Consider the following 63,961-nt stretch of genomic DNA (forward strand, 5'->3'; position numbering starts at 1 on the left):
TATTGTACTTTAGTTTTTGGTATGATATTCTGTACTACCGATCACTACTGCTCTCCTGGTTGGTCTCGTGTGGGGGCGTTCGCCTCGAGAGCGGAAGGTAATTAAATTTGTTCGAATTCTAAACGGGTCAAACAAAGACGTTAATTAAATTGGTATTCTATACACGTGGCATCATAAAGTAAGAGCACATGTAGACTGGCCGGCTCAGCGTCGGAAATGTGCCCTTGTCGGGTGACTTTTCTTTCTGCGAACTAATGTCTTGTGAACTTACACGATAAAAAAAGACTCAGCTTGTCAGTGTAGTAAAAAAACGGGGTTAATGCTCTTATTATATTTCACGTAATCGTCCTGAATATAAATTTTATTCGCCGCTGGTCGTCATCCATTATCATTATTTATTTTACCGTTTTATTATACAGTGAAGTGTTGGGATTATTATCTTTCATGGTAAATAATTATTGTAAATCAAATGTGCCTTTTCGGATATATAATATTTGACGGAAAATATTGAATTAACTCCGTATAACTATTATGTAGTCATGGGTCGGTTTTGAGCTTATTATTCTGTACACGGAATGTTCTATAAAAAAAAGACCGAATGTTGACTCTAAATATTTTTATTTATCTGTGTCTTTGGGTTGCTGTCGCATTAATGTATACCTTTATCTCCTTTTATTCAAAACCAATATTTGCTTGGGTATAGAAATATTTATATCTCTAGACCTCTCCCGTTCCACAGTATACCCTTGCTAAATGGGTGCGTTCGTTTGGCTTATTGGTTATATAAATACGCAGCTTTGTCCGATCAAAATATAATAGGAATGTATATCAGATGCCTGGTGCAGTGAGAATTCCAAGCTATCTTAACCTTAAAAAAACATTAGAGGAAAAGATGATCTACACACGAGCTGAATGATTGAAATGTGTAAATGTAGCAGCCACTATGTTCCGTCAGTTACTTTGTTCCGGCGGATTTTATCAAGTTATTTTATTCCGAGTGCAGTCGAAAAGTTTCGGAAAAAAGTAGCTAGTTACAAAGTCCCGGAACAATGTATCTAGTTGAATAGTTCTGGCGGAACAGAACAACTAGTTAATTCGGTCAGAATGTTGCCTTCATAACGGAATAAGTTGTAATTCATTGTTATACATTAATCTGAAATTGATATTTTAAAAGTACCCACATGAGGAGGAACTTTTGGGCTAGTTTGTTAGTTTCGATTTTGACTAATTTGCCAAAAGAGGAACTGTGTGACTAGTTGATAAGTTCCTTTTGACTTTTGTAATCAGTATCTTGGTTCCCCTTTGAAAGGTTCAAATATAATATGTTACGCTTTTACTTTGCATCAATTCTCCAAATGGAACTTTGTGACTGGTTGGTAAGTTCCGTTGAAACTTTTGGGCTAGTTTGTTAGTTCCGGTTTTGACTAATTTGGCAAAAAGGAACTTTCTAACTAGTTGGTATATGTTACGGTGGAACTTTAAACCAGAGGAAGAACAAAGTAACTAGTTATTAAGTTCCTCCGGAACTTTTCGGCTAGTTAGTTCTTTCCGTCCGGAACTTTCCAACGTCGGAACAAAAGAGCATTTACATAAACAACAAGAAAAGTCAGCTTAATCTTTTTAAATAATTATAAGTCGCATGGCTGATTTTAACAACATTTTTGTGACTTTTGCTAGAACAATAGTAGATGAAAAAATAATATAACAAAACCGATTAGCAAGACAATATTAAAAAAAATGAAACGCTCAAAATAAGTTGAATCTTTTTCATAAATTGTTGTCAACCTTTTTTTATCATTTTTCCCCTTTTATGACAACTATTATACCAGTCTGAGATATAAATAAACTTCAAACAGCAAATGCTGTCACCTAGACAAGGGAGCCGTCATTGTATGCTTCAATATATGAGTTATTGCCACTCAATGAAGATTGTTTTTCTGATGTAGTCCCTCCCCTGTTAGTTTTGCTGGAAATTATACAATGTAACCCCTGATGTTTATGTACTACGACAACGTTTTTTTAATATTAAAAAAAAAAAAGATTACATGCAAAGAGAAAAATGAAGGATGAAATGCTAAGATTTACGCATACAAATTCAAATGTTAATGAAAATGAAATATATAAAAATTGGAAAACTGTTTGAGATTATAATCAACTGAGGACAAATTAGTATAAATCATTAAATGAAGCTGATTAATTTATTGCTCCTTTGTGTCCAGTGGCAAATATGTCATGCATATTAACGACTAAATTCAAAGTGGGTCAATTTGAAGCAAATGTTCACAAATTTAGAGTGGCACTTTTTACAATAAGACAGAGCGTTCGCTAGAGGTAAAACGTATGCCGTAATAGAATAGATTTGAACAATAATGATCGAACTCGTAAGTTATAAAGCCCCCCTTCCTTTTTTCTCCACGATAGACCAATGTCATATACAAAACGTCATGAATTTACAAACAATAACGGCCCCTATAAGTAAATGAGATATGGACTTTTTTATAAATTAATTCTTATTGCAACCAACATCTCCCGGTTCGGGACAGGTTATTTATTTCCACAAAATACCGCCTGATTATTGATCGAAGATATTTAAGCAACCAAAAGCACTTTGAATCAAACAAATTCTTGAAATGGTAAATTAAGGTATTTTGCTGGGTGTTTTTCCCAATCCTATTTCGGGCCCCCTGATTTTAAGAGGGCGTATCTAATTAGTCATGCCCGATTAACTTTTATTGAATTGAACCTCAACTTAAAGACCTACATCGGGTAAATAAGTTCGAGGTACAATAAGTAGACAATAGAAATCCTTTGTGAAATAAGATCGTCCCAGGAACCCTAAAAAATAAATTTGCGTTGAATAACAATAAAAAATGCACGAGCAGGTTTGTAATGTCGAATAACGATTGGAAACGGATAATGTGTCAAATAGACAACAAACCAACTTTAGAGCAGAAAACAGTTGAAGGCCACCAGCTGGCTGAAGCTGGTCCATTGCTCTGCCACTTATTTATATATCACACTTTTCAATTTACTTCGTTACTCTGCAAGCAACCTCCAAACTTCGGAAGGCAATCTGATATTTGCCACAGATTTAGATTTCTTCGACACTAATCTGACATATTTATATCGTAATACATTTTCAATTGTTGTTTAATGTGTTAATGTTATTATTTGATTTAAATATTGGGAAACTTTCCCCTTTTATAAAAAGGCCTCATATAATGCAGGCGGAGAAATATACAACACAATGAAATGTACATTACCTGTTGAAACCCGCAATTGATAATGAACGAATTTGTTTGAGAATGAATTAAAATATCAACAATAGGCATAAAACGTAATGATTTATAGTTTGGAAATCAAAAATATCAACAACGGAAATATGTTTTTTTTCTTTCAAAAATTGCAAAAGAAATAAGTTTGAGTGGTTCATTGAAGAGGGCGTATGAATAATTAGTTATAATGTCGGCAATTTCTATTTTATTTAGATATTCATGAGAAAAAAAGTGATATAAGGTCAGTGACTGTATATGACATAGAAATACACGGTCAACGCATTTTGAATTACTAAATAAACGAGTGCAGTATAAATTAGTATATCCACATGCCTATGGTGTGAATCTGACATATTTTATCGCAATATATTTGTATATTCATATGTACATGATATAAAATTTGTATATTTACATATCCGTGATGCCGATATGTCATAAAATTATTAAACATTCTAAAAGCAAATCACAGATGTAAAACTGAGTGATATCAACCATGGTGGTAATCTTGTTTCTTACACTCTAATTTTTAATGATGTGCTAAGTAAACCGATTGTCTTTGGTCGTGTGTTCGTCTTTTTGCAATGGTATTGCCAGTCTGTGTTCGACCTATAAGTTTAACTACTATTTTGGTTACTTGGGAATTTCTTAAACATGTTTAAGATTGCATTTGTTACCTGCTATTCAAAAGTAAAATAAGTTTTTTGTAAAATAACTATAATTCAAGCAAAAATTTCTCTCAAAGTACTTGATTTCTCGATTGATAACATACTTGTCACATTCGTAGGATGTGTTTTAGAATCCCATGGGGACAACTGTAGTCCTCTTCTTGTGACTTGTTCCTTTATTCAAACGAGTATATGTATATGTATAATCTGTATAAATTTCAAAGGAAGAACGAAATTTAGTAAGCAGTTTTCGCAATAAAGATGATGTGCTACGGCTAAAGAGTTCCACGTTATGTGACAATGTTGAATGCATCTTTCCCATTGAACTTATGACAAAGCTAAAGATAATCAAATAAAGTTAAGTCGGCCTCATATCTTAATTCAAATCAAATCTAGAGATAGACAATACGGATTCGCTGAAGACAAAACTTACGACAATGGAGATGATTCCAATTGTGAACTTCCATTTTATGTAGCAGATTCCAGCACCACCTGCTTTGGAGTATGTATCTCCCAGTTGATACGATATTCACAGGTTTGTATTTCCATAACAATTTCCCTAATAGAAGGTTGCTGTTTACCAGGAAGCTATCAAACGAAGAGTTCAAATTGGTGAAGTTGAAATCAGCCCTCGAAAATTTTCAAACACCAGAACAAGCTCGAGTTGGTCGGCAGCTGTTATGCAATTTCCGATTCACAGATGGCAAAAGATTTGCTCCAATTGTTGTAAGCATAATTCAGTCCCCTTTTCTCCGAATGTGACTTTTCCCCGAATATGACCTATCGAATTGGACTACACACTAAACATTACGACAGGTGACATATTTGAAAGCGAATCTACTCACCCTTTCGGAGCACCTAAGATCTAACTATATTTTTTTAGGGTGGTTAGGGGGGTTTCAGTTTTTAGTTTTCTATGTTGGGTTTGTGTACTGATGTTTTTTTGTCATTTGCTTTTTAGTCATAGCGTTGTCAGTTTGTTTTCATTCTTTGAATGACACTTTGGTATCCTTCGTCTTTCTCTTACATAAATTAACTAATGGAATAAGTTGATATAATGAACATTTTAATCCAAATTATTCATAATATAAACGTTTAAAATAAATCCACACGATGTTATTTATTTTGCTTGATTCATTGAATCAATTGTAATTTGTACAATAAATGCATCATATATATGTGACGGCATACATCTATGCTTTCTACAATTTGAACTATTTTCAAATTTCATTTAACAAGGCCTGCATTTTTTGCCATACTGTAGAATACGCTGTCCTTGTTCTGTAGTAAAGTGGCCGGGGTATCAAACTCCTTAATTCTTCCAGTTTCAAGCACCATTACTCTAGAATAATTAAATGGATATAAAGATGACACATTTTCATGAATGACAAATATATTAAGACAACTTGTATAAGTGTACTGTACTAGATCAAGTCACAATTCTTTCTTAAGGTAGCACAATACAATTTTTATTTTACTTCCAATCACTAACCTTTGAAATGCTGTAACTTTCTTATGAATGCATAGAAAATAATAAAAGAGGTATATATAGATAGATAAAAGATTAGTTCTTTTAAATTAATGCAATATTATTATTATGCAATCATTATGTAATCAATTATTATATAATTAGTGGCAAAATCTGGGTAAGTTCACTTGAATGAATTTAGCTCTATCATCTCTTCAGCTATAACGAAATCTTAATTAACACATCATGGGCTTCAAAAGGGTGTCTCAGATTGTCTCTATGGTATTCAATTCGCTCATAAATCTCTAATTAGTGTAAACATCCTAACCACATAAAAGAAGATAATGTTTAATTAGGTGTAAAATTTGATCTATACATTCTATCTAAAATCTGCGATATCCTTTTGTAGATAATGGCCATAGGAACAACATATAATAAAATCAACCCTCTAGGGATACCTATGCAGAGGCTAATTACATTTGAAAGTGGAAATTTGGTGAAAATACTTTAGACATAGTTAACATTATAATTGGTTACATAGTTGTTGCATGATACTAACATTGCATTAATTTGAAAGAGTAATCTGTTAGCTATCCAAAACTTATCACTTTTATAAATTGTCAAGCATTATTAAGAACTCTTTGTATTGTGCTACCTTAAAGCCGAAACATAAGTCACTGCTATACATATGATGCCATATTAATCAATAGATCCTACTTAAGGTAGCAGGAAAAGTATAAGTAAGAAGAAAGTGAAATAAACAAGATCTGAAAGAAATAACGCATCTGATAACAAGGTTTTAAACAAAGGAGCCTTTACTCGAATGAACCATCAAAAAATAAGAAAACTTAAAAAAAAAGATACAAAACTATTGTGTTATTCGTTTTTTCACTTACAGACCCTTATATTCTATTCTGACCCTCAGAAATGTATTCATTAGTGATTTTACATTTATTTTCAGTTGTAGCTTTCCGTATTTATAATAACAAAATTGATATGGTGTGTAATGTCTGAAATTTTTCAAAAAAAAAAAAGTGAGGTTGTGTATCATTCAGACAAAAAAAACAACTTTGTTTAAGAGCTTTTCAAGAATGATACTCTCAACTGGTAAACATTTGTGGCTGTCAACATTTTTTCTACTTAATATCATGAATGAAGAGTACATGTAAGACATGAGACAGGTGCATGTAACATAAGAATGTTGAAACTACAAAGGTGCAAGTTACAAATTGACAATTTACGAATTAAGCATTATGAATTTCACAGTAACAAGTTACAAATTAACAATTTACGAATTAACAATTTAGAAATTACACAGTTACAAGTTACGAATTAAGAATTTTGACCCCGTTGGCTTTCCATAGTAACACAGTATCAAACGATACGATTGAACTAACATATAAGTATAACATTTTCATTTAATACAACTTTACTAATAAAATTTATAAAAAACTTCGACTAAATTGTCAATCGAAAAAATCAGTTATCTTCTTGCTACTTACTATGTTCCCCGAGCGGATGTATACATATAAGACGCGTACAGGCAATTGGCATTACTATAAATTCCTCACCTTGTGTAATCCATTATTGTGTTTAATCTGTGTGCAATGGTCAATACTGTACAATCAGCAAACTCTGTTCTAATTGTATTTTGTATGAGTTCATCTGTTTTTAAATCAACAGATGCAGTTGCTTCATCGAGCACCAATATTTTTGTCTTTCGGAGTAAGGCTCTTGCCAAGCACACCAACTGGCGCTGACCAACACTGTAGCATAAGTTGCATTATGTAAGGCAATGTAACAAAATGTAAAATCACGAAAATACCGAATACTGAGGAATATTGAAACGGACAGCCCCAAAACAAATGGAAAAATCAAAAGTTCAGTTTCATCAAACGAATGGATAACAACTGTCATATTCCTGAGTTGATGCAGGTATTTTTTTTATGTTAAAAGGGTGGATGAAACCCGATGTCATTGCAAGCTACACATCTCGCTTATATGACAGACGCATAATGATTTAAAAGAATTTTCTTTAATTTAAGACGAAAATTTTAAACATACATGCTTATCAGGTACAGATACAAGTTGAAATATATGAAAGGGGCATTTTATACATGTTTGAATTAAAGTTTTAACTGTTAAAACAATTTTAAGATTATTGTTTTTGTACCTTAGGTTTTCTCCACCTTCAGAACATTGGTGTTCCAAACCATCGTCTAATCCTTGGACGAAATCTTTTAAATGGGCATGTTCTAGTGCTATCCAAATATTTTCAGTGGAAAAAATATCAAACGGATCCAAATTCATCCTGATACTTCCACAGAAAAGAACTGGATCCTATTTTCAAATAAATCAGGATAATATTATCATGTCCATATAGTTCGCCTTTTCAGAATCTACTGCATTCTGAGAAATATTTTCAAAAGTCTACAATGAAACGTCGTGGTTGGTTGAAAACGTCAAAAGCAATGGAAATTCAACCAATGTCGTGACGTTATTTAATTTTGGTGTACGAACAATGAGATTACGCATAGTCCTTTATATAACTAGTTTCTAATAAGGCGAATTAAATAAATGAAATTGTCGTTGACAGATAATTTCTAAAGAATGACTACAGAAAATGTCTTAGATAATCATGATAATTGAAACTACAGTTTGAAACCTTTTTTTTAATTTCACTTAATAAAAAGTTATCAATCTCGACATTTTAAATTACAATAGTATATACACTGTACCTAAATGTAACTCGATAAGCTTTTATGACATACAGAAAAGAAACATAGATTTCAGCTCAGCTTCACACCAAATGTTTCTTTTGATTTTTTTGAAAATACTAAATGGGTTTTTAGAAATCATATGTAAAGTGTAATGATGACAACTTAGCGGAGTATACTTATTTGTGTCTTAAGGTGGTACATAACACTTTAGGAAGATATATATCTCTGTAAAATTATGATGAAAGTTTTAATCACATTCTATTGTTAGATAAATGTCAGATTTCTCAATGATCTAAATATGTATAAATGAAATATGAAATTAAGATTATTGAACATCAGGGTTGCGTTTAATATCGTAGCGGCTACATATGGCTACGTAGATTTATGACTATTGAACGTACAACTTGTCTAACTACTACATAGATATTGATAGCAGCTAGGCTAGCTACTCGTTCAATAGTCATGAATTAACGCAACAATACGTAGCCACTATTATATTGAACGCAACCTAGATGATTCCTGCTCTTATTCACCTGTGGTATTATTGTGATCTTTGATCTTAAATCGTGAAGACCAATTGTAGAAATATCGACACCATCTATAACTATATCACCTCGTGCTGGTTCAAGTATTCTAAACAGAGCCATTGTCAGTGATGACTTTCCTGCACCAGTCCTTCCAACTATCCCAATCTGCAGACAAGTAAAAATATATATTAAGGAGTAAAAAGGTAATTAAATTTAAAACTACACTAGTATGTATGATAATAGTCCTGATAATATTACAAGCATGTTCGTTTTTCAATATTTAAACGTGCTTTTTATAATCAAAAAGTGTATTGTAGAAGTCAAGATTAAACTTCAATTTCATATTAAGGTGTTGTGTCTACATTATTCTTATCAGCGGTACTTAATTTATAATTTGAAATGCAAAATAAAATGCAGACATACATTTAACATTATATACCATTCATTCTAACATGACGTTCTTCAAAAGCTTTGAGTACACACTCGTGGTAAAATATATTATTTGGGCTGTTCCGATCGTACTCCCATATGCTTTTAAGAATGAGAAACCAGACGTCATAGAATGATGACGTCAGAATATAAGCATTTTATGGGAAAATACACGATTGTGAAACCAAAAATCATCACAACAAGGAAACGTTAACACACGATGTTAAAATGTGTTAAATAAGCCATTTTTTGTATACATCTAAGTTCAATTATTATTTAGATTCATCCAAACCTATCTATATATGTTATTGTAAATGGTTTTAGTGTGTCACTTATTCAGTTTGCTATGCTTTTTTGTCAATTTAATAGTGCGTTTATTTATTGGAACAACAAGTAATGCCTTCACCTAGAGCACTTCGATCCAAAAAAAATACCGTTTTTGTCCTATGAGATTCGAAATAATTCATGGGGGCTTAAATATATCGTGATTTTACCACGGGTTGAACCTTTATGGCAAATATCTTACCTACCAGGGTAAAATATTTGTCATAAAGGGCCAACCCGTGATAACATCACGATATATTAAATTAGTTAGGATCCCACTAACATGTTTAACCCCGCCACATTATGTATGTATGTGTCTGTCCCAAGTCAGTTTTACATTGTTGTTTCGGGGACTTTTATAGCTGACTATGCAATATGGGATATATTCATTGTCAAAGGTCCTACAGTGACCTATTGTTGTTAATTTTTTGTGTCATTTTCGTCTCTTGTAGAGAGTTGTCTCATTTGCAGTCATATCCCATCGTCTTTTTTATTTCAAGTAAATAGTAAACATTGTCAAATCAAATATCATATGCAATCTTAAATGATAAAACCACAATATGAAACACTGAGGTGACATTACTAAGATTCAATTCATTTTTAATAAATTATAGAAATACATGGAATATTGAAACAATATACATGCAACTCGAAATGTCTAATAATGACAAGATAGCGTACAATAAGCAGTTCCTACCTTTTCACAGGGCAAAATTTTGCAGGTAATTCCTTTTAATACTAAATCAAGGTCCTCTCTGTAGCGAACACAATAGTTGTTCATATCAACACGACCTTGATCCGGCCATGTTGGTTTTGGCTTCGTTTTTTCAATCCGCCATAATGCCTACATATTATAATATGTTTGAGTTAACATTGTACACACAAACACAATACCACGAATGTATATTAAATGGAATTGTTGGGTTAACAGAAAACATTTGGAAAGAAATGATAGCTCTTATTGATAGTTATCTTAAAACATATTCTCTTTTTCATATGTTTGTATGTGTGTGTATGTGTTAGCTTCTGTGTTTGTTGGTCTATATCTTGAGAACCTTGACAGCAAGCAGTATTAGTGAGTACCTGCAATACTAGCAACCCTTATAATAAAGACTACAGTCGAGTACAACTCGCGAAGAGTAGTGTTTGAACTTACAAACTCAGTGTTGACAGGTTTGTGACCTTTAAAGATGACCATTTAAGATCGTATGGTCCATAGTGTGCGTGTGACTACCAAGATGAGTTTTTTTAAGTAACTGATTTAAAAGCTAGTACGGCTTTGTTCTGTTGCAAAATGTAGTCCATAGATGATTATGTAAAACATTGAAACCTGGCCATTTAGTTGATATTGTTTAATTCATTCCTTATATGTCAAAACTTAAAATGTTATCAAACAGACATTCAGTAAACGTACAATACAAAAATCCTACTAAAGAAAAATTCAAAACTCATTCGTTTTACGCAATTATTGAAAGAGCATAAATAAAACAGTTGCATACTTCTTATATAATAATTGTAGTATAAGTGCCAATCAGGCACTAAGTTGAAACTAAACTGTTGTAAAAGTGCACGACACATTTAGTATACAACACAAATGACGCAGTAACATCAAGTTTTTGTCGAGTTCTTATTACTAAGTTTATAGTTTTTTATGAATTGGTTTGTGGAAACTAGTTGTGTCTGTAGTTTCTTATGTATTTGTTAGAGGAATCGAGTCGGGTCTAACCCATATTTCGTTTGTTTGTTTGTTTCACATCGAGGTTGATAATCCATTCTGGTAAATTGATATTTTGTTCTTGTTTAAAGGCAAAAGAATACAAAAATGTAATCAAAATTTTGTTTATTAATTCTCTATCAATATGAATATAAACTTTCAAAAAAATCTAAACCTACCTCTTTTGGAGTTTCAATGAATTCAGTGACTCTTTCAATACTAACTATGTTGGTTTCAAAATCGGCGTAGTTCAACATAAACCATCGATTAAGATCCTTGATCTAAAGATATGAAAAGTTGTTATTGCGCTTAATGACAATTGAGTATTTAAACATGTCAAAAATATACCTGTAACAAATATAAAATCCTCATTTTAAATGGTAAATAAACCATCATTGTTAACACACTAGTACATGAACAGGCATAGGTATACAAAAAACGCAAAATAAAAAACTGATATATACACACCAACAAAACAACTTAATATTAAAAAATCATTAAAGGGGCATTAGCTGTCAAATTCATGTTAACCGATTTTAGTCAAATTCTCATATTTGGTTTATAACAATGCAAAAACATTTATCCAAAATAAAAAAAAGTCTAAAATATTATTCTAGGTCTATTTAATTTCAAATTATAGATGAAAATCTGATTTTTATCATCGATTTTACCTGTATAAGAATGATTTTTGTGGATTAAATCATTCTATCAAATAATTTACCTTTGTTTCACTTTCAATGTTGACATTATTTTGCTTTAAACAACTTAACACATACAATTCATGTGTTGTTATAAATATGTATCTCAAGCTAAGGGGCTACCTTGAACTTCACATGAATACGGATTCAATGTGGTCGAATTATATACTTGCAGGTAAATAATTCTTAATCAATGTTTTTTAAGCTTATTTTGACAAAATTGAACCATACTAGCTGCTAAGGGGAATTACTTTTTCAATATTTGCATTTCATTAATGATTGAGCAAATCAAAAAAATATACCACTTAGCTAGTGCCCTTATACGACAATCAGCAACAATGAGAATTGAGCAAGAACATATTTCCCCAAGAAAATTAACTTATGAGTATACACAATGTTAAACGAAAAAACGTAAAAGAGCAACAGAACCAGCTAGCAGAGACCAAAATGACATAGCAATTTACAAATAAAATTAATATAAATAAAATTGAGAATGGAAATAGGGAATGTATCAAAGAGACAACAACCCGACCATAGAAAAAAACAGCAACAGAAGGTTACCAACAGGTTTTCAATGTAATATGTTTGTTTTGTACGACTCACTTTGTTGTCCTCTTGTTGAGTAATACTTGAAAAAATAATTAGGTAATCTTGATGTTCGGCCTAGAGGTTTTCTGTATTAGAAAATTAAAAGTTTAAGATAATAATTAAGTGCAAATTGTATTTTAGATTTAGTTGTTATTATTTGACTTACTTTATAGGCATACGTAAATGTTAAAGCGGCAATCCCTACAGAGAGATGATCTTTACCAATCAGCGAAAAAATACAGGCACAAAATACTACAATGGCTCCAAGTATATCATTCCTGATGTGTGTCCATCTAGAATAAAAATCAGATTTACAAAATGATAAGATGTTCAATTCATGTAGATTAAATACTTTTATGCAATTCTTATCAGGATTTTCTGGTATGTCAACTCTGCGATTTAAAGCTCAAAACCTTGCTTTGGCCAAGCATATTTTACTTTTATTACTAATCACTTACTTACTGAAGAGATTTGCTTTGGTCATTTGCATTCGACTTCGATCGTATCAGTGATCACTATCCTGCCAACTTTTATAAAGTACGTCCAAAATCTCAATTCGATCAGAAGTTATCGACTCCGATTATATCATTGATCACCATCCTACCAACTAAAATAGTAACGTTCAAAATCTCACTTCGGCCAGAAGTATTCGACTCGATCGTATCACGTATGTATCAGTGATTACCATCCTGTCAACTTTAATAAAGTACGTTCAAAATATCACTTCGGCCAAAAGTAATCGACTCCGATTATATCATTGATCACCATCCTGCCAACTAAAATAGTAACGTTCAAAATCTCACTTCGGCCAGAAGTATTCGACTCGATCGTATCACGTATGTATCAGTGATCACCATCCTGTCAACTTTAATAAAGTAAGTTCAAAATATCACTTCGGCCAAAAGTATTCGACTCCGATCGTATCAGTGATCACCATCTTGCCAACTAAATTAATGTACGAACAAAATATCACTTCGGCCGGGAGTATTCGACTCCGATCGTATCAGTGATAGCAAGCTTGCCAACACCGTGAATGCTACACATGCCTTCGACATCAATCTTCATTATATATTGACGGAGTTGCCAACTATCAACATGATCAAGCCAAAGGTCGATAGTTCTATCTGGGTACTCCAACTACAAAACTGGTAATCCTGATTGCACTATAAGTGGTGTTGACTCAAAAACGACCAATTAACCGTGGTTTATATAAATTACAAAGTTTGGAAAATATTCCATATACCATCAAGATTGACACTGTCCTACTATATTTGAATGTGTAAGTTACAATAGCCTTAATTAGCGGCACCAGCATATGGAGTATATGTGTCTCAATTGATACGTTACTCTAGAGCTAGCTCAAAGTACGTTGCTTTTGTTGAATGAGGAATACTGCTTTCTCAAAATTTGTTAAGACAGGGCTACATTTGTATTCAAATTAAGGTCATCACTCAAGAAATGTTACGGTCGCCATCATGAGCTGATTGGCTATTATGACGAAAGTGTGTCAGAAATCATATCTGATATTCTTTCTCAGTCATAATAACCTTCCATCATTACCGAATTGATCAATGAAATATCACGACGGGTGATGTATACGGTGCAGGCAATGCTTACCCTTCCGGAGCATCTGGTTTCACTCACGGTTTTTAGTGGAGTTGGTGTTGTTTCTTATTTAGTATTTATAACTGTTGATGTAAATGTCCCTTGGTTTTGTGAGTCTTTATTTATCCGTTAGTTTTTATTGTTAATGTCTTAGAAAAGTATTATATGGTTATGTTAATATTATTAACTCACTTTCCTGTTGACCAAATAAGATTAGTACAATTACTATAATCATCGCATCGATCTATCAACTCTTGTATAAATCTACTCTCTTGTTGGTATGCTCTTATGGTTGAACAGCCTGATATAGTTTCACCAATATGTGAGTATATTGGTGATCTCGAAGCTGAACTTAATCTTTGCAATTGACGTCGGGTTGGCACTGTTGTTCGCTGAATAAAAGAAGGAAACTTCACTATGATTCCTGTTGTTTATGATTATTTGTGAAATATTAAGTATTGCTAAAGTTGACCCAAAAAAACGTTTAAGCAATTCTATCCTTGGTCATCTTTTATTTTACTACATGTAGAACAAGTTACATATTTCTTTGTTACAAATTTAAGTAAACGATCAGAAATTGGTCTCCATATTTTTTTCCAAAGAACAACAATGACATGTGAACACATTTAGGCAAACTATGTAGAGATAATCTATGAAAGATGAATGCAGCTATGTAAAAATTAAGAAATAATTCCTTCATGTCATGCTCTATGCTCATTTTAACATGGGTTGGCATTATATTTGTCGATATTTTACACTGAGCGTTAGCGAGGTGTAAAATGTGGTCAAATATAATGCCTACCCATGTTAAAATGAGCATAGAGCATGACATGAAGGAATTATTTCGATTCTAATAGGACAAATACAGTATTTTTATAGGTCGAAGTGTACGGAAATACCGTAAAAATGTTTAGCTTTTACTGTTTCCTCTCCGAGGAGTCTGTGCATTACATTTCATATTTGATAAGTTTGAAAACTACGAGCATGGTACATATATGTTGTTTTATAAAAATATATAATAAAAGTTTATGCTAGCTGCTTAAATGTATATATTTTAAGGGATAACGATGGAAATAACGTTAATATACACAGTAAGTTCGTGCGCATGTGTCAGACATATTTTGTGCTCATTAGAACACGGTTTTGTTTACAAAGCGTAATAAGGACGTCATATTAGAATGTAGAATGTACTTACTTGGATATACCAAAAAGTCATACTAATTGGTATCACGACCAAAATCATTTGAGGTGTCCCACTGCACATGGCCATTACAGCAATGATAAAATAGAAGGCGCTAACTACTACATCTTTGAACATGAATACAATGCGCTCATCAATAGACTCGATATCTTTTGAAAATCTGTTGATGATCCTACCAAGAGGTGTTGAGTCAAAAAAACTCATCGGTGACATGAGCACATTATTAAGTAAATTAGAATGGAGCTTTTTTGCTCCATTTATCATAGCAACTTCAACTAATTGTTCTGTTATCAGGATCAGTATGCCTAAAATTATTAAAACAAACATTCAGGGTTTGAAGATATATTTTTGCATGTCTATTTCAATTAACTAAAAACAGGTACGACCAAATATTTTGTTTATCATTATCAAATTTAAGATATTATTCTTCAATGGGCTTTTTCCGATTTGATCTCTTTTCAATATTTTTCACTTGAAAAAACTTTCAACAAATACCAAAAATATCTACCCAAATCAAATATGCATGAGAAAGTTAAATAGCTTTATGATTTGAAATAATGAAACGGTGTTATACCACTATTTGATTCCCCTAAGAGTCTTTAAAAAAGTTGCAGAATTAAAATTTGTTTCAAATAAGGAAAATAATTGCGTTTGGCATGAGTAAGATTTAAATATTTGGCCCAGTACTACAGAACAAATTTCACATAAAATAGCAGTCATTTCATTTCTTATAAGATAATAGCCATCACCGGACGCTTACTAATCAAATGTTTACATGTTTGTCCTGTGTACAAGCTTTAGTAACCATTTGACCTCTAGTTACCAAAATATTCTTTTGAAAAAGAAAAGAAAAAAGGATGATGTTTTCAAACACAAACTTTTTATTTTGATGGATAAATATGTTTGCAAAGGAATGCAAATTTTTTTTTTACAACTTTCAAATTCAAAGAAATATTTTGTCGACCCTTTTTCGGATGCAAACAGGGGTGATATTCTATGATTTAGTGGTATTACACCTTCAAATCTAGTTTTTCACTAATTTAAAACTTGCCTCTAATCAAGCCTATAGCTCCATACACACCAACTCTCATTTTGATTGATGGTCGGTCCTTTTCGTCAGAAAAAGCATCATCGGTTATTTTACATAGCCACACGTCCAAATATATTTCCGCTACGTAATGTGCCATATTAAATGCTAATGCAATAATACATAGTTTCATTCCCATAGCTCGCACATAGGACATTATAACACTGACCTTCACCTACCCAGAACAAAAGTACATTTTGCCATTATGTCAAAACAAAGTTTGTTTAGAAATCATAGTTCACTAGTATATATTTGTTTAGGGGCCAGCTGAAGGACGCCACCGGGTGCGGGAATTTCTCGCTACATTGAAGACCTGTTGGTGACCTTCTGATGTTGTTTTTTTCAATGGTCGGGTTGATGTCTCTTTGGCACATTCCCCATTTCCATTCTCAATTTCATTCAGTTGATTTTTTTTGATTTTTTTGTTTCATGCCACAGAACTTTTTAACATCATATACGTTTCTGTCTGTGTTGCATTGTTTGTTTGTTTACTGTAGCACTTCAGTGATTCTGTTAATACGTTGGGATTTTTTCCTATAGTTGATGTGTTTCCCTCGGTTTTTGTTTGTGACCCAAATTTGTTTTCTTTCAATCCATATATGACCATATAAACAGCGGTATATTTCTGTTGTCTTTAGCTACGAAATGTTTTTTTTTTGCTTTTTAAAGAAATAAATGATGACATAATCTTATAAAGAAATACGAAAAAGTTTAATCTTGGCGAAATAGATGAAATAAGGATACCTAAACTATTTAAACCAATCATGTCATTTATACAATAAATACATTTTGTGAATAAGTTGACATTGTTAAAACTAACAACGTTGGAATAAAAAGCGTGTGTTGTTTATTGCTGTAAATGATAATTTATCTATTTGAAGAATTAACTTAAATAAAAATTAATCATTGATATGTTTATTTTACTTTACATTTTATATGCTGTTGATTGATTCTTGATTGCATTAAAAATTACTGACATGAAAACGATATGGATCGAGATGAACAAATGTTATATTTTGATGATATCTATTATTGAAATAAATAAGTTAAATAAGATACCGTTCCTGATTCAATGGTCTCATCTTCTATCAGGGTTGCTTTGGTGCATTTTTCCTTATCATTCCTTGTGTTACACATTGATGCCTGTCTTGACAAAGTACGTGAGGATTGTCTGCAAGAAAAAGTAAAATAACGAATAAACAAATTCAAACGGAAAGGTGCATATAAAATGGCAAAATTACAAGCTCAAAAACATCAAACATCTCAGAAGAATGAAAAAAACTCTCACATGTCTGACTTGATACAACCATCTCCTTATGTAGATTTAATTCTGTTTGGCATATAGCTTAATTTCTTATATCGTATATCATTGTATCCGTTCTTTTCATTTTACAAATTATTTCAGAATGTACAGTGTGATTGAATATGCTGTTGATTGATTCTTGATTGCATTAAAAATTACTGACACGAAAACGATATGATCGAGATAAACAACAATGTTATATTTTGATGATATCTATAATTGTATTATTTGCAAAAATTAAAATCACAAACTACTGAACTCCGAACTGAAAATTCAAAACGGAAAGTCCCTAATCAAATGGCAAAGTCAAAGGATAAAACACATTAACCGAATGGACAACAACTGTCATATTCCTGGCTTGATACGACATTTACAGAAAACGGTGGATTTAAACTGGTTTTATAGCGCTAAATCTTTCAATTTTATGACACTTGCAACAAATTCCGCATATCAATTGAGTAAACACAAATTTATTGAGTGTGCATTTACCATTTTTAAATTTCAAAAGTTAAGTATTTGATTATGTTGATGGAATGGTCAAATATGTTTTCAGCATATCGCCTCTTTTTCCATACGAATTGTACAGTGCCTCTTTTATTTACGTCATATTTTCCCATGATAATGATAATTGATTCTTTTTTAGTAAAAAATAAATTTTGTAGAATACTTGTATTAAGGTTATGTTGGTTTCAATGAATTTGACTAGATATACAGCACATCATAGAGTTCTTAATATCATAACATGCATGTAATGAAAGTCTTCATTTTCAATTCAAAATTTATTGATGAGGAAATTTTTTCAGTAATGAAAAATAGAAACATAAATTTAAGCCTCTTTTCGTCAAATTAACCTAAATTCAGAAATATTTACGAATCATCGTTAGTTATACGTCTACCATTAACATTTCATGATGAAGCTGAAGCAGAATTCTATGATCAAAACCAATAAAACTTGTGTAATGTTAATGACCAACATTTTGCAATCATTCAACATTGATATGAACAGGGGGCAAAAAATGTTATAAATGATCAATCATCAGTTAAAAGTGTATACCGATTCCAAATTAGCCTCAAATATCCGCTAATTTCAACAGCTTACTGCCTTTAGAAAATCTTACCTATTCAATTCAGTGCTTTTGCTTTCGTCATCCACACTAATCTCGTTTATAATATCATCTAAGGGGCCTGGGTTGTACATAGTAATGTCGTCTAACCACTGTAAATGTTGATTGGAAGTATGATGCAATTTATCATGTAAGGAACTATTCAAATATTTTGTGGTAGAATAAGGATCTGCCGACTGTTGTCTGAGAAAGTTTTTCTTCAACAAATTTTTTTCTATGGATTCATTTTCTAATCCATTATCCGTCGTCTTTTTATGTATTTCAGAGTGACGTCTAAGTAATGATGGTCTTTCAGAGTGACGTCTTAGTATTGAGGGTCTAGACTTGTATGATTCCTCCTCACTTGATTCCAATCTTTTCAAGTGTGCTATCTCCGACAGTTGTCTATAAAGAGTATACATTATATATGATATACTCTAATGTATGGTATATTTACATGATATGATAGTTAAATCTATAAATGTTTTAAATTTTCATTAATAGCGCACTGTTCATTGCAGTTTATTCATATCTTGTTTAATTATGTTTTCAAAATGCTATTTATTATAGTAAACATCAACTTTTGAATGATAGAATAGTTATATTGGAGTTAAAACTAAAATATTTTTATTTTAACAAGAATGTGTCCCTAGTACACGGATCCGCTCCATCATTTTCATGTATACTAAGTTTCAAGTTGATTGGACTTCAATTTCATCAAAAAGTACCTCGACCAAAAACTTTAACCTGAAGCGGGACAGACCAACAAACTAACGGACAAACGAAATAACAAACGACCAGACAAATCGACGCACAAACCAGAAAATATAATGCCCATAAATGGGGCATAAAAAGGGAAAAAATGTTTACAATGACAATGACATTAAGAAGAAATTCTAAACCTTATTAGTTCTGATGAACTTCCGCTTCTCTCTAGTTCGGATGCAACTTCTTCTGTTAATGCAAGTGCTGTAAAAAATTAATGATACACATTACTAAATATTAAAAAAAGATAGCGATTAACGAAAATGTATAGGGTAGGCATTCATGTGAAAATAAATGATCTTTAAAGAAATGATTGTTTATTTCACAGAAACTATATCATAAATTATTGGACAAAACAATGTACAGTTATACCATTCCTTAAGGGAGGAACTAACGCAGTGTATTCCCCTCCAGTGTGATGGAAATACAATGAACAGTCCCCCCAAAACAAAAGTTTCGCAAAAAATTAGAAAAACAAAAAACAATCAAATGTATTATATGTTTATAACAATGAATTAATATCCATTGATCAATTGTAAAACTCATAAAATTTATATGTTTTCGAAATAACTGCTTCAGCTCTGCAATGTTAAAAACTGTTCCAACGAAAATCGTATGTTGTAACGGTTTCGGGTGAATGGCGTAATGGTTTGATATGTATGGTGCAATGGTTTAAGTAGAATGGTGGGATGGTTTCGGGTGTATGGTGTAATGGTTTGAGATGTATGGTGTATTGCATTGTAATGGTTTGAGATGTATGGTGTAATGGTTAAAGTAGTATGGTGGGATGGTTTCGGGTGTATGGTGTAATGGTTTGAGATGTATGGTGTAATGCATTGTAATGGTTTGAGATGTATGTTGTAATGGTTTGAGATTTATGGTGTAATGGTTTGAGATGTATGGTGTAATGGTTTGAGATGTATGGTGTTATGCATTGAAATGGTTTGAGATCTATGGTGTAATGGTTTGAGATCTATGGTGTAATGGTTTGAGATGTATGGTGTTATGGTTTGAGATGTATGGTGTAATGGTTTGAGATGTATGGTGTAATGGTTAGAGATGTATGGTGTAATGGTTAGAGATGTATGGTGGGATGATTTATGGTGCATGGCATACGGATTTAATGTGTCTGGAAAATGGTTACGGTGCATGGTAAAATAGTTTAATGGGTATGGTATAAATGTTTTGAGGTGTATGGTGTTAAGGCTTAAGTGAATACTATAATGGCTTAATGTTTATGATGTAATGACATTTACTGTATAGTGTGATAGTGTAAGTTATATGGTTTAATAGTTTAAGTTGTATGTTGTAATGGTGTTAGGGTTATTGTGTTATGTGGTAATAGTGTAATAGTTTAAGGTGTATGGTGTAATGGCTGAAGGTTCATGGTGTATGCTATATGGTAAATGGTATATTGTTCATTGTAACTGAGGAATGATTTAGCATTTTTAACTTCAAGTAAACTTTAGAGTGAAAAAGCAATGAAGCAAGCTATTTCTTCACACACTACTAGATTTATGTGGGAAATTTTAAACGATGCGCATTTATTGCGATTCAGAGTCTAAAAGGGATTAAGGAAAGGGTGTGTGGAATTTTATTTTGTTTAATCTTGTATGATGAAGCTGTATCGTATTAGTTTGACGTTTACTCCACTCAAGCACTTTATGACCTTTATTTAAGATTTAACAAAGATTAAAAAATAATTTCTAAACAGAATTATACCTTCTTGTTCTTCTTCTGGATCCCCACTTGTCAGTTCTTCTATCATGTATATTTTCAAAAATTTTGCAAACGCGCCATCATGTCCGATGAGTTCCGTAAATGATCCTATTTCTCCTATTTTACCATCAACTAGTGTGATTATCATATCCATATTTCTCAGAAAACTAAGTCCGTGTGTTACAAGTATTCTTGTCTGTAATTGAATACATAAAATATAATTGGGAATGGAAATGGGGAATGAGTCGAAGAGACAACAACCCGATCATAGAACAGATCTAGACAACAGCAGAAGGTCACCAACAGGTCTCCAATGCAACGAGAAATTCCCGCACACGGAGGCGACCTGCAGCTGGCCCCTTACCAAATATATATACTAGTTCATTGAGAATGAACGCCATACTTAACTCAAAATTGTACATAAGAAACTAAAATCAAAAATAATACAAGACTAACAAAGGCCAGAGGGTCCTGACTTGGGACAGGCACAAAAATGCGGAGGGGTTAAACCTCAACCCTCCCCCTATATCTCTAGCCAATGTAGAAAAGTAAACGCATAACAATACGCACATTAAAATTCAGTTGAAGAGAAGTCCTAGTCTGATGTCAGAAGATGTAACCAAAGAAAATTAACAAAATGACAATAATGAATGTGAAATACCTGAACGTATAAGAAGTCTGCATGTTGAACTAAATTTACGAATGATATCCTTTTACCAAAGATAAAATTAGTAAACGCTTTGACTAGTTTGTGATATCGAAAACCCTGGTGTAATATTTTTTCAGAAATACATAAATTTATCTTGTTAAAATCTAAAACATTGTTACACAAATGCGCGAATTGCACAAGTTCAGATATATAAACACCGTAAGATGGTGACAAGAGAACGTCATATTCATTACACATTACATATTCAAAGACTGATGTTTCAATAAGCTTGTATTATAGTTTTTGATGAAATATATGAGAATATAAAAAGTATATAGTTAGACAATTATGTGAAGACTATTATGCATTTTGCATTTCAGTGTCCCATACTAGAATATTCATTTACCTTTGATTATAATGACGGAACACACAATCCAGCAATTGCTGACCTGATTGATTTTATGAGATACGTATCGTTGAATGTTTTGTATTGTGTAGACAATTTTTCACATCACATTGCATTGTATTTACGCAAATAACCATCACTTGAAGTTAACCAATCATATTTTTACCCCTTTTTTCCCGGTACACAAACTTTAGTTATTATTTAACTTAAAGTTCAAGAATATTATATAAAAATGCCAAATAAAAAAATAATGATGCTTCGAAACATCCAAGACATATTTTATGAATCATAATTTTAATGATGCAATGACATGTTTGATTAATTTCCTACAACTGTCAAATTCAAGGAATGCAAACGAATATGATGTACTGCGATTTGGTGGTACTATGTATTACAGTTAAATACACTTTTAACATAATTTTGATTTAGTGGTACAATGTATTACAGTTAAATACACTTTTAACAGAATTTTGATTTGGTGGTTCAATATATTACAGTTAAATACACTTTTAACATAATTTTCATTTATTCGAAACACTTAGTCTATTTAACTCCCAGGAAAATATATCCTTGGTTGTAGTGGGTATACACTTTTTAAAAATTGTTGATATTTTTCAATGTTTTCTAACTTTAAATTCTATTTTGCCTTATTAGATTCGATCGCCACTGAAAAACTCTTGTTTGATGAAATCACGTCTGAAATACCTAAACAATTAAGTTTGTTATCATTGATGGATCAACTGGTACATACCTTGTCCTTTAAAATACCATTTGGACCTATAACTGAATCGAAAATATGTTTACCAACGTGTGAATCTACAGCACTAAGTGGGTCGTCAAGGAGATATATATCCGCATCTTTATACAATGCTCGTGCTAAGCTTACTCTTTGTTTTTGCCCTCCACTTAAATTGATGCCCTGTTAAATAAAATGAGTATTATCAATCAGGATGTTATCATTTAATTTACATATTTTGTTAAGTATGGTATATTATCCGGTATTTTCATGAACACTTAAAAAGATTTTGAGAGATGCTGAAAATCGAAGCTAATAATCAACAGAAAATCAAAATACATAGATAAATAGAATATAAATCAAAAAAGCACGTCCTCATTTATAATCAAAATCTTTAACTCAATGGTGTGCAAACAAAAATACGCAAACAACAACACACGACAACATTTTGATTTTCAGTTCTGTCTTCTATTTTTTACTAAATGCGCCAATATTTCATGTATTACTGCAAAGAAAAATAATATTTTTAGACGTTATGAAAAGAAGAGATAACAACTGCATATTTTACTTTTTCGCCGATTTCTGTTTGATCACCAGCAGCAAATATTTCTAAGTCTGTTCTTAGAGATGTTGCATCAATTATTTGCTCATATTCCTTCTGCTTCAGTTGATCGCCGAATAACACATTGTCCTGTAATGTTGCATTCATTATCCATGCTTGCTGAGCAACATATGCAACCGAACCCTGCAGAGAGACATGATATTGTTATTTCAATATTTTTATTTTTTTTATAAAGTTATTTATAACGTAAGGCGCGTCAACATCCATTATGATAGTAATTCAGAAAATATAAAAAACAAATATGACGTGGTATGATAATCAATGAAACAACTACCCAATGCAACCAGGTTAAAATGAAACTTGAAAAGAGAGGATAAAAATAAAAGATATGTGTGGAGATATGTGGTTATAAATTCGTAAGAGTTCCGCTGAACCCAGTGTCTTGCCTACTTTTGCTGTTAATCTCAGGCTCAACAAAAAGGAGTAAAAACATATCAAAAATATTCCTCTCAAATGAAAGTTGTCCCTACGTACCTTTACATTGATGTTTGCTGTATCCGTCTCCATTTCACTAAGAAGTGACGTATGGACTGAAGATTTGCCAACGTACTTTTACATTGCTGTTTGCTGTTTCCGTGTCCATTTTACCAAGTAGTGACGTAAGGAATGAAGATTTGCCAACGTACCTTTACATTGCTGTTTACTGTTTCCGTTTCCATTTTAATAAGAAGTGACGTAAGGAATGAAGATTTGCCAACGTACCTTTACATTGATGTTTGCTGTATCCGTTTCCATTTCACCAAGAAGTGACGTAAGGAATGAAGATTTGCCAACGTACCTTTACATTGATGTTTGCTGTATCCGTCTCCATTTTACCAAGAAGTGACGTAAGAATTGAAGATTTGCCTACGTACCTTTACATTGATGTGTGCTGTTTCCGTCTCCATTTCACCAAGAAGTGACGTTACAAATGAAGGTGTACCTACGTACCTTTACATTAATGTTTGCTGTATCCGTCTCCATTTCACCAAGGAGAGACGTAAGGAATGAAGATTTTCCAGATCCTACAGATCCAACTACAGCAATAAGTGATCCTTCTGGTATCTTCAGGTTTATGCTACAATAACAATAATACATTTAATAGTTATCAAAGATACCAGGATGATAATTTAGTACGCCAGACGCGCGTTTTTAACATATATCAATATTAGTAACGCAGCGACAAGGTTTGGTACCATTGAAACGTTTAATCCCGCTGCAAATGTTTGCACCTGTTTTAAGTCTGGAATCTGATGTACAGTAGCTGTCGTTTGTTTATGTAATTTATACGTGTTTCTCGTTTCTCGTTTCTCGTTTTACACGTCTAGTAATTTAGCGCCTAACATAGCTTGTTGTTATGTGTGAGCCAAGGCTCCGTGTTGAAGGCCGTACAATAAACTACAATGGTTTACTTTTATAAATTTTTAGTTGGATGGAGAGTTATCTCATTGACACTCATACTACATCTTCCTATATCTAGAGATGTACAAAATTTATGTTGTTTGGTATGCATATGTTACAGACGGTCGGATTAAGCCTCTATAGAGCTGAATTTATGTCCTTGTTTGTATAATTTACCGACTTTTGATTAAGATTATTTATACATTGTTACACATTTATGAGCCTTCTCTATCGATTCAATGTATGTTGTATATATAGGTGTTACCATCTTAATAGTTATTGTACAACTTATACCAGTTGATTAATAAATGGTCCTTAAAAAGAGGGACAGTCAAACTCGTAAATCAAAAATAAACTAACAACGCCTGGCTAAAACTGAAAAACAATAGAACACATGACACAACATAGAAAACTAAGGAATAAGCAACACGAACCCTACTAAATACAAGAGGTGATCTCAGGTGTTCCGGAAGAGTAAGCAGATCCTGCTCAACATGTGGCACCCGTCGTGTTGTTTATGTTATAACAAATCCGGTACATTGTCTAATTCAGTAGGTCACATTCATGAAAGGGAAGGGGATTGTAGTTACGACGTAAGTAACATATCCTATATCATTTGTGAAACTGGTCTTCCATAGTTATCAAAGGTACCAGGATTATAATTTAATACGACAGACGCGCGTTTCGTCTACATAAGACTCATCAGTGACGCTTAGATCAAAATAGTTATAAAGCCAAACAAGTACAAAGTTGAAGAGCATTGAGGACCCAAAATTCAAAAAATGTGTTGCCAAATACGGGTAAAGTAATCTTTTCCTGGAATAAGAAAATCCTTAGTTTTTGAAAAATTCAAAATTTGGTAAACAGAAAATTTATACAAATGACCATATAATTGATATTCATGTCAAAATCGAAGTGCTGGCTTCTGGACTGGTGATACCATCGGGGACGAAACATCCACCAGCAGTGGCATAGACCCAGTGGTGTAAATAGTTATCAAAGGTACCAGGATTATAATTTAATACGCCAGACGCGCGTTTCGTCTACACAAGACTCGTCAGTGACGCTAATATAACGGTCAATCAACTTGTGATGGCGTCCGAGAGAATTATAAATTTTCTATAAGTTGTTTTGGCAAAAATGATTTTCATTTTCAATGAAACATTGTACAGTTATTTATATAAGATACTTGATGTTCATTTTTTACCATGAATGCAACAATCCTAATCTACTGTAGAACCAAAACTCACAACAAATTGTTATCATAATAAAGGAAACACTACGACTTTTCCCCCCGTCCGCAGATGATATCAGACTGAACTCTTAGCTTTGAAAAGACGTTAAAGGTGACCATTTCCTGGTTTTAAGTCTAAGATGCAGAGTTTCTTGTTATTAGATTTTTTAATTGAGTTATTTTGGCAACAATGATTTCCATATTTAATTAAAAATTGTAAACGTTATACATTTATATATAAAATATTTGAAGTTACTTTTTACCATGAATTCAACAAATACTAAAGTTATAACTGAAAAACAATAACAATCAAAACCAAGGAGTAAATAAAGGCAACAGTAGTATACCGCTGTTCAAACTCATAAATCCATGGACAAAAAACAAAATCGGAGTAACAAACTAAAACTGAGGGAAACGCATAAATATAAGAGGAGAAAAACGACACAACACTACAATGTAACTAACACACACAGAAACGGACCAATCATCAGACAAAATCCCACGAGAATAACAAATATAACATCAAAACCAAATACATGAATTTGGGATAGACAAGTACCGTGACACGTAAACAAAGACTCACAAAACCAAACGACATTTACATCAACAGTTATAAATAATAATAAGAAACAACAAAAAATCTAAACTAAAAATCGGAAGTGAACTTAGGTGCTCCAGAAGGGTAAGCATTTCCTGCACTGTATACGGTACCCGTCGTGTTATTTCTTTGTTCAGTTTGGTAATGATGGAAGGTTATCATAACTGAGGAAGAATATCAGATATGATTTCTAACACTTTTATCTTAATGGCCAATCAGCTCATGATGGCGACCGTAAAATTTCTTGAGTGATAACCTTACTTTGAGTGATTCATAGCCCTGTCTTAGCAACTTGAAAAATAATAAGACGTAGAAATTAAAGAACGTGAATGAGTGTCAAACAACCAAATCTCCACCCTGTAAACAGATAACAACTATTGGTCAACGTATAGCCTTCAACGTGGAGCTTTGGCTCACTTCGAACAGGAAGCTATATAAGGCTAAAGAATTACTGAATTTGTACAACAAAACAAAAAAGGAAAACCAACGGCTTTATATATATATATATATAATTATATTTATATTAAGTACGTCTGAGTCAGTGACAAATCTACAATACATTTATCCATCGGATCGCCATCAATGATGGTGATACATGGCTGTGTACATAATGTATATACAACTCGTCTAAACATCAACCCAACAATGTTAGATCTGTAGAATGTGATGTTTATCGACTGTTTTAGGCGGTTTTTTTCCAATATAATCATAAAGCTGACTTTTATTATTTTGTTTTATTTCATACGCTAATATTTTTTTAAAGTATCTAATACTTACTCTTTCAATATTGTTTCTGCCGTTTTATCCCACTTGAAGTTTCCATTATCTAACGTAATTCCATATTCTGCATATAAATTAGAAAATTATTATTAAAGATTATTAATTCTCTATGTTCATAAAAAAAAATGGAACAAGGTCATGTTTTTCTCAGCCTGTCTTAATACTAAATCCATTGGATGTTGGATGTGTACGGATTGATTATTTAGTCTTAGTTGCATGAAATTTGTATTAGTTATAAGTGGCTTTGAACTAGCTGTCAGTTAACTGCAAATACTCTCAGATCTATCCTTTTGTTGTTGGGATTTACAAGTACCCGGCCACGTCTGCATGCATTTTTGTCCATCTAATCCTTTTTTATTTTTTGTATACATATAAGTAAGATTAATGGGTGGAAAAACATGTTATATATTTCCACTTGTATGTTTGTCCATCTGATGAGTTCAGTCTTTTTAATTGACTTTCATAGTTTGTTCTTATGTTGTACTGTTTTACCACTGTCCGGCGTAAGGGGAATGGTTGGGATCCCGCTAACATGTTTAACCCCGTCATATTCTGTATAGTACAACCTGTCCCAAGTCGGGAGCCTGTAATTCAGTCGTTGTCATGTGTTTATGTGTTACATATTTGTTTTTCGTTCATACTTTGTACATGAATTAGGCTGTTACATTGTAGTTTTCTCGTTTTATTTGTTTTACATTGTCAGGCCATTTATAAATGATTACTCACTTGTCTTTTCACTCCGTGTTATAAAATCATCATCGATTTCCTCATTGTTCAGAAACTTTTCAATCCGTTGATACGATATGTAAGCCTATAACATAAATGATGCAAAAAACAGATGTTAAGGAACTTCGCTTGTTATGTTTTGGGATTTTGTCAGATTATGGAATTCTCTGGTTTTATCTATTTGAAAGCCTAAAAAATTAGCCCATTGACCCCATGTTTCTTTTTATAAATCTTTTACATGTATAATGGTAAGCCATCTGTAAAAGTCTTATAAAACTTTAATCATTTTTAATACTTTTTGTAGTTTTTTGTCCACAATGCTCTTCAACTTTGTACTTGTTTGACTTTTTCAATGTTTTGATAATAGCGTCACTGACGAAACGTGCGTCTGGCGTATTAAATTATAATCCTAGTGCCTTTGATAACTATTTACACCACTGGGTTGATGCCTCTGCTGGTGGACATTTCGTCCCCGAGGGTATCACCAGCCCAGTAGTCAGCACTTCGGTGTTGACATGAATATCAATTATATGGTCATTTTTATATATTTTCTGTTTACAAAACTTTGAATTTAAAAAAAAACAATTAAGGATTTACTTTCCCAGAAGTAGATTACCTTAGCTGTATTTTGCACAACTTTTTGGAGTTTTCGGTCCTCAATGCTCTTCAACTTTGAACTTGTTTGGCTTTTTCAATGTTTTGATCTGAGCGTCACTGATGAGTCTTATGTAGACGTATTAAATTATAATCCTGGTACCTTTGATATTTTTTTGAGAAATTTAACTTGATAAAGCTATGAAAAGTCAAGAAAGAATATTTTCTCGCCAGAATTTCAATGGCTAATATCTCGAAAACAAGCACATTGACCTATATATACCAAAATTTGTGGAAAGCAAATTTACAGATCTTAAATTGTCGGGTTGATGAACTAGTTATTTGAAAAGTTGATCATTTTTAAATTGAGATGCGAGTTCTCCTAAGTTTTACTGCAATCTTGAAAGTAAAGAAGTCTTTACAATTGTGGAGAAGTTTGAAATAGGAACATGATATATGACGCCATACTGCTATGTGCAAAAAAAACTACATTAAGATCAAATTATTGCTGAATGTGTAATTTTAAACAATGAAAGCTTATTATAAAAGAAAATGAGGTTCAACAACGGGCGCAAATTTGATGTCACTGAATATAAACTCTCGACGTTTGATTTACACATCAATTATAACCTCCAAGATCAAAGGCTTGTTTTTAAATCTTGGAAATTAAATACCTCTAAAAAATACCAAGTCATATTCATTTCTAATTCGTTATGATACCTGTAATTAGCAACTAAAACCCAACGTTTTTATCGCTATGCTTTTCCTCTACTATAATCATCTCATTGGTAAAAAGTGTTTCCTTGAATGCAGCCATTCAAATCAAAATACTAGAATAAGTGTTAACATTGACGGCAATCCTTTAAATGTTTTCAAAAGACACCATCATGTGTTTATTCCGAAATGGAATATTTTTCACAGATATTTTGAATTCGTAAACATCATGTTTTATCTTTAGTCTTTGTCTGAATGTTCCAATGTGTCACTGATTGGGGCTAATCATTGCATTCCATTTGTTCTGAATAACATCACGAATGCCGCTTATGTTGCAGGATATCCCTATTCTTTGTTATTTTCTTGGAATCAATCATGGTTTAAGGAGTGAATTGTCTTTCTCGGTATTTTGAAGGCCTTTGCTTTTTTAGTAGTTTGTAGTTTTCTATTCATAATCTTGTTGAATATTTGTTAATTTTTATTGTCTAATTTACCCTGTGGTATATCATTTTTGTGTTAAGGAGTACCTATGCCATTAGTAAAACCAAAGCAGGGTATTTCCATATTTTTATTTTGAATTTTTCATTCATCATGAAATGGCTATATTTATTTCTAGTTCTTTCGTTCAAATATTCAAACGTAAACGACACTCCTTTGCCAAACTGAGAGTCTCATTAGAGAAAACCATATTTTTACCAATTTTTGAATCTCATATATATATATATATATATAATTCAATCAGGAACGTGCAAAATAAATTGAAAACCCCACCAATGGCATATGTGTAAATATGATCATTTCGTTTGAGCTGTCAGTCATATAAGTGAGAGGCTTAGCAAGCTATAAACCCAAAATTAATTAATCATTCTACATCTTCTTTTTTTGTATCATGTAATCATTTTCTACATAAGAAAATGTCGGTACAAATTCAGGGATATGACTACTGTTATCTCTTTGTTTGATGTATTCGTGCTCTTGATTCTGTCTTTGCTTGGGGATTTTCCGTTTATAATTTTCATCTGAGTTCGGTATTTTAGTAATTTAATTTTTTGCAATGCACGCATCATCCGTCAGGTTAAACATGTTTCTGTTTTTTTTTACACTTACCGTGTTAAAATTGTTGATGGTATGTGTAACGGCATGCAAAGCCCAATGAAGATTTCCAAACATCCAGGTGAACAAGAATATTTTCTCAGCTGATATAGCATTGTTTGGGTACAAGAACACGTACGAACCAAAAGTACAAAATGATATCTGAAAAACAATTCCGATAATATAATAAAGAGTAGTAATGAAAAATATAATCTTGCAACTTCTTTGTCTCTCCTTCTTAAAAATGTCTTATCATTGGCATGACATTACACCTTGTTTGTCTCTCCTTATTATATTTGTCATTATCATTGGCATGCCATTACACCTGGTTTGTCTCTTATAAGAATATATTTCATTATCGTGAGTAAGCTATTGCTCTTTTTTAACATGCACAATGACTGATTAATTGAATGATTTATCGATTTTAAGACTCCTCGATATTATATTTTAGATAATTCATGTCATACATCTTGTTAATACTTATATGAGTTTTAAGCAATGCAGAATTTGGTGATTTCTATGACTTATACATGTAAGCGAATTTCACTAAATTTTGAATGTGTACTGATTGATATTTATGTCTTGGAACTATGACTTCAATTTTAGTGGTCATTTCCTGCGATAAGCTGTTAGTAATTTAGGGTACTCTGATATGCGCTTCATGTATTATTTTGTTAGTTGTTTTTTGTGCATTGTCCAAATCTGGTTAAGGTGGTACCTAACACTACAGGGAGATAACTCTGTAAAATCAGCTAAACGTTTTAATTACATTGTGTTATTAAGGGAATATTAAGCTTCTCGATGATCAAAATAAGTGGCTACCAAACTGCTATATAACCAGTGTATTTTTTCTGTTGGTTGGTTCAAATTTTTTGAAATTTTTATATTTTTGTCAAATGGTCAAAGTAAATACTTTGTCAAAATTTTATGAAAATTAAACGAGCCAAATTATTTTAGTTAAAGTGTTGGGTACCACCTTAAAAGATGTTTATAATTTATTATTTTGCTGTGTTGTTAACCAGTTAAATGATTGGAGAGGTTGGATCCCATATTTTACAACGCTAAATTATGTGTGTGTGCCTGTCCAAGTCAGGGACACACAACTCAGTGGCTGTTGTTGCTGATTGCCTATCATACTTTGTATTTTTGTTGATTTTACTTGTATCAGGTCAATGGAGACGATGGATTTGGTTTGATTATTTGTCTCTTTGAATTGCTTGTTGTCACATAAGCAATCACTTCAAAAATCTTAATTTGTATTTATCAGTTATTTGTCAATTCGAATGTTAACCTGTAATTACCTTTAGTGTTGTATGCTTTGACAATTAGCCAAATAATTATTGTAACATTGCATTGATAGAGGATTCATTCATGATTAGAAGTTTCATAAAGATTGATTAGCAACTACAATATTTACCATAAAAGGTGTTGATGATGACAATGCAAACTGGAATGTTTCAAGTCTTTTAGTTTTCTGTCTCATATTTAACTCTTTATCGCGTATTTCTGTAATACGTTGCATAAACGACTCTTCCCATGCATACATCTTCATAACCTTCAACAAATTCAAAATAAAATGTCATGGGTTTATCTTATATTTCTAAAAGAAACAGAGGACTTTAAACCCAATGCTACTATTTGTTTTTGTTCCTTGTTTTTTTTTACATAAATTAGGCCGACAGTTTTTCCGTTTCGCTATTTCGGGGCCTTTTATAGCTTATCTGCTATTTTTTTCTGTTTCTGCTGTTGTCTGTTCTCGGGTTGTTGTCTCTTTGAAACATTCTCCATTTCCACTCTCATTTTTACCATGCAGTACATTGTTGAAGGCTACGCGTACGGTGATCTATAGTTGTTAATGTCTGTGTCATTTTGGTCTTTTGTGAACAGTTGTCTCAGTGGCAATCATACCACATCTTCTTTTTTATAGTATTGGTTTTGCAAATGTTAGCGTCTGTGTCATTTGGTTGATCTCATTGGCAATCATACTATATCTTTTTATTTTAATACACGACGTATAACTATAATAAAATGAATTTATTATAAAGTATAACAATTTAATTTCATGAAGGATCACACAGTATTTTACTGTCAGGGAAGTTGTTATTAATGTCTGTCAGCTGTTAACATTGAAATGTGGCGTTATAAAAAATACTTTGATGCGCATTTCAACAAGTATTGTCTCTTCGATGATGTTCAAGGTAACAATGATTGAAAGTTATAAACCTAACACAAATGTTGAAGAGCTGGAGCACCTGAGATCCCCCAGTGTTTGGTTGGGTTAGTGTTGCTTAGTCTTTAATTTTCTATGTTTTGTCTTCTGTATAATTATTTGTCTGTTCTTCTTTTTTTTTATTTTTAGCTAAAGCGTTGTCAGTTTATTTTCAATCAATGAGTTTGACTGTCCCTCTTGTATATTTCGTTTCTCTTTTAAAGCCAAAACCGGCTATAATTCTATAAAGGTGGAAAAATCAATACACTAGCGAAAATTTGATCACAAAGCTACTTACGCGTATCCCATTTAAAATCTCATTCATCATTTTGATTCTTGCATCAGTGAAACTCTTCTTTAAAACCTGTTACAAATTATGTAAAACAGTCATATCCGCTATTTGAGAATTTATGGATACCCATTGTAGGTTAATCATTTACTGTATCAACATATATTATATGGTTGTTACCTTATATTGGTCAATATTGGAAATTGGCGGTCCAAATTGAAGTTGAATGTGTATCTGGCGACGCAGCGCATTGCAATTACTACATCTACTTCTGATAAAGTTGAAAAGAGTATACAATCAACATGATCAACACAAAGTATTGTTCGTGTTCAGTTTTTCCGCATTTACGTTAAGGCAAAACATTACAACACATGAATATAAAAAAGAAGATGTTGAATGATTGTCAATGGGACAACTCTCCACAAGAGACCAAAATGACACAGAAATTAACAACTATAGGACACCGTACGGCCTTCAACAATGAGCAAAGCCCATACTATATAGTCAGCTATAAAAGGCCCCGAAATGACAATGTAAAACAATCCAAACGAGAAAACTAACGGCCTTATGTGTGTACACATTTTTTTTAAACAAAAACCAAATATGTAACACATAACCAAACGACAACCACTGAATTTTAGGCTCCTGACTATGGACAGGTACATACATACAGAATGTGGTGGAGTTAAACATGCTAGCGGGATCCAAACCTTCCCCTAACCTGTGACAGTGGTATAACAGTACACCATAAGAACGAACTATAAAAATTAGTTGAAAAAGGCTCAACTCATCAGATGGATAAAAATAGAATGTCAATTTAACTTTGCGGTTCATTCGTCGTTTATGATCTTAAGTTAAAACAGCAACTTATCGAAACGGAAAAATTTGGGAAGGCAATTTTTCATTTTCATTATACAATTGTTATCGTCGATAATTGTTTTAAATTTATTTCATCAAAACTATAAGTCAGCTCTCAGACACGCGAATCAATGAATGTGTTTGTAGATAGATGCTTTTGTGTTCTGTTAAATTGTTCCGTTTAAAATTGTTACACGATGATGACTGCTGTACCCATATTTTTATTGATTTATTATGTCTGTTTAGTTCATGCAACATTGTAAATATAACGGAATTTGACGAGACTGTCATCAAAGTGAGAGGGTTAGCGCTATAAAACCAGGTTTAATCCACCATTTTCGACATTTGAAAATGTCTGTACCAAATCAGGATATGACAGTTCTTGTCCATTCGTTTTTCATGTGTTTTGTTATTTGATTTTGCCATGTGATTATGGACTTTCCGATTAGATTTTCCTCTCAGTTCTGTACTTTTTTTTTCAATCTTTGTAAATTTACCTTGGTTTTTGGCAATTTTGGTATATTATTTTTAACTACATAATGACAATGGAATATCTTTTTACGGGTCATTGTGCAAAAATTACGTTTATAGTGGTTACTCTATGACAATTGTTTCCGACTACTTCCGCACTCTTTGAATTTTTTAGGCGACAAAACAAGACAGTTGAGTTCATCCAGTTTTTAGACCAAACAAAACCAACTAGTTATAATTATAGTCAAATACTGTATTCGCTGATATAGATGTATAGGAAGATTTGGTGTGAGTGCCAATGAGACAAGTCTCCATGCAAATAACAATTTAAAAAAAAGGTAAACCATTATAAGTCAATGTACGGCCTTCAACGCGGAGCCTTGGCTCAGACCGAACAACAAGCTATAAAGGGCCCCAAAATTACTAGTGTAAAACCATTCAAACGGGAAAACCAACGATCTAATCTATAGAAAAAAACGAGAAACGAGAAACACGTATAACTAAGATAAACAAACGACAACTACTGTACATCAGAGTCCTGACTTAGGACAGGTGCAAACATTTGCAGCGGGATTTAAAAGTTTAAATGGACCCAAACCTTTTCCTTTTTTCTGAAACAATACATGTAGCATAACATCACAACATAGAAAAACACACGATAAAATATCAATTGGCAGGTCTAACTCAATCAAAAAACGTAACTTAATACACTATAAACGAATAAATTTGATCGTCGATATCTGAATGCAAATGCACAGTTTATAAAATATAAGGGACAAACATTCAAGGCCAAAAAGCAAAAGCAAACCAACAAATTCCAAACAAAGCCATGGCAAGACACCACTGCGAAATATTTAACCCTTCGAAAATATTCACTTCAGAAAAAAAAACAGTTTTAATAATACAGGTAAATCTTGAAGTTTATACAAATGGAGTAAGAAGACGTGAAAATTTGAAGATATTTCAAATAATCAAAGCTGGTATATAAACAAGATCCATATAAATAAAAAATAACAAAAAAGCATTACAAACAGTATCAACAGGTGGAATCAACAAGAAAATACGATTTGAGAGTACTCGTAGTTACTGACAGCTAGTTAAAAGCCAAACACAATTAATAATAAAAAATCATTCATCAGAGACTAAAATCAACTAAAACACATCCCAGGGATTTAGTATATTAACGTCATGAACAGTCAGAGAAGACATGACTTGTGCAATGCCAAAAATAAATGTATCGACAGGTAGTAGGATAGTGAAGAGCGACTTTTATAGAGATAAAAATTAACGTATCTGTGTCTCTATACATCCCGCCTCAAAAGAAGATACAATTTAGTTATGTTTTAATTTGCTGATGACAAAATCGATATTAGTGCCAATGTAAACTATATTCAGAGATCTAATTACAATATTGGTACGATAACCCTTACTTATAAGTTTGTTTAAAGGTTCGATGAGTTAACACGGATCACATAGTGATTTCCTCGCTTTAAGTACAATATTATCATAAAATTTAGGATGTGAAACACTATTTTTAATAAGTTTTCTACAGGTATAGCAAAATTTACTAATCAAATCTTTGTATCTATGAAAGAATTTAGTAAAAGTTTTAAATAATTTATGGTATCGAAATTCCTGACACAACAATTTCCCAGTGATGCATTGATTGCGTTCGTTAAAATCTATGACATCAGAACGCACACGGGCAAACCGAACGTGTTGGGATATACAAACACCGTATGATGGAGCCAAAGGCACATCGCCGTCTAAAAAAGGAAAATTAACAATAGGAAATAAAAAATCGTTCCTTTTAACAATTTGTCGTAAATTTTATTATGAAGTTTCCCGTTTGAAATTGAAATGTCTAAATCTAGAAAAGGGCAACTGCTGCTGTTTATGTAAGATTTAGTTAAAGTAAGTTCTTTTGGGTAAATTTCTGAAGTATATTTAGAGAACTCTGGATTATTCAACGAAAAAATATCATCCAGATAACGGTAGGTATTGTTTAATGTATCAACCAAATATAACAATGATGGGTCTTTACTGAGTTTGGTCATAAACTGAGATTTATAGCAATATAGAAATAAATCTGCTATTAAAGGGCACAGTTAGTGCCCATAGGAATACCTACTACCTGACGATACACTTTATCGCCGAAACGTACATAAGTGTAATCTAGCGGAAAATGTAAAGCTTCAATCATATCCTCACATTTCCAGTAAGTGTATCTAGCATACTTTCCTTTTTCGTTACAGAAAAAGGCTTTAAACGAGTTACAGCAAATAAAATTACAATGGGATTTTTCGAAAGACCATTTTATCAAATACAAACACTTTTTCTTTATAAGATTGTGTGGAAGTGTAGTGTACAGGGTGGAAAAATCATAACTGTCAACAGAATTGTAAGGACCATCGAAAGCATGTATTTTATCTAAAACCTCTAAAGAATTTTTAACACTCCCAAAATAATTAATACCATTATTTTCATAAGCTTTATTACAAAAGTTAATAACCAGTTCTTTGATAGTAGTAAGGGGTGTAGTTAGAAGCACTGATAGATTAGTAGTAGAACACTTACTCGAAGCGGAGATGAAACGGAATTTAAATGTTTTTTTGTGTAATTTCGGTAACCAGTACATGGTAAGGGACTTTCACATGTTCGGAAGATGCTTTAAGCTGGGTAGTGGCAGTGGTATGCTTGTTAACGATATGACTCTCTGTGGTGCGCACTTTTGTTAAAGTATTTGTAATACAACTGGTCATTCATTCTATGATCAAAATACGTACTAGTATGCCCTCTTAAAGTTTGTATCCGTCGGTACATATTGAAAATCATTAGTTCATAGTTTTTTTTACTAAAGAGTGATTTTTATTACTCAACACATCGTCAACTTACACAATAATAATCAGTAGTGATTAAGATTTAATTATTTATTCTCTTCTGTTTGATTTTAGATCTGAAATAATCATCAAAAACAGAATTACTCTACTATCTTTAGGAAAAATGATCAAAACGTTTTAAAACATTAATCGCGGGTAACGTCGCACAAACCAATCCCGAAGTTCAGAGGACAATATGATACTCACAGGGGAACATGATTCTCAGAAGGGAATACGAATTTTTTTTTCGAAGTCACGTGCGATAGTTTCAACCAATTCAAATATTGAGTCCGCTATAAAAAAATCAGCATGCAGTGGAATAATAATTACCATTAATACTTACGTGAAAAGCATGTGATTTCTTTATGAATATTGAAAATATAGGCATAAGTACCACCAAAGCACCAACACCTATCACTACTGCGTTTCCTGTTTAAAACAATGTACTTTATAATACAAATGAAGCACTGTGTTATAAATAACTGTACTTTATAATGCAAATGAAGCAATATGTTATAAATAACTGTACGTTATAATGCAAATGAAGCAATAGTTATAATTAACTGTACTGTATAATGCAAATGAGGCAATGAGTTATAAATAACTGTACTTTATAATGCAAATGAAGCAATGTGTTATAAATAACTGTACTTTATAATGCAAATGAAGCAATAGTTATAATTAACTGTACTGTATTTATTAATACAAATGAAGCAATGAGTTATAAATTACTGTACTTTATAATGCAAATGAAGCAATGATGCAATGTGTTATAAATTACTGTACTTTATAATGCAAATGAAGCAATATTTTATAAATAATTGTACTTTATAATTAATGCAAAGGAAGCAATGTGTTATAAATAACTGTACTTTATAATGCAAATGAAGCAATGTGTTATAAATAACTGTACTTTATAATTAATGCAAAGGAAGCAATGTGTTATAAATAACTGTACTTTATAATGCAAATGAAGCAATGTGTTATAAATAACTGTACTTTATAATTAATGCAAAGGAAGCAATGTGTTATAAATAACTGTACTTTATAATGCAAATGAAGCAATGTGTTATAAATAACTGTACTTTATAATGCAAAGGAAGCAATATTTTATAAATAATTGTACTTTATAATTAATGCAAAGGAAGCAATGTGTTATAAATAACTGTATTTTATAATGCAAATGTAGCAATGTGTTATAAATAACTGTACTTTATAATGCAAATGAAGCAATGTGTTATAAATAACTGTACTTTATAATGCAAATGAACCAATGTGTTATAAATAACTGTACTTTATAATGCTAATGAAGCAATATTTTATAAATAATTGTACTTTATAATGCAATTGAAGCAATGTGTTATAAATAACTGTACTTTATAAGTAATGCAAAGGAAGCAATGTGTTATAAATAACTGTACTTTATAATGCAAATGAAGCAATGTGTTATAAATAACTGTACTTTATAATTAATGCAAAGGAAGCAATGTGTTATAAATAACTGTACTTTATAATGCAAATGAAGCAATGTGTTATAAATAACTGTACTTTATAATGCAAAGGAAGCAATGTGTTATAAATAACTGTACTTTATAATGCAAATGAAGCAATGTGTTATAAATAACTGTACTTTATAATTAATGCAAATGAAGCAATGTGTTATAAATAACTGTACTTTATAAGTAATGCAAAGGAAGCAATGTGTTATAAATAACTGTACTTTATAATGCAAATGAAGCAATGTGTTATAAATAACTGTACTTTATAATTAATGCAAAGGAAGCAATGTGTTATAAATAACTGTACTTTATAATGCAAATGAAGCAATGTGTTATAAATAACTGTACTTTATAATGCAAAGGAAGCAATATTTTATAAATAATTGTACTTTATAATTAATGCAAAGGAAGCAATGTGTTATAAATAACTGTACTTTATAATGCAAATGTAGCAATGTGTTATAAATAACTGTACTTTATAATGCAAAGGAAGCAATGTGTTATAAATAACTGTACTTTATAATGCAAATGAAGCAATGTGTTATAAATAACTGTACTTTATAATGCAAATGAACCAATGTGTTATAAATAACTGTACTTTATAATGCTAATGAAGCAATATTTTATAAATAATTGTACTTTATAATGCAATTGAAGCAATGTGTTATAAATAACTGTACTTTATAAGTAATGCAAAGGAAGCAATGTGTTATAAATAACTGTACTTTATAATGCAAATGAAGCAATGTGTTATAAATAACTGTACTTTATAATTAATGCAAAGGAAGCAATGTGTTATAAATAACTGTACTTTATAATGCAAATGAAGCAATGTGTTATAAATAACTGTACTTTATAATGCAAAGGAAGCAATATTTTATAAATAATTGTACTTTATAATTAATGCAAAGGAAGCAATGTGTTATAAATAACTGTACTTTATAATGCAAATGTAGCAATGTGTTATAAATAACTGTACTTTATAATGCAAAGGAAGCAATGTGTTATAAATAACTGTACTTTATAATGCAAATGAAGCAATGTGTTATAAATAACTGTACTTTATAATGCAAATGAACCAATGTGTTATAAATAACTGTACTTTATAATGCTAATGAAGCAATATTTTATAAATAATTGTACTTTATAATGTAAATGGAGCTATTTGTTATAAATAACTATCTAAATATTTAACAAACAAACGTATTGGAACTTTTATTATCATGCACCATACAGTTTTAGAAGACTAGTATATCTCCATACAATTCAAATTGTATTTTTTTGCAAAAAATGATTAAAGGCAGTAGTAGTTAAACGTCGTTCGATAGACATAAATCGATTGAGTGAAAATCAATCTTGTAAAAAAATAAAATCGTAGAGAAACTACAAGAGGAAAATACAGAAACAACAAAATAACTGAATTGCTACAAAAACAATCGCCAACATATATATATATATATTATTTCATTTAAACTGCCATACTTTCATGAAAGAATCAGAATGAAGGACCAATATTTAAACTTTTAAAATTGCAAAAGTATAATTATTGTCAAAGGATTTCAAATAGTGTATTTCTTATTTCAAGATACAGAATGTTGACTCTCATTAATCTATAATAATTATAAGGTTATATGTTTTGGACGACCTTAGCTCACGCATTAATATCATTGACAATTGTAGGTTTTCAAACTGATAGGTCTATTAGATTTAAGCCTCTCATATTTAAGGCGAGTCAGCCCCGAATAAATCAGAGTATTACATCTGATTAACAGAAGTTATAAATAATCATTTAATGTCTTTCTCTTGATCTTAAAAGAGCAGTAAGTATTGATAAAAATAGGGAAAGTGTCAGTTTGTATCTTTTCGAAACGCAGTAACACTTTCAGATGATGTTTTTGATTAAGACTGGAAACTTAATTACGTCTCTCATCAAAATCAGACTTTATAACTGCTTTTGTATTGGAATTGGAATCGCAGTACTATTTTTTTTTCTTTTTCTGGTTTATTTGCCAAAATCGTAGCACTTGCTGATAAATGATAACACGTTGTTACATGTTTGGTCTATTTGGTTGGCAATTGTTTTTTTTTACATGTACATACAATACGACTTTAGAGCACTACAGTACATATAATTCAGAAGTATGGATAATAAATTATTTCTCCACTTCATGCAACATAAAGAGCTTTACAAAACAGATATATAGATACAATGTATTTATACCTAGCGTTTTCCATGTGATATAAAAGCAGGTACAGAAAACCAAGGGAACTGCCCATACATCATTTATACTCCACATACATTCCCCTATTTTGCCAGCATCAACCGACAATAGATTTATTATCTCTCCAACTGTAGATGATTTTCTTGATGTATTTGATAGCCTTAGTATCTGCAAAATTACATAAGCATATAAGTACACTCTCGGAAATAGAAACCGATATAAGTTTACTACCGTTCAAATCTCTTAAATCCATACGAGCATACAACTTAAGGTATTACACACAACTTTGGGAATCGCAGCAACACCAAAATTAGCGAGACCGGATGCGTTGACATGGTGACAGGATTATACCAATGTTATTTCAACTGATCGGGCGCAGTCTACGTTTTAATTTGCATAAGGGCAGTCTATTTGAAGATGTGTGTGATAAGGATGATGGCCGTTATAATAATGAATGATTTCTAATCACCTATCAGTGTCACCAAACGGATATACAAAAGAACTGAGTGTAATATGATATAGAACGAATAACTGAACACTTCATTGATGAGTTTATCCCGACACGCCTGTCTATAGATGGACTGGTCTTAAATGATCGACCCGTTATATCCCATCCAGTCAAGTGAATTAAATCAAGTAATACACGTCATACCTTAATACCGTGAAATTGGGTAAAAAATCTAATTTGGCATTACAATTAGAAAGATCATACCATATTGAACATGTGTACTAAAAGAGGGACGAAAGATACCAAAGGGACAGTCAAACTCATAAATCTAAAACAAACTGACAACTCCATGGCTAAAAATGAAAAAGACAAACAGAAAAACAATAGTACACACGACACAACATAGAAAACTAAAGAATAAACAACACGAACCCCACCAAAAACTAGGGGTGATCTCAGGTGCTCCGGAAGGGTAAGCAGATCCTGCTCCACATGTGGCACCCGTCGTGTTGCTTATGTGATTACAAATCCGGTAAATAGTCTAATTCGGTAGGTCATATTCATGAAAGGGAAGGGGATTGTAGTTACGACGTAAGGAACATATCCGATATCATTTGTGAAACGGTTATTCCATAACGGTCAACCAACTCGTGATGGCGTCCGTAAAATTTACGAAGGGATGATTTCAACTTCACTATTTGGAACTCTTGGTTTAATAGCTTCCTTGTGAGCAGCAAACCTCTATCAAGAAAATCATGATAGGAAATGCAAGCACGGGAATATCGTATCAATTGGGAGATATATACCCCGTATGCAGGTGCTGCTGGAATGTTGCTACTTAGAAATGGAAAGTTCACAATTGGAAAGCTGAAATCATCTCTTTTGTCGTAAAGTTTTGTTTTCAACCGACCCTCATTGTCAATTTCTAGATGTAAGTCAAGATATGAAGCCGACTTAATTGTATCTGTAGTATCCTTTATCTCTAGTTCGATTGGATAGATGCGTTCCACGTAGTCACCAAATTTTGAATTGTTTAGTGAAAGAACATCATCTATATAGCGGAAAGTAGAGTTAAAGGATATTGCTAACTTCTGGTCTTTCTTCCTAAGAAGTTCCTGCATGAAGTCAGCCTCATAATAATAAAGAAACAAGTCAGCGAGTAGAGGGGCACAGTTTGTTCCCATTGGAATGCCGACAGTCTGTTGAAAAACACGTCCTCCGGACGTAACAAATATGTTGTCAATCAAGAAATCAAGCATCTTGATAATATCAGTTTCAGAGAATTTTTTGTTTGAATCAGAGTGATTCTTTACAAAGTAGGATTTATCCCTCCCTAAGACAAGATACTTGTATCTACGTTGGCCATTCTTTTTTATGAAGCAAAGTAATACCAACTCTTTCAATTTGTCTTTTAGTTTGGAATGTGGAATACTTGTGTACAGAGTAGAAAAGTCAAATGTTTTAATACTGTTACAAGATGAAAGAGAGTTAGATTGTATGTACTCTAAAAGATCTTTTGAATTTTTAAGTATCCACATCTGATTCACGCCACCTCTAGAATAGGCAGTTTCACAATAACTTTGAAGCCCGTCTTTGATTGCTGATAAAATAGATGTTAATAATTTAGAAAGAGGTTTCGTGGAGCACTTGGAAGACCCAGCAATATACCGTTGTTTGTAAGGACACTTATGTAGTTTAGGTATCCAATACAGTGATGGAAGATCCAGTTCTTCATCTTTGGTTGAAATTCCAAAGGAACATAGAACAGACCTATGATTATCCAGGATTTCCTCTTTGGTAAGTGTCGTGAGGGTATATGTTGAGTTTCCAAGTGAATTGTCAATACCTAATTCGTTTATCAAGCAGTTGATGTAGTGACTTTTACACACAAAAACGATGTTATTTGGGGCTTTATCTGCGGGGACAACAACATATTTGTCATGGAGGTCGGATAGGTGTTTTGCAACATTTGGGTCTTTAAAGATTGACGTAGCATGGGCATTGATGGACCCATTCAGTTTCTTAATTCTGATTTGTATCAACGACCTCACTGCCTTAATCCATTCGGAAAGAGTGTCTACGTCTTCCTTCTCGCGCTTAGCCCATTGCCTGGCATAATCCTCGACTGAATCCATCAAAATTTTAAAGTTGTATTTCCAATTGATGGATTTAGGCTCACGATATTTGGGACCTTTCGATAACACATTTCGTAGAGAAGTGTTATTAACAATGTTAAGGTCACCGGTAATAACGTGGCCAGCAGGATTATATGTGAATTTGGAACTAGCACAAGTGCAATCAGGAGGTTTAGACTTGAAGTCGTCAATATCGAGATCCTGCAAAACGCGTTTGTAATTGAAAATTTTAGTTGCAATAGGTTTGGTATAGGTATAAGAAATTATTGGTACAGACTGGTCTTTGAAATAAGGAGGTATTTTCGATTGTACTAATTTATGATGAAGGATATTGCCTAGGTTGACGCCATCGAGACCTTTGTTGGCAAAGGAAAGATTAAGAAAAAATCTTTTCTCTTTTTCATCTTTTCCAATGCGAACTGGCTTGAAAAGTCTGTGACTTGCAATATCCGAAATTATAGCTTCAAGTTTGTATTGGTTTGAATGAGGGTTTGTAACAGTGGATTCCAAACATAAATTGAACAGAGAATGAAGTTTTGAAAGGGGTAATGAATAAAGTTTCGTGCGAATGTGATGAATACCTAACGGCTTTTGTATGAATGGCAGCAAGTCATTAATAGAGACATCATGCAGAGAAGGTGATGTATAATGACGATGACCATGACTGCGTCTACGTCGAGGAGTAGTTTCAAGTTGATTGGACTTGAACTTCATCAAAAACTACCTTGACCAAAAACTTTAACCTGAAACTTGCACTTTCATTTTCTATGTTCAGTGGACCATGAAATTAGGGTCAAAAGTCTAATTTGGCTTTGAAATCAGAAAGATCATATCATTAGGAACATGTGTACTAAGTTTCAAGTTGATTGGACTTCAGCTTCATCAAAAACTATCTTGACCAAAAACTTTAACTTGAAGCGGGATGAACAGACGAACGGACGCACGGACGAACAGACGGACGGACGCACAGATCAGTAAACATAATGCCTCTCTACTATCGTAGGTGTGGCATACAAGTAAAACAACACGCTATAATTTTCATGCTTTTCTAGATTCTTGGTCAGGAAAGCTCAAAGCCGAATATTTGAAAACTAATGATGTTTATGAACCGAAACTGTTGAAAACCTGTGTAACCAAAAAGGACCTTAAATAATATCCAAAATCCATCTAGTCCAGTTTTGCCTAGGGAAGTTGAAACCTTATAATTAGTTTCTTTACAATTTCAAATTTTAAAACGATCAATTTTAAAGATCTTGTCACTACCGAAGTACTGACTACTGAGCTGATGAAACCCTCGGCACAATCCTCCAGTAGAGGTATCGATCCAATGCTGTAAAACAATGAAAACAACATGTTATAAATGCCATGCGTTGTATAGATTAAAACAAAGTTTTCTCATTCAATTGATCTTAAATTAGTTTCATGTCCAAACTGTTCAATAAATCACAAAGAGCTTAATAGTTTAAACACATTTATTTATAGTGGATTGGGAAACAAGTTTTGCAACTTATATTAATCCCTTTCCACTTTGAGGATGCGATTACTGCCCTGAAGCGGCATTAGCCTGCTCACTTTTGAAATATACAAGGGTGTCTGTTACGTACAAGATGTATGACTCTCTATTTTAAAACACGGGTCAGCCATTTATCGTCCCCTTCCGACGGACTATCATCGTTTCTGCACGACTATACTCGCAAATGGTGTCAAGGGAGTGCCGAAAATTCAGTCCCTGAAATTTGAATCCCGGAGAGGTAATCGAACCAGGAACCTTTGTGTTAGTAGTCCGATACAGTAACCACTACACCACGGCTCTCTTAAGAGCTTATTATATACATGTATTTGTACCTTCTTGTAAATTGCTACAGTAAGTGCCAGCTCGTTCTTTCTTCCTGCTTCCTGTGTCATGTGTATATGATGCATCACAGCAAAGGTTCTAATCAGTTCGATTCCGAAGATACAAAAAGCCAACATGTAGCCTTTCTGTGTGTCTTCGGGTGACTCGGACGATATACAAGCTAACAGCAATCTATAAATAAAACCAACAAGATGAATTATGAGCTATAACATCACATACAAAAGTAGCATTCCACTTAAGACTGTATACTAAATTTCGGTTAACTATGATTCATAGTTTAAAATGCGACAAGTATATCATAAGTTGGCAAGAGGTTGTCTAGTATGCTCTTATTCAAGGAAAGATTTTTTAATGAATCACACAAAGTGTATAATAATGAATGATATAAATAAATCTTTTTAAAAGGAAAACGGCACCCAGTACGCCGGAAACGTTGAATCGATTGTTAAATAATTACTATAATTTAAAAATAAACCAACTATGCCTATATTCTGGTGGAGCTTTTATCGTCACATTCGTCATGTGTTTACAGAATTTTCCAGTGAAAATTGTTAATAGAAGCTAACATTAGCTGTGTTTTCCATCATAAAGATGTACATGTATTCTACTAATTGAATTACTCCAACGTTTTTTTTAAAATACGCTTTAGAATTTTGTCAAAAGAAAACTTATATCTACTTCAGTTAATAGTTTATCGTTGTACAAGAAGTATATTTAATAGCAAATCAGTGACCGAGAAGGATAGAATAAGCTTTGAATAAATTATTGTAAAAAATTAGTCGATACATGATCATATTCAAAACTTACGTCAATGTAAATGGATGTGCGATATCTGTTCCATGTGTAATTAATTTGTTCAATGCAGATAATAATAACTGTGGTCCTGATGCCTTACAAATACAAGTCAGTAACCTGGCTTTTGGAATTTTCTTCTTGTCCAAGTGCTTGTCCTTTTTCTCACTATCACAAATACAAGAATAAAATATGTTTTTAATGTTTTCCTGTTGATTGCCAGTCAAATGTCATATGAACCAATGAAGGACGTCATTTGAGGCTTGCCATATTCGTGATATTTGAAATGAGACATTTGAAACCTGGTTAGCTGCCAATACTTATTGGTGCAAACTTGAAAAGGCTAGCTATGTTCAAAAACGTTTACCTGAGATATGTTGTGTCGCTATTTTGGACAATAAAGTATGTTTTCTCTCTTTTTTTGTATAGATTAGACCGTTGGTTTTCCCGTTTGCATGGTTTTACACTAGTAATTTTGGGGCCCTTTATAGCTTGTTGTTCGGTGTTAGCCAAAGCTCCGTGTTGAAGGCCGTACATTGACCTATAATGGTTTACTTTTATAAATTGTTATTTGGATGGAGAGTTGTCTCATTGGCACTCACACCACATCTTCCTATATTCAATTAATCTAATGTTTTGTTCTTACTTATCATCAGACTGTTTTGTGATATCAGATACATGTCCCATATGTGAAGCAGGGTCAGCTTATCCTTCCGGATCTCATGAGATCACCCCTAGTTTTTGGTTGGGTTCGTGTTGCTTAGTCTTGAGTTTTCTATGTTGTTTCATGTGTACTATTATTTGTTTGTTTGTCTTTTTCATTTTTAGCCATGGCGTTGTCAGTTTATTTGCGATTTATGAGTTTGACTGTTCCTCTGGTATCTTTCGCCTCTCTTTTATATATACAAAGAGCTGTTAAAATACAAATTCGCTGGAAATCTTATGCTGCTTAATGATTTTTATTGGATATCCGACGAAAAGGAAAAACATATTCTTTTTTTTTTGTTATAATATTTCTGATGTCAGAAATAACTCCCGCATGCTTGCTTGTAAATGTAAGCCTTGTCTTGAAGATCCTTTTGGTACCTTTTTGTTTGATCAACCCTTCAGTATATATGAAGCGGGTTTTATATTTTCAAATATTTTTGCTAAGTGTATCACTGAAGAGATATTGACAGTCGAAATGCTCATCGAACGCATTAAATTTGGTGCCGTTAACAAGATAAATATTATTTTATAAGGGATATATATTGCTATAAGTTTCATGCAACGAAGAGCTTTTCTGGATTCTTTGTCAGGAGAGCTCAAAGCCGAATATTTTAAACCATTTTATAAGGGAGATAACCAAGGGCTATATACATGTACCTGTTAGCTCGAGTAACTTCTTTTGTCCAATATTTTTCGAAGTTCTCCATGCATGTTTTTGTTGTACTAGATGGTCCAAATGGTGGCAAATCAGTCAGTTTTAAGCTGTTATCACGTCCTTTTTCAAGCAGTCTGAAATAACAATGTTCAACTTGAAGGTAAAATGTTGTCGTATGAATCATATAGGTGTGTATTTTACATTCCTGTACCAAGTCAGGAATATGACAGTTGTTGTCCATTCGTTTGATGTGTTTTGTCATTTGAATTTGCCATTTGATTAGGGACTTTCCGTTTTGAATTTTACTCGTAGTTCAGTATACGTATTTTGTGATTTTACTTTTGGGAATAGTGATAAAATTATAGTGTATCGCGTAAAAGAGCAATATCATTAAAATATAACTGAGTCATTAAAACGTATATAGGAATCGAATTCACATGTATGGACTCGTTGTTCGAGTGTTTATGTAATTGGCAAGCATTTAAGATAAATAAAGCATGTCCATTTCTGCAGATACAACACTTCACTACAAACAATGCTGTTATAATAATGTATCCCTATATTAATCATTTAAATATACAGTGAAACCTGGGTAAACCGAACCCTGATAAAACCGAATTTCAGTTTAAACCGAACAATTTTCAAAGTCCAGAAAAATTTCCCTATCAATTAACGTTAATCTCACCTGACAAAACCGAACCCTCTTGATTCTCTAAGATTTGTCTCATAGATTGAGTTCAAACCCTGAAATCAATTTAACCGGGTTTGTACTAATATGAGCAATACGACGAGTACCACATGTGAGGCAGGATCTGATCACCCTAAGTTTTTGGAGGTTCATGTGTCCTAATATTTAGTTTTCTGTGTTGTGTTTTGTGTACTTTTGTTTGTCTATAATAATTGGGGTTTTTTTTTGTTCTTTTTCTGCCATGCGTTGTCAATTTATTTTCTGGTTTATTTCTCCCCTCTTGTTTAAACATAGTAAAACAAAGAGGATTTTAAAAACAATTATTTTGTAGCAAATATACATGAAAAAAAAATGGTGACGCAAGAGTATTAAAATATTTTCCAGTGTAAAAACTCGGTGAATAATTTATCAAAATCTAATGGGAATGCCAAGACTTGACAGTATATATCAGACATAACCTCGGAGAGTTCACAACTATCGTGTTGTAGTTGTATAGGGATATAGACCATTGCTCTTGGATATCAACAACCACAATACCATGATTTATAAGTTACATAAAACAAAACAAAAAATAAAACAAAAAACAAAACAAAAAACAAACAAAAAAACAAGATATTATTATTATTTTCATCATCATTATTATTATTTATCAAATGTTATTATTATTATTATTATATTTATTATCATTATATTTATTATTATCATTATTATTGTTTTCAACTTACGGCTCAACCCAGCCAAACGTTAATGACGATAAAACAGATCTTTTGGTTTTGCTCAAATCATCTTCAGGAATCTAAAATAAACGACACAATATGTGTGAATTTAACTCAATGCATTGTTCAGAATTTTACTATTTTTCTATTTAACTTTGTACTTTATTCGGCCTTTTAAAGTTTTTGATTCGAGCGCCAATGATGAGTCTGTTTTAGACGAAACTAGGCCATCACGTACAACAATTCAAGCGAGGTACATGAGTGTATGATGAGTTCATTGTACATAGTGTTATTTGTTTATTTATTTGTGTCTGTATGTCTGTGTGTCTGCTTTTTCTGAGGAGTTGGTTGTTCATGTAATATGTTGTATTGTCAAGTATTAATTTATCTTGCGATATGTTGTTTCATTTTTTCGTATTATTCATCATATACATGGTAAGCGTGTACAGCCCCATGTCACAATTTATTGTCGTAAAAAGTATAAAAAGTTATATGCTGCTGCACATATGTAATAGTCACCTGGTTTCCTGAAGAAGAATCCTCCATTATACTGTGGTAAAACACTGACTCAACCAGGCGAGTCAACACCAGTACACAATATAACAAAAGGATACAACTCTGTAAAAAATCATAGGTTCCATTCTGAAAAAAAAGAAAACATTTTTTTTTTGGCACTACCATTTATTTTTCTTTATCACAAGCAGATTGAGTCATTGATTAGGAGTTAAACGTGTCTTGCAACACTATTATGCTATTTCGAGGAGGATAGTTCGTATTGGTGGAGGAAGCCGGAGTGTTCGAGAGAAGAGGACTATCTTCATGTAGAAAATAGATAACAAACCTCACCATAATAACATATAGGATTTCTAGCTTGCAAAATCTTAAAACTTCAACGATATCTTTCAAACAAGAGAACTCACTTTAAAACAAATTGTAATTTCTTTTTTTGGTGTGTACCAATTACAAAATGTAGTTGTTTTCCAGTCATTCTGTCGGTCGACATATAGGCTAGCGTTTCTTTTTTATGAACTTTCATTTTTTAGAGACTATTTTTCCATACACATATAAAGAGACTATTTTTCCATACACATAATCAATACTCATCATTACATACATTCAAATAGTTAGTTTTCTTCAGCTTCCCGAAAAGGTAATCTAGAAAAGCGTTAAAAATGCACCAAAAGTTAAAACAGTTGTTTTTTTTAAAATCAATCAAAATAAAAATTCCAAGCGCTTGACTCGAGCGAAATTGAATCCAGGGTATCGAATTATTATGCAAAGGGGTTGACTAATATGATGATAATAAAGGGTGCCACGTTCAGATTCTGTATGCGCCTGTCCCAAGTCAGTAGCCTATAGTTCAGTGGTTGTCGTTGGTTCATGCATATATGTCTGTCATATTTGTTTTTGGCAAATGTTTTTGTAGTTAGTATGAAGATTCATTTTTTCGAAGTTGACTTTAAATTTCAAAACATACATGTACTTACACGGAACGTTACACCAGCTTGTATACTGCTAAAACACAGTTTTAGTAAAATAGACAAGAACAACATCAGTAGCAACAATGAAAAAAGTTTCGAACGAGATTGTGATATCTTCTTTGTACGAGATAGACATGCTTCTAGTGCCTGAAAAATAATGAAACATTCTTGTTTTCCAGTCCTTAAAGTTTGATTTAAAAGAATAATTATTAATTTTTAAAAATAATCAGGTACAATGTATGCCTTATTTCAAGTACCTAAATTACTATATAAAAAAATTGAAACACAAAAAAGTAACTCATCCCAGTTGTAGTATATGCAAGCAAAGAAGATACTGCCCATTCTGATATCAAGTTTTGTTTAGTTCAGTATTTTAAGTGAAAAAGTGTAATATTCCAAGTAATTAAGTATTTGTAAGAACAATTTGATCAAACTAAGTAGTTTAAAATCGTCCAAATACTTCATTATTTAATATTAAGGGGATTCCTCACACTTTGAATACAATTTATCTGGCTTGCTTGATTACCCTTCCGGAGCACCTGATTTCACTCCCGGTTTTTAGCGGAGTTCGTGTTTCTTATTTATTATTTATAACTGTTGGTGTAAATGTCTTTTGGTTTAATAAGTCTTTGTTTACTCCTTGGTTTTGATTGTTTAATACTGTCTTTCACAACATTATAAATAAATATTTATTTTATACTGATAACAGAAATTTCAATAGATTTCAAGCCCGTAGTTTCAGAAATGTTTGCATTGGATATGACAATGCTCGAAAATCATTGTTTCGGATGCAGCATGCAACCATATTATTAAATGTATGGATATAAATGAAGTACTTTAAAATTGAGCTACATGTAATATCTTTCAGTAACTGCGAGAATTTTGTTTACAACATAAGGCATCGAGCAATAGGCATTTTTAAAGAATAAGTGTAATATTACCATTGTTATAATGACAACCACTGGAAACAATTCCGTCAGAGATGGATCCCCTTCCAGAATGCCATGTGTATTAAGTGCTAACACACCCAATGTTAAAACAGCAATTGAAACCGTCAACATCTGCAATGAAAAATAAGACTAATTTGAATAGGTTCTTCTTATCTATAGAATGTAATATTAAGCCGAGTGATTTTTCTTATACTGCATGACGTACAATATCACTTTTAACCACTCATTAGAGCTGTCAGAATAATCTGTCATAGAACTGTCTAAACTATCCTATAACAGTTCTACCCTAGATTTGGTCAGTTCTAAGTAGAAATGTTTAAAACTGTTCTAGGGTAGAACTTTCCGAGTCAGTTCGTAGTTAAGTAGAACTGTTTAAATCAGTTCTAGGTAGAATTCACCAAATTAGTTCTAGGTTAGAACTGTTCTAGCTAGAACTGTCTAAAAGGTGTCAAAATATGACTGTACATCTGTTCATAATTTTCAATTAAATGGGGTTTTTTTTATGATGAGTAGCGTCTCTTATTCTTTTACATTTATCTGTAGCGCTGATATGTATAAAACATATCTCAGGCTTGACCAACCCAAAAAAGAAAAAAAAAACAATAGACCGAATCAACAGATAAATCTTCCGAAACAAGGACGTACAACAGATCATAGAAACAATCTAACAGATCGTGTCCAATTCTCATATAATATAGTCATCAAAAATATATACCTGCCAATTTCGTCATGGAGAAGGGTTTCCATTTCCGGTAAACAGACTAAAATCATATATGATTTCGTTTACTTAATGTGAGTCAATTCATTGTGTGCATTGCCAGCAGATTTTGCTAGATAATACACACTTTTCTATGCATTTAGGATTAAGAATGCGGACAGGTCGACTTTAAGACAGACTGATTGTGTGAACTAGCACGTTCAGATAAAGCTCGCTCTGTCGATATTGCGCAAAACATGGTTCATGTCCATATCACATTAACATGTTTTCGTCCTGATATATAAATAAAATGTGGTATGATTGCCGATGAGGCAACTCTCTACAAAAGATTTAATGACACAGAAATTAACAACTACAGGTCGCCATAATTCCTTTAACAAAGAGCAAAACCCATATCCATAGTTAGCTATAAAAGGCCCCAAAATGATCAAAATGTAAAACAATTCAACCTTCATAATTGATATGAAAAATAATTAACGAAAAACGTATATAACACAGCAACAAACGACAACCATGCACTGACTTGCGACAGGCACATTCCGAATTACAATGTAAACGCATGTACTATTTGCCACTGAAATTTGAATACTTAACTGTCTAACACAATAACATAAGCATTTATATGCAATTAAATGTAAAGCCCCAATCCCTCTAGACAACGATCGCACCACGTTCACCGCGATCTAAAATAAATTCAGATCGTGGTGAGGTCGCGGTATGAGCGGCATGATAATATAATTTTCGTTGCTTTCACGATGCTACTACGTCCTCATTACGCTTCTAAACGATCCCGCTACGATTATACCACGTTCTCAGCGCGCTTATCAAGATCTTTCTACGCTCATCACGTTATCACTACGACCATACCACGAGTTAAACGATTGCAACACGATCTTACCACGCTTCTATTGCGATTATAGCACGTTCTTTCCACGATTATATTACGTTCATACCGCGATCTTACTACGTTCTCAGCAATAACGTCAACATCGTGTTCCAAATCAATACAGTTCCATTCCTTCTATTTCTGATTAATACGTAGATTTCTCGGAAACAATGCAGTCATGCCACCAAAATCTAATAGAACACGTGGGCGTGGTGGTAGGGGTTAATGTAGAGGCAGAGGGAGCTCTGATAGTAACGAATTCTGATCAAGCAGAGATGTCGGACCGACCTATCTAACCTAATTTACAACCTATTGCTGGTCCATAAAGCTTAAATGACGATATTTTAGTGAACGATAGCACAGATGAGTCAAAACTCAAAAGATATAGGAAGATGTTGTATAAGTGCCAATAAGACAACTCTCCATCCAAGTAATAATTTATAAAAGTAAACAATTATAGGCCAACGTACGGCCTTCAACACGGAACCTTGGCTCACACCGAACAGTAAGCTATAAAGGGCCCCAACAATTACTAGTGTAAAACCATTCAAACGGTAAAACCAACGGTCTAATCTATATAAAAATGAGAAGCATGGTTGAGCCTTCAAGAAAATGGATAAGAAGTCCTAATTAAATACAGACAAACAATACCTGGAGAGAATTATCATATTTTATGTGAAAATGACAATAAGAATGATGGTCGTAGACTGTGTGAACGTAGTCAGGTCGAAAGAAGAGCGTGATGAGGACGGAAGGAGCGTGATGAGGACTGCAAGGGCGTGCTAGACTCGTACTATGGTCGTGGTATAGTCGTAGAGGAAGCGTAGTTCGGTCGCGGTGAGAACATGATGGTCGTAGTGAGGTCGTATTAACGTCGCTACATGAGATAGTAGTGCAGTCTCTCCTGATAGAATCACGCATTCGCTACGCTCTCGCTACGATGGTACAGCGACATTTGCGATCTTACTACGATCTTAGTGCGCTCTCACTACACTTATTCTACGACTTGATTTCGCCACGACAGCACCACGATTGTTTTGAACAAGTTCAAAGTTGGTCATGCTTATCACGATCTTGAAGACCCCTTCAAAATTTCACAGATCGTAGTGCGACATGGCCTAGTGGGGCTGCGGTATTAAGCTGGGATCACACATTCACGATTTTAACTGCCGTCCTTGACAGGACCATTCGCGATTAAAATTTGTCAAAAGTCTGATCAAGATCCTGTTAATCGTGGATGGAAATTCAAACTTTAATTAAAATTTGTAAAACAAATAATTTATCCACGACAACAATCAGATATTGTGCAGGAAGCGTCGATATTCAACCATTCAAGCGAATTTATCCCGATAATCCCGTTCTTAATCCGCTTCTAATCCAATTTGTATCTTTCGCCTGGTAAAATTCGATCGAGCCTGTCACGACTGCGTCCCGATTCTACCGAATGTAATTCGACAGAAATCAGACAGTGACCAGGCAGTGAACCGACGCTGACGGAAGTTATCCGTTCGAAAACTGTCGGCATACTCGGAATGAGCAGGTACAGTTGGAACGTAATCATATCACGGTCCGCTCTATCGCAATTGCAAACGGCTTTGTCTGGTCTCAGTCGTATTGTATTCTATAATTGTCGGGACTCTGACGTGGGTATCATTGACGAATTTCGTATTAATAACGGGACTGTTCCGGAACGGTTTCGGCAAAAACGGTAAGCAATCGACAAGATTTGGATGCAATTTGGACTCAATCGGCAGAAAAACAGCAATGAAAAAAAATTTCGCCAGATCATTCCCGTTCCACAGGACACCGTCCAGAATACACAAAATATTGTTAGGATTTTGATCCGATACAGCAGAATCTGTCACGACATAGGCACGACTGTAATCCGACTAGACTAAATCGGCTGAGTTTCCCCGAATGTTACGGGACGCACCTAACTGTCGAGGTGCTTCGCCGAACTATTCGGACCCTTCCCGACCCATAGGAATCTGTTACGAACTTAAACCACTGCGTTCAGACAATTATAGGACATTCCAGATAAATGAGGATAATAATCCGACTTTTTCACTTTTCGTGTCGTATCGCTGTCTGATCTCAAACTGGAGCAATAATCGGCGATGTGTGAACCCCGCATTATACGTCTGCCTTGTTTTGATTTACTACTTCTTTCGTTCCCAATATCACGTCTACATGTAATTATTTTCATTATTATTATAAAACTTACAGTTCCGAGAGTATATATCAATTTTGGAGAATTTCCTCGACCAAAATGAAAAACTCGTAGTGGTGCTCCAAGTAAAAGGAGAAAACATGGGGAAGACTGAAAGAATGACTTCTCAACAAGCGACTGGTATGCTGAATCCATCGTGTTTTCTGCTGAGAAAAGATCCTACAAATTTAAAAAAGCGAATTTTGTTATATCTAGAAACCCCTAGTCACCTAACGAAACATCAAATTATATGAATAGCATTTTACGATACTGGCTATGATTTTCCTCATCACACGATTTTTACATATTTTTAAGTATATATATACGGGTATACCTTTGTGGGATCTGTAAACAATGTTTTTTGTTGAAAAATAGCAATTGAGAGTACTATGTCTGCAGTTTTCGTATAAATAAGTGGCAAAATTGGTATTCTATCCGCAGTTCTTTGAATAAATATGTGCGCATTTTTTGCAGTAAACAAAACCAAAGAGTATTCTGTGTCCACAGTTATATTTTAGTAATTAGATGCAAGTATGATTGATAGTGCCTTAGTTTTTGTACTAGTAATTTGCAAATATGAGCAATATGATGCAGTATTATTTTTTTTTGTAGTAATAAGTGGCAAATAAGAGTATTTTTCCGGCATTTTTTTTAGTAGTTTGTGGCCGAAACGATTATTCTTTCCACAGTTTTTTTTTTTTTTTGTAGTGAAAAATTACAAAAAAAGAGTATACTGTTCGTTGTTCTAAGTAATTAGTGGCAGTTAGGATTACCCCCAGTTTTTTGTGGGGTTCGTGTTGCTGTGTTGCTCAGTTTACAGTTTTCTACATATGTTGTTTCTTGTGTACTTTTATTTGTCTGTTTGTCTTTTTTTCATTTTTAGCCATGGCGATGTCATTTTCATATAATACTTTCGATTTATGAGTTTGACTGTTCCTCTGATATCTTTTACCTCTATTTAATTTTATCCCTCTCAGAGATAATCTCCTATAACCTGTTGTATTCAAAATACGAAGCTTGAAAATCTATAAACAAAAACAAATAATTTTAACGCGTGTGCAAACTTAATATTTATATATCTTACAGTTCATACCTGCATTTTCACATTCCAAAGACAGAACTTAAAATGGTCTACTATATCCTCCTCATATATATAGAGACAAAGAAAAATCGGCCAAACATTAACACTATTAGTTGACCGTCACAATTTCAAATTCCAAAATAAATAAAGAACGTTAATCTAAACAACCATAGGAATAATGCGATGATCTTCTACTTTCATGTGACAATGTAAATGTACATGGTACAGGTCAATAATTAAGTACATGGACGATATTGATTCTTTGTGGATTTAAATATACTGATCAACGAATAAAACGCACAACACCAACAACTTTCTGGTTGATTGAATTTGTTTTCAATAATTAATATAGGTAAATCAGGTATCTTTTATACTTTCTATTGGATAGGGGCACAGGACGTTTGCGCTTTTTTACCTATATATATATATGGATATTTGCGCTTTTTACCTATATATACAAGTGAATTGAACTTAGATGTCCAAATTTGCAGACTGCCTGACAGAAAATTATGTGGCAATTGAACTTAACGATTTCTAGTCATCATACAGTAAGCGTAGTACGACAAATAGTCCAGAATCCTTCCATGCCCACAATATAGTATAATGAACAGTTTACTTAACTCATTCTGCTATTTGAAGAGTATTATTGGACAACAGTCGGTGAATTACATTAAGATTTGTTATATTGAAAAACAGGCACCCTAGTCAAGAATTTAGAAAGAGACTCTCGAGTTTTTTTTATTTGAAATGTGGACTAAATGTGGACCAGTCAGGACAGATAAAAAGAGCTAAATTTTTTCACTCCTTATGCTTCCGAAATCAAGCGAAAACGGACCTGTGATAACTGTACGTGTTTTGTGTCTTTAAAATGTATAGCCATATAGAAAATTATGACTTTTACTCTGCCAGGTCAGACCTGCCGGTCCTAAGCCCGTTTAAAAGAGGAGGATAGTCATAAAAGCCAAATATTACAAAAGCGCAAATGTCCTATGATTTGAAGCGCAAGTGTCCAAAACAAAAAAGCGCAAATGTCCTATGAAAAAGCGCAAACGTCCCGTGCCGTTGTATAGTTGGTTTGCTGATTCGTAGATATTTTATTGTTTTATGAATAAATAAATATATCAAATACTATTTTCCATAGTTAACTTTATTTACTGCTTTAAACACTGCAACAAAGTTCGATAATTTTTTGTCTTGCTGTAAAAAATTTGTTAAACGATCAAATTCCCCTTTTGCAACCTTAGGCAGTTAGATAAATTGTTCATGTCAAATATGTTTACCACATAACGTGTTAATTAGAATGTCTGCAAAAAGTGACATTTTTTTATATGTTCAGTATAAACAATGCCTTTTGATACACATTGATGTCCATTTAAAGGGTATTGAAACCTAATAAGAAATCAGATATGCTTCGCTGCGTGGTAATGCAATACACACTTACAATATGTTTAAGTATTAGATTGGTTATTACCCTAAAATTTACTGTATAGTAAAAACAAAATCTTTTGATTTCGAATTGACCTTTTTGGGCTTTTAATTAAAGATTTTTACGTTTAAACAGAGACACCTACTGAATGTATTCCCCGGTAAGTAAACGGGAATTCCCTTATCAATAATATTTCAAATTATGTGTACTTTTACGGTTATTTTTGCTGATATAAACATTTTAAGATGACTAATGTCGATATCAAAGTAAACAAGTATGATATAATGATAGTCCCCATGACAAAATAGAGCAAAGAAATGAAATCAAATTTAAGTTATGTTTCTTAACTTTTGTTATAAAATTATGTTGTATATGCTCAGTTGATACAATATTTTACAATTGTGATGCATCTACGGACTCACATGTTTTGAAAATAATTATAGATTATCGTTGATCATCTCAACGAGATTGCTTTTCTCGCTTGAGCTGGTACAGCGAAAGTGAGAAAAGCAATCGAGTTGAGATGACCAATGATAATCTGTTTATCGCTATTTTACCTATGACGACGTTGTCAATATCATGTCAAAAATATCTTAATATTATCGCTATTTTGTGCATTTTTCCTTTGATCTTTTTTTATGATAATTTTCATATCATGCTTCTCGCTTGAGATGGAAAAATTATCGCTAGAAACTAAGGAGGCCACGTGGCGTTGCTAACGAAATTGACATGATATTGACAACGTCGTCATAGGTAAAATAGCGATAAACAGATTATCATTGGTCATCTCAACTCGATTGCTTTTCTCACTTTCGCTGTACCAGCTCAAGCGAGGAAAGCAATCTCGTTGAGATGATCAACGATAATCTATAAATATATACATGATATACACACCTCTTGTAACGGAATTTGCGATAAATGTATTGTACATTCTTTGTTCCAAGTATTTTGTACTCTTCGACATTATTTATCACGTCTTGGAAGTTTAAGTCGACAAGATATAATTTATAGCACCGAACCGAATTGACCTGGCAGCCCTAACGAATCCGTCAGTGATGTAAACCTACTCATGTATTCAGGTGCATTACCATTACTGATTTTCTCCAATTAGTCTTTGTTAAATACATGGAGCACTTCAAAAATTGAATTTATCTTGTTTTAGAATACTAGGCATGAGTAAAGCTTTCTGCTGTACAATACTACAGGTATAGTCACCATTTCACATAGCATTTGATTGACCGTGACGGAATAATCGTTTCGGATATGATATCGGATATGTTCTGTACGTTGTAACTAATATCCCTTTCCTTTTAATGATTGTGACCTACCGAATTTAAATTGAAAATGGAAATTGGGAATGTGTCAAAAAGACAACAACCCGACCATAGAGACGGCGTGCACAAAGTTGATGGCAACTGTAAAATGCGCTTTTTAAATAGTTTTATACAACCGTGTATAAAATATTTTTGGATAAGAATAAGAATAAGATTTTTTTTTATGATAAAATGATGAATGCATGCCATTAAAATCCACATTACTAGTAAGGTAAATTAAAATTTAATCTATAAAGCATGAAACGGACATATAGAAAACGGCAAAAATACGTTGTAACTTGTTACATTAAAAAAGCATAAATTAGAGTTTTTGACCTAAAACTTTTACAAATTCAACATATTTTCCTGCATTTTCGTATAATAGAATTGTTAGGATTCGGACTCGGACATGTCACGAAATTCATCGCAAAAAAATCAAAGACGATCATGGTAAATAAGTTTGGAATGATCTTCGTTATGTGTAAGAAGTAGTAATTTGGAAGGACTAATGATCGAAGTGGAAGAATCGGCAAGAAAAAATATGTAATTGCAATCTTTTTATTTTCAAAATAACTTGGTATTCATAATGTGCATAACCAGAGGTTTAAAATAATCTGCAAAATATGAAGGATTCGATAGTCCAGACTGAACACCTGAATTTATTTAATGTCCAGCTATTATGTTACAATCTAAAGAAATAACGTTTTAACGCTATTTTCTGAAAAGGGTCCACGACATAGTCGCTAATTATTTCTATTTCACTGCTCTTAGCATATATTTATTTATATTTCCAGAATGTGTATCTGCTGCACTTTTTTGTTTGAAAGAAAAAAGAAATATGTTGAACGTAAATATTTAAAGTTATGTGATAAACTAGGTGTCTAGTGTTTTTGTGACGCGCTTGTTTTCTGGGGGAAAATGCCGACGTCGTAAATGGTTTTAGTAATTTGAAGACGTTACGTTTGTGGACTCAGCTTTGTGCACGTCGTCAGAGCAGACAACAGCCGAATTAGACTATTTACCGGGTTCGTCATACATGTATGAGCAACACGACGGGTGACACATGTGGAGCAGGATCTGCTTACCCCTATCGGAGCACATGAGATCACTTCGAGTTTTTGGTGGGGTTCGTATTCTTTAGTCTTTAGTTTTTCTATGTTGTGTCATGTGTAGTATTATTTTTCTGTTTGTTTTTTTTTTTTTTTCATTTTTAGCCATGGTGTTAACGTTGTCAGTTTATTTTCTATCTGTGAGTTTGACTGTCCCTCTGGTATCTTTCGTCCCTCTTTTGGTTGCTTATGAGAAAATAACCATTACTGGAAGTTAACCAATCAAATTTTCACCTTTTTTAATCTGTGTGGAAGCATTAGTAACCATGTAAGCTCAAGTTCCAAAAATATCCTAAAGAATCCCTAAATAGATAAATAATGGTGCCTAGAAATTTGACAGTGTTGAAAATGACACCTTATTTACCTTAATATTTTTATCTGGATAATATTTTAAAGTTGGATTTTATGTCCGTAGTGTTTTCTTTTTATTGTAGCCTATATCTCTATTTGATGATTCTTGTTCAATTCCGTTATTTCGTCAAATCAAGGGAAACCATCATGCATGTGTTAAAGGTTGGTTAACAATTCTATAATTATGTCATTGAAAAAGCATGCATCGGACAGCATTGGTTTTCTGAAGCATGATGATAGAAAGTCCTATGAACATCTAATGTTTATTTGTCTTAATGTATAAAATCTAAAATATCGAGTCACAAATGGCTGTGCTAGTGTCTCTTCAATCCGCTATGATGAGAGTTTTGTAGTAGATAACTCAGTCTAATAAAAAAAATAAACTTCGATCTCACTTCCATGAATAGATAGTTTTCACGGCAAATGCAGTCTACTTGTATACTCTGGTCGACTGTAGATATAAAAATGAAGATGTGGTATGATTGCCAATGAGACAACTCTCCCTCAAAGAGACCAAAATGACACAGAAATTAACAACTTTAGGTCACCGGTTCTGCCTTCAACAATGAACAAAGACCATACCTTATTGTCAGCTGTGAAAGGCCCCGAAATGAAAAATGTAAAACAATTCAAACAAGAAAATGAACGGTATAAATTAAATGTATATCCAAAATAGATAAACGAAAAACAAATATATGTATGTAACACATCAACAAGCGCAACCACGTGCACTGAATTGCAGGCTCCTGACATAAAACAGGCACATGCATACATGATTTTTTATACCCTAGTATACATGTTATCCCTTTCATTATATTTAATTCTGTTTATTACGCATTCGTCAAATTGAATGTATGTCTCCCTTAAGACAATCTCAAATAACGAAATCGTATACAAGTTATGCATATGTTGGAAGGAATGCAAACCTCAAAAAAACGTTTTAATTTTACACTAACTAGTCCGTGTATTAGTTTGGCTTATTGTTGCAGGCCGTATGGTGACCAATAGTCATGTTCTCCTGTTTCATTTTGGTCTTGGCATGGTAAAGAGTTGTCTCATTTGCAATCATATACCACTCTGTCTAATGACCCCGCCTACCAACCAACTTGGTCCACATGGCTAAAAATAGAACATACGGGTATTAAGGTTCATGTGGACCCTTTGGCTAAAATGGCGGTATTTTCACCTCAAAATTTACTCTGAGTACAGACAAATCTGTGCATCTGAAAAAGTTTTAAAGCATAGCATGCCCTAGATAAATAGAATTCAAATGCATTGTATGATTTAGAAAATTCATAACTTAACTGGATTTTGCTGTGCACTTTTTTTCGTCCCTGCAGAAGATGATAAAATTAACAAACAGTTGAGTTTTCCTTGATATGGTCCACTCAGGACACAGTTTAAATCACCAATTATTGTCAGGTATCTATTATCCATGTCAATCAATACAGCTCACTTCAATTATTACCTGTGGGGAAGTTCTCAAACCTGTTTCACAACTTAGTTTATTTTGGCACTTTCTGGAGGAATGAAAAAAAGTGAACTGGAAAATCCTGGTAAGTTTTTATTTTTCTAAAACTTAAAACATATTTGAAATATATTTATCTAGGGCAAGGTATGCCTTAAAATTTTACAGATGCGCAGGTTTGTCTGTACTCAGAGTAAATTTTGAGGTTAAAATACGGCCATTTTAGCCAAAGGGTCCACATGAACCTTAAGCAGTTTTATTTCTCTCTCTTATATATCAAAAAGTAAAGCATTTAGAGCAAATCTGACTGGGTTAAAATGTTCCATCAGTATTAGATCTATCTGCCCTGAAATTTTGAGACGATCCAGACATTCCGTTGTTGGGTTACTGCACCTAAATTGGTAACTTTATTGAAATTTTACAGGTTTTTATTTTATCTTAAATATTTTTATAAATAAAAAACTGTAAAAGAATAAAATAGCAATAATTTTCTACAAATTTTCAACAAATAAGTTTATATGAAGCCCTCTGTCGGGTGCAGTATTCTCTAGCTGGGTGAAAGAATTATTGTTGCTCTTGTGTTGTTTTCGGCTTTGATCTGGTTGTTGTCTCTTTGACACATTTCAAATATCCATTCTCAGTTTTAAGATGTCACAATTTACAAAGATTTTTAAGATGCGCATTCCAGCATCTAACTTGTTCTCATCAATGTGTTTTTTTTATATAATTGTTTTATATTAAAGGTTTATTTAAAGTAAATGTCTATTAATTATAAGTTATATATTTTATACAAATGAATTGAGGGATCAAAATGGTAGTCTGGGTACTGGGAATTTGAAAGATAAATATTTGACGTTTCAGAATCTAAAAATGGCCATTGTTACATTATAGTTCATTTCTGTGTGTGTTACATTTCGGTGTTGTGTCTCTGTTGTGTCGTAATTCTCTTATTATCGACTCCTAGAAGTCGATATTAAGAATTGAACGATGGACAGTTAGTGTGTGGATTTTTCTTGCTACCTGATTGGAAGATATTACGAGACGTGAATAATCAAAGTTTATTGATTGGTTAGGACAATCCAAACCTAGTAAATGTCCTTCAGTGCCGTAGAGTATCGGATTTGTCCTCTCTATTTTAGCAATTAGATTTTACACAGGTAACTTTTATCTATTATAAATATAGTCGAATCTTCTGGGGTAAACAACAACGTTAAACGATATATACTACTTCATAACGTGTGACCTCACGTGTGTGGTAAAAAATGTTGATTGGTTCACGTGGCTATTCTAGTAAATGAATTAATCTACAAAGCAAGAGCACTTTCCATTTTCATCAGCTAAGAGTCGACTAGCCCTTTTTGAAAGGCTAATGCTTGTATTTGATACGTTTCCCTCAGTTTTAGTTTGTAACCCGGATTTCTTTTTTCTCTATCGATTTATGAATTTTGAACACCAGTATACTACTGTTGCCTTTATCTAAAGGATAATGGGTAATTTCATTGACTGTACGCTAAATGGAAATTAACTTCACGTCGAAAGTAAACTTTCAATTATTTGGGTGTTGTTTGCAAATCAAGTCGTTTTGTGTTTTCTTTTACCATTACCCAGAATGCATTTGATTCTGAATCGGCGAATGATCTTCGTGTATAGCTCAATAAAAAAAAACCAGACACTCGATACATTTTTTTTTATACATGCGACATTTTGTGCCATTAAATTATCAGTTTGAATAGAGGTGTTCCGGAGAGAAGACACGGTTTTTTCGTTACTATTTGTATTCTTCGAGTTCTATCATGTAAAACTATATGTTTCGGTGGCTTTTT

General features: G+C 32.8%; 1 protein-coding gene across 1 annotated transcript; it reads right to left on the reverse strand.

Annotated features, from left to right (window-relative positions):
• Positions 1-4,985: 4,985 nt before the first annotated feature.
• Positions 4,986-56,752, reverse strand: LOC139488967 (multidrug resistance-associated protein 1-like). Its single transcript, XM_071274957.1, has 33 exons — positions 56,484-56,752; positions 55,406-55,570; positions 51,569-51,688; positions 50,634-50,774; positions 49,666-49,788; positions 49,156-49,226; positions 47,745-47,876; positions 46,395-46,547; positions 45,578-45,758; positions 41,149-41,317; positions 37,772-37,857; positions 33,230-33,295; positions 32,140-32,277; positions 30,738-30,884; positions 28,323-28,407; positions 27,594-27,660; positions 24,535-24,661; positions 23,551-23,727; positions 22,998-23,165; positions 21,195-21,387; positions 19,610-19,676; positions 18,723-19,112; positions 17,361-17,472; positions 16,266-16,476; positions 15,209-15,519; positions 14,206-14,405; positions 12,575-12,701; positions 11,302-11,403; positions 10,106-10,252; positions 8,662-8,820; positions 7,582-7,748; positions 6,980-7,174; positions 4,986-5,282 (listed from the first exon to the last, which is right to left on the reverse strand). Exons 1-33 carry the CDS (start codon positions 56,487-56,489, stop codon positions 5,168-5,170), a joined length of 4,818 nt encoding a protein of 1,605 aa, XP_071131058.1. The 5' UTR covers positions 56,490-56,752; the 3' UTR covers positions 4,986-5,167.
• Between the last annotated feature and the right edge of the window lie 7,209 nt (positions 56,753-63,961).

This window comes from Mytilus edulis, chromosome 9 (assembly GCF_963676685.1).
Source record: "Mytilus edulis chromosome 9, xbMytEdul2.2, whole genome shotgun sequence".
In the NCBI taxonomy this organism is placed as follows: Eukaryota; Metazoa; Mollusca; class Bivalvia; order Mytilida; family Mytilidae; genus Mytilus; species Mytilus edulis.

Excerpts from the sequence above, each read along its gene's own strand:
- LOC139488967 (XM_071274957.1), bottom strand. Across the intron at positions 51,689-55,405 it reads TGATATATACTCTCGGAACT|ATGTTGACGGTTTCAATTGC; the intron begins GTAAGTTTTATA and ends TTTTCATTGCAG. Across the intron at positions 5,283-6,979 it reads ACAATAATGGATTACACAAG|AGTAATGGTGCTTGAAACTG; the intron begins GTGAGGAATTTA and ends TAATTATTCTAG.